The sequence below is a fragment of the Plecotus auritus genome (genome assembly GCF_963455305.1).
Source record: "Plecotus auritus genome assembly, chromosome: 3".
NCBI lineage: Eukaryota > Metazoa > Chordata > Mammalia > Chiroptera > Vespertilionidae > Plecotus > Plecotus auritus.
The window spans coordinates 178030635-178102300 of NC_137772.1; the positions used below are offsets into that span (position 1 = coordinate 178030635).

At 42.9% G+C, this 71666-nt stretch overlaps 3 protein-coding genes and 2 pseudogenes across 5 annotated transcripts; 4 read left to right on the forward strand and 1 right to left on the reverse strand.

Annotated features, from left to right (window-relative positions):
* Positions 1-5018: 5018 nt before the first annotated feature.
* Positions 5019-5948, forward strand: OR8S1 (olfactory receptor family 8 subfamily S member 1; the record flags this gene model as incomplete). The annotated part of the gene is made up of 1 exon (XM_080662848.1): positions 5019-5948. One exon carries the CDS (start codon positions 5019-5021, stop codon positions 5946-5948), a length of 930 nt encoding a protein of 309 aa, XP_080518974.1.
* A 1640-nt stretch (positions 5949-7588) lies between these two features.
* Positions 7589-8049, forward strand: LOC308245499 (ubiquitin-ribosomal protein eS31 fusion protein-like; annotated as a pseudogene). The gene has a single exon. The product of its transcript is annotated as a ubiquitin-ribosomal protein eS31 fusion protein-like (transcript).
* A 9226-nt stretch (positions 8050-17275) lies between these two features.
* ZNF641 (zinc finger protein 641) lies at positions 17276-35776 on the forward strand. The gene is made up of 6 exons (XM_080662847.1): positions 17276-17429; positions 19968-20176; positions 20777-20868; positions 21865-21994; positions 22630-22743; positions 23612-35776. The coding sequence occupies exons 2-6, from the start codon at positions 19993-19995 to the stop codon at positions 24364-24366; spliced, it is 1275 nt and encodes a 424-aa protein (XP_080518973.1). The 5' UTR covers positions 17276-17429; positions 19968-19992; the 3' UTR covers positions 24367-35776.
* A 1650-nt stretch (positions 35777-37426) lies between these two features.
* Positions 37427-38218, reverse strand: H1-7 (H1.7 linker histone; the record flags this gene model as incomplete). The annotated part of the gene is made up of 1 exon (XM_080660227.1): positions 37427-38218. A coding segment is annotated over one exon (792 nt), but the record flags the coding sequence as incomplete, so codon positions are not given.
* A 21202-nt stretch (positions 38219-59420) lies between these two features.
* On the forward strand, positions 59421-61194 carry LOC308245497 (ruvB-like 1; annotated as a pseudogene). The gene is made up of 2 exons: positions 59421-60656; positions 61106-61194. The product of its transcript is annotated as a ruvB-like 1 (transcript).
* The last annotated feature ends 10472 nt before the right edge of the window (positions 61195-71666 follow it).

A 71666-nucleotide genomic window follows, 5' to 3' on the forward strand; every position in this document is an offset into this window, starting at 1 on the left:
AGAATTTGGGCGTAATATCTCTGGAAACTATATAAAAAAAAACCTAAGTAAAAAGCTTAGAAATAAAAAACTTAATCACTGAAATTAAGATCTTAAAGTATAAATTTAAAGGAGATTAGACATTGTTGAGAGTATACTAGTGACACGTAAGAAGGAAATATGTAGAGCAAGGCACAGGAAAAAAAAAAAGACAGTATGAGATACATTATGTATAGAATGCAGGCACCACACATGTACATGGAGTTCCAAGGAAGAGAGAAAGAAAAATAGTAATAGATGAAAAAATGGGGCAATATGTAAGATAATGGATGAAAAATTTTAAACTGAAAAAATGTTACAGGGTGCCCCCCAAAATGTATACACACTTTAACAGTTGATAGCTCAATTTTGAAAATGAAATATATTTCAATAAACACTACCTTTACAGTTATTCAATGTATGTGTATACATTTTTTGGGACACCCTATATATCAACTACAAATGCTAGAAGTCCTATAAATAAATCCCAAATATGATAAATAAAATGAAAGTCACACATTTTCACATCATAATAAAATTACTAAGTCAAAGGAGATAATAATAAAAACGCAAGAGAAAAAAGACAAATTAACTCCAGAGAAGTACAATTAGACCAGATATTTTCAACCCTTTTCATCTCATGGCACATATAAACAAATTACTATAATTCTGTGGTACACCAAAAATATATTATTATATTTTTGACAATCTGACAAAAGTAGGTATAATTTAGACTAATTCACACTGGCTGGCTATTGTCATTTTCTTGTTTGACAATAAAAGGGAAAAGAGGTCAGTGCCCCTGACTAAATAGTCAGGTATTGCTAGTTTTAAAAGTTCTTGTGGCACATCAGTGTGCTGCAGCACACCAGTGGAAAATCACTGAATTAGACTAACAGTTGACTTCAGGAGAAACATTAGATGAACAAGGAGATAGAGGACAATGAGATACTATCTTGAAAGTACTGAATTAAAAAATAACTCCCCCATTATGATTTTATGTCTAGTAAAACATCCTTTAAGAATGAAGGTGAGATAAATACATCACTAGAAGACTTGAACTAAAAGAAAAGTAAAAAGGAGAAAGAAATGCTCACAAATGGAAGAAAGTTCTTACTTTCTTCTGACCTATCCTGATTCGCTAATACTTTTTAACTTTGTCTAATTTGTGTTAAACTCATCCACTGAAATGTAGTTTAGGCTTTTGAATTTGCAATTGCAGATGTAGAAAAAAAATGGAGCAAAAAAGTCAAATATGTAGGTAAATTTAAATTACTATTGACCTAATAGTGTTTCTATAATAGTAATTCTTTACTATATATAATAATTAAACCCATGACAGCATTAACATGATCTAAAGGTAAGCTGTGAGTTACTAAGTTTCAGTGGGAATTCGCATTGGGATCTTCCGGTACTCATTTTTAGCTAATGAGTACAAAGTATGCTCAGGCTGAGCTTCCCAGCAATCAGGATGGACCTAGACATCCCCTACGCTTTTAGGTCATACCTTGCCAACCTATTGGGCACCTTCATCCCCAAGCCCTTCTGAATGGCTACACCTGAGCCTCCTTTGTTAGGAAGGTGATCTGAGCAATGTAGTAACAGTCACAGAGAGAGATTTGTGAAGAAATGACTATGTAATTTTGCTAGAGGAAGTATGAAAGAATTGCTGTGCTACTTATTAGGAATTTGAAATTTTCACGTTTTTCTTTTCTTTGTCATTTTGTGGAGCAATTAGGGGATACGAGCAAAAATACTCTCAAAGTTTAGAAGAGCTTTCTGAAGTCTTTATCTGCAGAGGCTTTTGAGAACTGAGCTTTCATATTTCTATTTATGCACAAAAAGTCTCCCATAGAAAAAGCAATGTCAGTTCACATGATTCAATGTTGTGGTACATTTTCTGTCTTGTGAATTTCTCCTGAGCTCAGAATCATGTCCACCAACTCGAAAAACAAGACGCACTCAGTGCCAGGAAAAGACAGAAACCAGGTAATGTTTTCCCTGTTCTCTCACGGTTTTCTCTGTGTTTCCTGTAGGACCCCTTTACCCTCATCCCCACTACTTCTCGTCATTCCGCCTCAGGCACTCTGTTCCCTCTCAGTCCTCTCAACTTATCTTTGGTCTGGAGGTAGGAGAACATTTCTCTCTGACATAGTATTTGTTTCTTTTACCTTAAATGTTTTGGTCTGCTCCTCAAAACCACTTCTTTTTCTCCTTTTGGGAAAATTACACACTTGAATTGAGGGTGAAGACAAGAGAATCAATGATGCTTCAGCACCTCAATTGTCTTCAGCACTATAGTTAAGTTAGTAAGTTAAGAACTCACAACTTTCCAAAGTAATTGTTTTTAGTCTTCAGGTTACACGTGGGACAATTGAGACAACTCTGTTTGCTGTATTCCTTGTTTCTGGTGCTGAAAGCCCACATTATACTAGAAACCTGGAGGTTTGGGGAGGCTGATACCTGAGAGCTGACTGTTATGGTTGGGAGGAGATCAGAATATCAGTGATAGCTTTGGGGCACCTCATGACTCAAAAAATAACCCTCTATAAGCTCTTCAAACATATCCAGAAACAAATCTTTCGTCATAGTTATCCCCCATAATTATGTATTCTGTGGTATGTGGAAGTTCAGAACAGGGCACAAGACACAGCTGGAAACAGTGGGTGAAATTTTTATCCAGTATCCTTTCTACATCTGGTTTCCTGGGAGTCTAGGGTATCTACATCCCTTACTGGTTTCTAATTAGATCTGTTCTCTGTGACTCTTCTCCTCCTGAGTCTCATTCATTCACTTTCTATACACACATTCACTTCTGTGTGTTTTTTAAAGAAAATTCTTTATTGTTGAAAGTTTTACATATGTCTCCTTCCCCCCGCATTGACCTCTCCTGACCTGCTCCCACACCCCCAACACATGACCCCACCCCTGTATTGTCCATTGGTCATGCTCATATGCATGGATCCAAGTCCTTTGGTTGATCTGTCATTTCTTATTTATTTATTTATTTATTTATTTATTTATTTATTTTTAATTTATTGTCTAAAGTTTTACACATGTCTCCCTTTTCCCTGCTTGACAGCCCCCTCCTGCCCCCAGCCATTCCCACCCCCCCACCGCCCCATCACTTTTGTTTTTAAACAACACTTTTGAGCAACTCCTTTGAGGCAGTTACAATTCCTAGGTGCTTTTGCATGTCTCATTCTGAGATGAACTCCTCTTGGGCAGCTTTTCTTTGGAAGTGACCTAGTGAGCTAACTCCACCTAATTGTGACAGTAACTGAAAACATAAAGTGGCAGCATTCTCAGAGCTGTTTCCATTCCACATCTGGACTCACTAGTCTGAATAAACGAAGCATGGAGAACAGTAAAATTGTAGCACCAGGTGAAAGTGATGATTTCATTTGCTCCTGTGGCCCCTCAAATAGCTAATATAGTCCACCTCTACCTGTGAGGGAGTCTGGCCCGACAGGATACAATTTCTAGGTTTGTCCTCTGCAAGAGTTTCATGCTTTGGCCTTTATCTCTAAGAGAGGATGTTTCTCCAAAGTTCAAGGAATTTCTAGTGCAAGTAGTGGGGCTCCATTTGGAGATGAGTATAACAGAGGGGAGCTTTCTTTCTGCTGCCCTCCGAAATGATAACGGGCGGTTCTCTGTCTGTATTTCATGGTTTGATTCCTTGTTTTACCAGCATCTTCTGCCACTGGTGTACTGTTCTCCAGATGAATCCAGTCACTATAGCTAGAACATGAGTGGTGAGTAAAAGAAAAAAAAATAAATGCAATCCCCACATGACTGGAAGTATTTAGGTTTTTACAATTTATCCATGTATTTTCCTCTTTTAGAAATCAAGGAGGAGATTTATTTCAACAGGAATTTTGAAACTCCACCTTAATACCAAATTCTCACAGTGATATTTAAACTTATTTGTCTTCTGGGCTACTGGATTTTCAAAGGTTTTTCTTTAATTCAGTGTTAGTTATTGCTCAACTAGGCGAGAAATACAAGTAATATGGAGTTGATTCCTAAGAGCAGCTTTAGTGCTGTGTGCTGTTTGGATAAACAGTGGAGAAGAAATCATGGCTTTTGAGAAACTGAATGTGCTGGTCTTGCAGTATGAACACAAGAGATAGAGCAGGACATGAAGGTCAAGATGGTGTGTTAATAGTGTTGAAGGGTTATCCTGAGCTGATAGTTGTAATCTGGGTTGTGGGATCACAGTTGGAAAAAAGAGTCAAGCTTTTGAAAGTTAGAGGGTAGTCTATATGTACAAGTGGCATGAAGGCTCTGACAAGAGCTGACTCTGTATAGATCGCACAAACTGGGCATGGAGATTATGACCAGAGTATGTGTTCATATCTGTCAGCAGTTTCTTGTGATAAATTATGTAGTATCTGGGATATCTCTGTGCTGCTTTCTCTCTACTTAACCCCATTTCTCCTCACTGGGCAAATGTCCAGCAACTAACCCCTCTTCACTTTCCATTGATGATCTCAGTGAATAACAAAAGCCATCAGATGAGCAGTGCTTCCTTCCTAACACCAAATCTACTGACTTCATGCGTGTTTTGTGGATGAAGTAAATCCACTCTCACCTAAGGCCATCCATGCTCTGTTTCTGCTCTGAAACCCAGCTGCTCTCAGAGACACCACTTCTGCAATTGTATCTCATTCCTCTGGAATTTCTCTTTCTACTGGATTATTATCAACTGTTTACAAACATCCTTCTGTAGATTTAATAATAAAACAACAACAAGTTAACTCTAAGACATTACAGAAAGAACAATAAATGTGGACAGGGAGTTGATCTAGCATTGGGATTCTGTGGAAAAGATTATTACAGGTTTTAGGAAATCTAGAGACTTGGCATTTCAGAAATACATTTTTGAGTAGGCATGAAACTTTGTGAATGGAGAATAGGGTTAAAATACTGAGATAGCAGACATTAGAAGAGGCTTCACCCAGTTTATTTCTGACATTCCCAAGAACATACTGAAGGCAATGAGGAACCACAGTGTTATCTCTGAGTTCATCCTCCTCGGGCTGTCTGCGGACCCCCAGATCCAGGCTCTGCTCTTTGTGCTGTTCCTGGTTATTTATCTCTTGACCCTGATGGGGAATCTGATGCTACTGCTGGTGATCGGGTTTGATTCCCGTCTTCACATCCCCATGTACTTTTTCCTGAGGCAGTTGTCCTTCCTCGATCTCTGTCACTCCTCTGTCACTGTGCCCAAGCTGTTGGAGAATCTGCTGTCTGAGGAGAAAACTATCTCAGTAGAGGGCTGCCTGGCTCAGGTCTTCTTTCTGTTTGCCTCTGGGGGCACTGAGTCCTGCCTACTCACTGTGATGGCATATGACCGCTATGTTGCCATCAGGTCTCCTCTGCTCTATGGCCAGGTGATGAACAGACAGCTGTGTATGGGGCTGGTGTGGGCCTCATGGGGTTTGGCTTTTCTGGATGCTCTCATCAATATCCTTGTAGCTCTCAATTTAGACTTTTGTGAGGCTCAAAATATCCACCACTTCTGCTGTGAGCTGTCCTCTCTTTACTCCGTGTCCTGCTCTGATGTGACTGCAAGTTTTACAGCCCTGCTCTGCTCTAGCGTCCTGCATTTCTTTGGAAATTTTCTCCTGATATTTTTCTCCTATGTTCGCATTTTGTCCACCATCATGGCCATCAGCTCCACCACAGGCAGAAGCAAGGCCTTCTCTACCTGCTCCTCCCACCTCACTGCAGTGATCTTCTTTTATGGTTCGGGACTTCTCCGTTATCTCATGCCAAATTCTGGATCCACTCGAGAGTTGATCTTCTCCTTGCAGTACAGTGTGATCACCCCCATGCTGAATCCCCTCATCTACAGCCTGAAGAATGAGGAGATGAAGGCTGCTGTGAAAAGGATGTTGAGAAAATATTTCTGGTGCTTCAAATAATAACATCAGAATGATGAGGATTCTGGGTAGAACTGCACTAAGTAGTGCCTGGATAGTCAGGAGAATTCTCTGATGTCAGTATCTGTAATGTGCTCTACAGCTTTTCTTAAAAATACTTAAGCAGAGCCGAAACTGGTTTGGCTCAGTGGATAGAGCGTCGGCCTGCGGACTGAAAGGTCCCGGGTTCGATTCCGGTCAAGGGCATGTACCTTGGTTGCGGGCACATCCCCAGTGGGAGGTGTGCAGGAGGCAGCTGATCGATGTTTCTCTCTCATCGATGTTTCTAGCTCTCTATCCCTCTCCCTTCGTCTCTGTGAAATATCAATAAAATATATTTAAAAAAAAATACTTAAGCAGAAGTGGAGTTAATTTTCTTGGAATGATACCAGTTCAGTCCTCGTCAGAGCAAGGGGGTGGTGGTGGTATAGCAATTATTCCTACAAAAATATTGAATTTATTACACACAGTATGGTAGACAATGTTATTATACTCTATCTATCTTTGCCACTCTTCTAACAGCTAAACTCCATTTGCTCAATATGGTTCCATAGAGACTATTAATCATAGATTCTGTTAATCATGGTGTCCCCTAATTCTCCCTGTCCCTGCTCATTATTCATTCATTCTTCCTGGGACAGTGTCTGGTACATGGTCAATGTCAGACCATTCACTCTGTAGGAATTTTAATGAGGAGAGATGCAGAGAGGCAGAGGTCAGCCATTCTGTTTGCAGTACTCTGACAGTCAATCCCAGTGGCCCACTGATAAGATCACTAGTGTTATCCAAGATTCTGCCTTTTCATGGAAGATTTATAAACATGAATTATAATAAGAACACATGATCAGACTCTGCTGAGCATTTTACAGACATGATCCATTTAAATACCACAAGTGCTTTAGGGAAATGCTTTAGTTATTGTTATTTTTAGAGGAGGGAGGAAACTTCCTCTGAGATGTAAGTGGTGGGGATGGAATTTGGAATCAAATGGACTTACCCCAAGTCTATTTTTTTACCACCTTGCCACACTGACTCTCCCCTTGATGGTATGTGCTTCCCCAGACCCAGTTCATGAATTCCCTTTTTAATGCGTTATTGTTGTTGTCTTAATTTACTTTGCTTAAGTAAGTCAGAATTAGATTCTGTCATTTTCAAGGAAAAGACCTAAAAGACATATATTGGTGCCACCATGGCATTGCAGGTATAGACATCTGAGGACAATGGAGAAATTTGAAATTTTTTGTTGGATCTATGCATGTCCAATGGAGATGACAAATAGCACATTTGTTTATCCTGCTTCAAACCATTTACCTAATTGCCAAAATTCCTGTGAGAGGGCTCCATGACAAGAGAAGATTCCCCAGCTCATGCGCACTGCTCGACAAGTTGCTCTGCCTATCAGCCCAGTGATGCTGTAGAAATGGCAGACCATGAGAGCATCAATAGCAGAGCAAATGCTGCACAAGGCCAGTGGGAATTCCAAAAAGAAACTAATAGAATTTCAGCAGAGGTCCCACAGATCATGCAACACAATTGGAGAATTAGTGAGAAGGAGATTTGGGAGGGATGTGTGGGTGAAAATCATGCAAAAAATTAATTATTGTCCTTTCCAATCTGCCATCTGCAATGGAGTCACCACCAAGATGCAGATTTTCATGAAAACCCTTTAGGGGAAGACCATCACTCTGGAGGTTGAACCCTCGGATACAAGAGAAAATGTAAAGGCCAAGATTCAGAATAAGACAGGAATTCCCTCTGATGAGCAAACCGATCTTGTCTGGCAAGCAACTGGAAGACGGATGTACTTTGTCTGACTACATCATTCAAAAGGAGTCCACTCTTCATCTTGTGTTGAGACTTCGTGATGGTGCTAAGAAAAGGAAGAAGTCTTACTCCAAAGAAGAATGAGCATAAGAGAAAGAAGGTGACGCTGGCTGTCCTGAAATACTACAGAGTACATGAGAATGGCAAAATCAGTTGCCTTTGTTGGAAGTGCCCTTCAGATGAATGTGGTGATGGAGTTTTTATGGCCAGGCACTTGGACATACATTATTGTGGCAAATATTGTCTGACCTATTTCTTCAACAAACCAAAAGATAAGTAATTGTATATGGTTAATAAAAGACATGAACTAAAAAATAAAAAAATTAAAACAAATTAATTATTATTTCTTTTTAAAATTCCCTTTTGGTTTTTGCTTATTTACAACCTGTCAACTGTCATTGTCCCCTTCACTTTGCACTCTCCAGCCACAGAGAATATAAACTCAAAGAGGTCAAGGACATTTTTTGGCATCTGCACTACATTTTTTTAAATTTAATAAAACTTTATTGTTCAGATTATTACAATTGTTCCTCTTTTTCCCCCCCATAGCTCCCCTTTACCCGGTTCCCACCCCACCCTCTGCCCTTACCTCCCCCCACACTGTCCTCATCCATAGGTGTACGCTTTTTGTCCAGTCTCTTCCCGCACCTACCACACCCCTTTCCTCTGAGAATTGTCACTCCACTCCCTTTCTATGCCCCTGATTCTATTATATTCACCAGTTTATTCTGTTCATCAGATTTTCTATTCACTTGATTTTTATTTTTTTATTTTTTTTAAATAAATCTTTATTCAGATTATTACAATTATTTCTCCTTTTTCCCCCCATAGCTCCCCTCCACCCATTTCCCACCCCACCTTCTGCCCTTACCTCCCCCCCACTGTCCTCATCCATAGGTGTATGATTTTTGTCCATTCTCTTCATGAACCCCCCTTACCCCTTTCCCCATGAGAATTATCAGTCCACTCCCTTTCTATGCCCCTGATTCTATTATATTCACCAGATTATTCTGTTCCTCAGGTTTTTAATTCACTTGATTTTTAGGTTCGCTTGTTGATAGATATGTATTTGTTGTTCATAATTTTTCTCTTTACTTTTTTCTTCTTCCTCTTCTTTAAGAATACCTTTCAGCATTTCATATAATACTGGTTTGGTGGTGATGAACTCCTTCAGCTTTTTCTTATCTGTGAAGCTCTTTATCTGCCCTTCAATTCTGAATGATAGCTTTGCTGGGTAGAGTAATCTTGGTTGTAGGTTCTTGCTATTCATCACATTGAAAATTTCTTGCCACTCCCGTCTGGCCTGCATAGTTTCTGTTGAGAAGTCAGCTGACAGTCGTATGGGTGCTCCCTTGTAGGTAATTAACTGTTTTTCTCTTGCTGCTTTTAATATTCTCTCTTTGTCTTTTGCCCTTGGCATTTTAATTATGATGTGTCTTGGTGTGGTCCTCTTTGGATTCCTTTTGTTTGGGGTTCTGTGGGCTTCCTGGACTTGTAAGTCTATTTCTTTCACCAGGTGGGGGAAGTTTTCGCTCATTATTTCTTCAAATAGGTTTTCAGTATCTTGCTCTCTCTCTTCTTCTGGCACCCCCATAATTCTGATGTTGGTACGCTAGAAGTTGTCCCAGAGGCTCCTTACACTGTCTTCAAATTTTTAGATTCTTTTTTCTCTTTGCTTTTCAGGTTGAGTGTTTTTTGCTTCTTTGTATTTCAAATCTTTGACTTGATTCTTGCATTCCTCTAGTCTGCTGTTAGGTCTCTATAATATTTTTTATTTTAGTCAGTGTATGTTTAATTTCTAGTTGGTCCTTTTTCATATCCTCGAGGGTCTTGCTAAATTTATTGGCCTTTTCTAGGAAATTCTTGAAAAATCTTATAACCGTGGTTTTGAACTCTATATCCAGTTGTTTGTTTTCCTCCATTTCTTTCATTTGTGATCTGTTTCTTTGTCTCCGCATTTTTGCTGCTTCCCTGAGTTGGTAGGGTGGCTTTGTGTGCTAGGTGTCCTCTAGGGCACAGTGGCTCAGCCTCCCCAGTTACCTGAGGTGGACACTCTTGGTGCACCCCTTTGTGGACTGTGTGCTCAGCCTTGTTTTAGTTAAGTCTTGATTGTTGTTGTTATCACTGGGAGGAATTGACCTCCAGGTCAATTGGCTGTGAGGATCAGCTGTGTCTATGCTGGGAAAACTTCTGTGCTGGAGACACTCTTATGAGACAAGACTTGCAAAATTGCAAAAGCCTCTGTGCTCAGCTTGGATGGGGCGGAATTTCAGGGCGGAGCAGACAGCCTTGGTTTCCTGTCAGCCCTGCCCTATGAGGCCCCTGGGTCTCAGTGTCCCTCGGTAATCACTGCAAGCACCTCTGAGAGAAAGCTGCCCTCGAGTTTCGCCCGCTGCCAGACAGTCCAGTTTCTTCCCGAATGAGTCGGGGTTCCCAGAAACTTGCCCAGAACTGGAGTTCAGCACAGTCGGGAGCTTCTGTCTCCCTCCCGCTTTAGAAAGCCAGCCGCGCACTTAGCCTCCCATGCATTCAGCAGTCAGTCCTCTCTGCGCGCGCATGCCTCTGGACCTCTGCCTTCCGCAGCTCCCGAGTCTCAGTGTGCTTTCTTTTTTCCTGACAGTCCAGATTCCCCCCTAATGAGTCTGGTTTCCCAGCGTCTCACCCAGGACTGGAGTTCAGTGCGGTCGGGAGCTTTCTTCTCCCTCCTGCTTTAGAAAGCCAGCCGCACACTCAGCCACCCATGCATACAGCCACCCGTCCTCTCTGCGTGCGAGTCTCCGTACCTCAGCCTTTTGCAGCTCCTCTGAGTCTCAATGTGCTTTCCTCTTTTCTTCTAGTTGTAGAATTTCCACTCAGCCAGCTTTCCTGTGGTTCTGGATGGTGTCTGTTTTGTCTTTTAGTTGTAGTTTTGATATTGTTGTGCGAGGCAGCAGTTTAGGTATTTACTTATGCTGCCATCTTGGTTTCTCCCTGCACTACATTTTTTAAGAATATTATAATTTTTAAAGTATGCTTGTTGCACAATAAGTAAATTTTGAATGTGTCAATTTTGGGCAAAGAAATGAGAATATATCTAGGATGGAGTCTCACCAGAGGGACCTTACTACCAAAGCAGTTGGAAATAATTATATGAGCAGAATAGTCTACTATATGATGCAAATCTCTTTCTTCCATGTTAGTCTAGTTCTGGGCCATGGACTCACAGTTTGGCCAGGGCTGGGCAAGGTGATAGTTATTCAGAGGTTCAACAAGATTTTCATGCATGAAAGCTGTTCTGCTGTTGCCACTGGTGAAATTTATTTAGATAAAGGTCATATGCAACTTTTGTTAGCTATATTACCAATTACATTCTATTTTTTGTTTCTATTATGAATTAAAAATTCAACTGCAATTATTACTTGTACACTGACCTTGTATCTGTCAAGTTTGAAAACCTATTTTCCTAGTTCTAATGGCTTGTTTATAAATACTATTGGATTTCTAATTATTTTGTCTTAAATAAAAGGAAATTAGATATTCATGTTTTATCTTAGATTACATTTTACATTTTAATGATTTCATCTTAAATAAAGGGAAATAATTTATTTTTCTATGTAATTTGTAGATATTTCATATTTTACAGTTAATTCACTTTTTAGTGATTTCATCTTTAATAAAGGGAAATAATTTATTTTCCTAAGCAATTTTTATATGATTCATATCTTAAAGTTAATTCACTGGCCTGGACCTCTAGTACAGACATCTTTTTTATTGGGATCAGTGAGAAAGTTTCTCATGTTTCAGCATTAAGGATAATGTTTGTTCTGTTTTTGATCAATTTTGAGTTAGTACTTGAGCTCTCTTCTAACCATATTTTGTTGAGAATTGATGTAAAGTTTTATCAAATGTGTTTTTTATTTCTATTGAGTACCAGTACTTTTCCCCTTTTGTTTACTAATATATAGTGTCTGTCACATAATAAGCATGCGATAAATACCTGTTTACTAAAAAATAAATTTATCAAAAATAGTCATGGTTTTTATTATTTGACTTTTCTTTTAAAATGTATTTTTATTAATTTCAGAGAGGAAGGGAAAGGGAAAGAGAGTTAGAAACATCAATGATTCTCAATGGCTGCTTCCTGCACGCTCCCTATTGGGGATTGAAGGCGCAACCTGGGCATGTGCCCTTGACTAGAATCGAACCTGGGACCCTTCAGTCTGCAGGCCGGCACTCTATCCACTCAGCCAAACAGGCTAGGTAATTATTTGACTTTTAATAATAAATCGTATCAGTAGGTGTTCTGGTGTTGAATTTTTGCATTCCTGAAATCACCCTACTTAGAGTAGTAAAAACAGAATTAACTTTCATCAGTATTTAACTTCAGAATTTCCTATTTATGTTCATAAGTGAGATAGTATAATTTTTTTTTCTTGCATTCATCTGGTCTTTTCTTTTTAACAGCCTTAATGACATGTTTCACACATCACAGTGTTCACCTATTCAATCCAATGCCATGGTCTCTAGCACATTCACAGAGTTGTGCAACGATCACCACAACCCAATCCAAAACATTTTCATCACCCCATTCATATGGGTAGTAACACTCCAACCCCTCCCCCTAGGCAATCTCTAATCTATCTTTTGCCCATTTCAGACATCTGATCTTGGCATTAATAGTATGCTTTCTTTCACCTTCTATTTCCTTAAAATATTTTCATTAAAAAGGGATTTTCTTGAAGGCTTTATAAAACTCATCTATAAAGTTTTGGGGACTTCTTGTCTTTTGTTGTTGTAGAGGGGAAAATTTTGATTGCCAATTTAATTCTTTTAATGATTAGTGGTATATTTGGGTTTTTTGTTCATGAATCAATTTTAGTAATTTGTAATTTTTGCCCATTATTCATATAATGTATTAAACTTCATTGATTTTTCCATGTCTATTTCTTTCACCAGGTGAGGGAATTTTTCTGTTATTATTTTTTTAAATAGGTTTTCAGTTTCTTGCTCCATCTTTTATCCTTCTGGCACCCTCATTATGCGAATGTTGGTATGCTTGAAGTTGCCCCAGAGACTCCTTACACTATCTTTATATTTTTACATTCTTTTTCCTTTTTGCTATTCTGATTGGGTGTTTTTTGCTTCTTTATATTCCAAATTCTTGATTTGATTCTCAGCATCCTCTACTCTATTGTTGATTCCTTGTAAATTATTCTTTATTTCATTAGTATATCCTTCATTGCTGATTGGTTCTTTTTTATGTTGTTGATGTTCTCACTAAATTCCTTGAAATACTCAGTAAGTCCTTGTAAAGTTTGTCAAATTAATTTAAAACCAAATGAGTATATGCTCCAGTTTATTCTAATTAATGCCATTTTTCATTTTACAACTGCACCAGGGGGCCAGAATGTTGGGGAACATCTTAGAAATCTGCCTACCATAGCCCTATAATAGGAAAATAATCTTAACCTGATGTGGAAAACAATTTGAGCCCATGTTATTCCAGCCATTATATGCTATAGGCATTTATAATCTCAGAAGAACTTTTAACCCAGCTTCTAACTCTTTTGCCACTTCCTGGGTATTAGATGGTGCCAGGTATGTCTACAATGATTCAACAATCTGGTCTACTTAAAATAGAAATTAAGAGTTAGAGATAATAGAAGGAAACATTATATTTTCTGTAACTTATAAATAAAAGGTATTAATAAACAGCTAAATTAAGAAACTCTACTATGTCAATGAGAAGTCTGCTTAGAGTAAGTTTTTGTGCTATTTGTTAAAATGACAGTTTGGCATTACACCACGTTGAAACTGTCCTAGTGTAACATAATATTTCACAAGTGACCCAGTCTTGATGCCACGGCTAAAACTCTCAGTTGCCCTTCTCTGGCAATATGTCATTCACCCCAGCTACTTCCCTTATCAGGCTCTCACACTCCTGGGTTAAATATGCACATACCCAACTGCCAGAGGCCCCAGATATCTGCGCCCAGGGATAGCCTCTTCTTAGGCCTGCGGAATTATTTGCAACACCCAATTCCCAGGAAGCCTGTGGAGCCTAGCTAACTCCTTTCTAGCTAACTTCATTCTGTTTGCCACACATAAGCACCTCCTGCAGTTCCAGCTTACTGTTACCCTGTCCTTGGGTGCAACCCCCTTGTGGCCTTGCATGACAGCTTTCTCTGGTTTGCAGCTGTAAGTAACAAAGAGTTCTGCCTTTCATTTATCTGCCTTTGAGTTGTGTCTCACCATCAAAAAAATCTTATAAAACACCTAGCCTTAACCTCATTACAACACCAGTTGTTACTGACAGCTCCCTACATGGGTCCACTATTTGCACTGACTACAAATTATTTCTGCCAAGTAATGCCCATTACCAACATCTTGCCTTTGAATAGTGCTTCACAAGTTTTACACCGTATGTCTACATTTTCACTTAATTTAATTCTCACAACAGCTTTTTGGGAAAAGAAGAATGACATTAATACCAATTTGATAGATGAGGTTAAGGCTCTAATATGTCACCCAGAAGCACAGCCAGAACTGAAAAACCAACTCTTTTATTTTAGTTCTTAGTTTAGTGCTATTTCTAGCACATCTTTATGCCCAGTATTTAATTTAGCAGTCTTTTTTGTTTTGTTAATCCTCACCAGAGGATATTATTTTCCACTGATTTTTAAGAGAGAGTGGAAGGGAGAGAGCAGGAAGAGAGAGAGGAGAGAGATCAATGTCAGAGAGACACATTGATTGGTTGCCTCCTGCACGCACCCCGACCAGGGCCAGGTATCTAACCTGCAACCCAGGTACATGGGAATCAGACCTGAGACCGTCTGGTCCAGGAACCGAGGCTCTAACTTCTGAGCCACACTGAGTCTTTTAAATTAAAAATGTCCTACTTAAAGAGCACACAAGAAACTGTTATGATCTTGTAAGGCCACTTCTTCCCTCCCCCTCAATATCAAGGACAGGAGGATTTAAAGGTAAGCCACAGAACTTGTTAAGCCTTGCCACCACCACAACCCATTGTCAAGCAGGATTTCAGGGGCCCTCAGAGCTCTGGCATTTTTGGAAAGATAGTCCCTCTAGCCTAACTCAGTCCACAATACGATTGAAGAAGATCCACAGAGCTCAGGACACTTCTGTGAAGTCATCATTCTACCACACACACCTCATCTTACTCAAGCCCAACCAACCTTTACACCTCATCTCACCACTGACAAGCTGACTAAGAGAAGTTTCAAGAAGGGGACTATAATTAGAACTGATTACCTACCTCCCTCCGAGAGTACTAATTCCAGCATGCCCTATATCTCTGCTTATAACACGCACCACATGAATCCTTTGCCTCCAGATCATCCCTCACCATGAAGATTCTTGCCCTAGTATAGTCCCTACATTGCCTAATTTGAATCAAACTCTAACCCCCAAGGCAGCCTCTAACTCCTTTCACTGAGAACTCTGGAATTTAGGGTTGGTCATTAACAAAATCCCTTGCTATAGACTGAATGTTTGTGTCTCTCCCCACCCATTATCCAGCTTCAGTTCCTAGGTGTTATCATTTATCGAATTCTTACTATGCATGAAATTATTTATTTACATCATCTTATTTACTTTGAAGACAACCTGACAAAGTAGGTATAATGACATCCATTTTATTGATTAAGAAACACACACACACACACACACACACACACACACACACACACACACACACACATCTGCCCAAGATTATAGAAATAAAAAGTAGAGGTTCTATAATTTTAAATGGCTGAACCACTATTTCCTTAACCTTAAATTAGGGATAAAGATAATTTAACTCATTGAGTTTTGAAGATCACATGTATACAAAAGCACTTTGTACATTGTAAAGTGTTCTACAAATGTTAGTTAAAATTATTAACTACTGACTAGAGAGGCCCTTACCCTTTCTCTCCACAGGAGTCCTAACCTGAAACTTCCCTCAGCCTTCATCTTTCCTTTATAGTCATGGACATAGAGGAAGCAAAAATTTCTACAGCTCTGTGGATAGAAAATTCACCATTTCCAGGGCTGGCCCCTGATATCTCAGGCACAGCTCTCCTCTCTTATCTGAGACCTATAAATTGGACGATTCCAAGGCAACAGGGCATGTGGAGCCACAACATAGAAGTAGACACCCCACCCACTGGCCCCACTACACACTGTGATTTGCATGAAACAGGCATTTATTGTGTTAAGCTACAGAGATCTGGTATTGTTAGCCTACCCTATTGTTAGTAATACACCTCATATTTCTCACCAGTGCTAACATCAATGAAAAGAACCCCTGGACTTAGTTCCAGGACCTGAGATACAAATCTTGGTTCTACCACTCCCCACCCCTCCCATATCCTAGAATCTGCTCTATACCCATTCCCAAGTGCATGTCTAGCACATTCTCCTCCTCCTCATTATGGAGTCCTCCCCACTCTTCTGCCTCAAGACTTCTTCCAGGTCTTCTCTGACCTCTCTCCATACATGTTCACTCCTTTGCTCCCAGTGCGAAGTATATTCCTCCATTTTAGCATCAATTGCATTTTATTGCAAATATTTGTTGACTGAGTCCTTAAATCCACAGACAGTTCCTTTAGGATCTTGGACTCCCAGCATTTAGTTACAGTGCCTGGCACATAGGAAAAAAAAAAAAAAAAATATATATATATATATATATATATATATATATATATATATATATATATATATATATATATATATTAAAGAAATGCTTGTCACCTATGACCTTAAGTGAATCACATATTTTTGAAATCTGTAAGATTTTACAGAGTTGTTGTGATGAGAAATAATGAATGTAATTTGTAGATTATAAAGAAGATTCTAATGGTAATGTGTTTATTATGTTTGTAGGCCTTTCTCATCTTTCCCAGTCAAATTCATCTTAATGCTTTGAAGTAGCTCTGTCTAATAAAAGTTAATGCAAGCCACATATATAAAATTTCAACATTTTAGTAACCACATGAAAAAGTTAAAAGTACATAAAATTCATTTTAATAAGTTTTAATCCAATATGTCCAAAATATTGCCTATTATCTATTTTACATTTTGTTAATGAAGTCCACACAAGAGCTCAGCAGCCACATGCGGCTCGTGGCTCCTGCAAATTGGACAATGCAGCTGCAAGGCCTCTGGTCTTGGTGAAGTCACCCTGGCCATCCCCATTGGGAATGAGTGACTCCTCCTCGGTCGGTGCTCCCTCTAGCCCGCTATTCCCGTTATCCTGACCCCTAGAAGGTAAGCTCCGCGGGGAGTTCCAGTCTGGTGGGTTGTCTGGCATAGAACGAGCGGCAATTAATGAACCGTGCGCGAAGAGGGCCCGGGCCGGGACGGAAAATGGCCAGACGGGGAGCGGCCGGCGGCCACGGCAGCCGGGACCGGGACGCTGGGGCCCGCGTCGTCCCCGGGGTGGCGACCTCCGGCGGCGGGAGCCGACGTCTGGGCCCCGCGGCCCGCCCCCCGCACCCCCCGCGCCGCCACCGCCGAGCCCCGGAAGCGGGCGGGATTTCCTGTGCCCGCCCCGCCGCGCTCGCCGGGCCGTCTCCGCCTGGCGCTGGCTCCGCGGCTGCAGCTCCGGCGAGACGCAGGGCGGAGGGAGGGGCGGGCGGTGCCTGGAGGAGGCACCGGGCCGCGGGCCAGGCCGACCGGGTGAGTGGGGGCGGGCGGGCGGCAGTCGCGAGTGGAGGGAGGGACGCCTGGCTCCTCGGGGCGGCGTGTGGGGGCCGGTCACCCGTGGGGGCGGGGAGGAGAATCGCCGCGGCCTCGGGATCGCTGCCTTCCCCGGGGTCGGCCCCTCCTGACATTTTTGCCCGCCCGCCCAGTGTCCCTCGTCCCCGGCGTCGCTGTCAGCCCCGCGGGTTCCCGCCGCTGTCACTCGCACGCAGGTTGCCCGTGGCCCCTTTTTCTTCACTCGCTCATGCCCCAGTTCTCGGAAAACCTGTTTTCTGACCTCACTTCCCCGGCTCCCGCTCTGCCAGCCTCGGATACTCTGAAATGTGACCCCCTCCAGGGCACTGTGACAAGAAGGAGGGAGGAAGCAACCCTACTCCGGAGCGGCGCCCATCGGGCCCACGCCCGCCCGGGGCGGGGGCCTTGCTGCTCCGCTGAGCGCCGCTCGTCCCTGTGCCCTTGGGCTACTCGTGTCAATACCATGGTCCTTTCTCTGTCCAGCTGCACTGGCTGCAAAAACTAACTTCTGCAGGTGCCTGCCGCGGCCTCCTCCCTCCGCCCCCCAGATATGTGAGAAAAAAGAGGAAATGGAAAACCTAGAACCCGACTCCAGTAGGCCTGGGGTCGTCCTGGGACCAGGAGAAACCAGGTTAGGGCTGACACCTTAACTGCCAGGTGCTTGCTCTGAGAGAGCAAACATCTTGGGAGATGCAGTCTGAGGACACGAGTACCTCCACCCTCCCTCCTGTGCTGAGATTTCTTGCCAGCACTTGGCCGGTTTTGTCAGTGGCCTGGGGAGGCTCACAGCTGGCCCAGTGGGCTCTGCGGGAGAGGCCTCCCATCAAGGGACTCTGCTGCTGGGGAGATGGAGAAATAGGTTGGAGACAGGTGTCCAGATACTTAGCTGGAGGTAAAGTCCTGAGGGAGGATTTGTGAAGGGAGCTAGAGAACAAGGAAGACCGCTGGTGAAGAGGATGAATTGGTGGTGCCTTATGTGTGTGTTAAAAGTGAAGCGAATATAGGGGCCAGAATTCAGAGGAGAAAACGAAAATGGAAGTTTCTCTTTCTTGCTTTATTGGGAATTTTCCTTTCTTATGAGATGTCTCTGAAAAGGAAACCTAAACTGGGAATCAATCCAGGATGCTCCCGTGAGGCCCTGGGGCGTCTGGACTTCTGAGATTTAAGGGGAATTTGTTCTCTTTCTGTGCATTGGGCTTAGGGTTCCTACCTACCTCTTTTGTCAAAGAGAAATGGCAAGAAAATAAACAACTTGATATCTGTCATTACCCATCCTGGGATCTTGGGTTCTTGCAAATGTTGTTGAGTAGATAGGAGTGAGCCAGAGTAGTTAGTTACCAAAGCTCTGCCAAGGAGAAAGGGACTCTGTGAAGTGTCATAGACTGTTTCTGTGCCATAAGACAGCAAGGCCTGTATCACAATACAAGTGGGACCTGTCCTGCTTTTAAGATGTCCAGAGAAAAGGAGAGCCCACACACCCAGTCCTGCACACTGCTGGATTATTATGAAGAATTTTTAAAAACCTAAACCTCTTCTCTTGCCATCAAAAGAAGAGATCTGGCTCTGGCCGGTGTGGCTCAGTTAGTTGGAGCATCGTCTCGTACACCGATCGATGGTTCTCTGGCACATGATTGATGTTTCTCTCTCACATGGATGTCTCTCTCTCAATCTCTCTCTCTCTCTCTCTCCCTCCTTTCCTCCCTCCCTTCTTCCCTCCCCCCTCCCTCCTACCCTCCTTCATCCCTCCTTCCTGCCTTTCTTTCTAAAGTCAATAAGCATGTCCTTGGGTGAGGATCTTAAAACACACACACACAGAAGAGATCCGTATAGAAATTGAAAACGTTTCTCTTTATTCATTGGTAGTATCATTCATTAGCCTTTCTTAACCAACACAAAACTATGTCCATGTTTTTAACTTTTCCCCATGGCCATATTTCCTGTTTTCTTCACTTTTTTTTTTTTTCTGTTAGAAACAAAAGTGCTCTTGACACAAATACATGCTTTGTCTGGGACTTTTACCTATAGGAATAATTTATTCTAAACTAATCAATGTGAATGGAATTTGTGGCAGAAAATCTTATAAGTGATTATATCCATTTTTGTTGGGTGCAAGTCTGTGTGCATTCCTTCCTGCATGTTTCCAGATTGTTTACTGTCTTTTCAGTGGTTGGAATTAGTGGATAGCTTTTGAATTTCCAGGATTGTTCCTTTATTTTTCTTAAATGAAGTTCTTGTAGCCTTCAGGGATATTCTGTTTCTATCACAAGGTTCCCAAAATAGCCATTAGTGAGTTTGCTCTGTGGCACCTGTTCATTTCTTAGTTCCTGCAAGAAGCTTGGCTCAGGCTCAGTTGATTGGACTGTATCAAGCTTTTAAAGTTCATCTTCCATCAAGCTCTTATCCAGTTTCATCTTTTATCCCTTTGCTGTCTCCCTAACTCCCTTAGGAATATCAGCCCTTTCCATTTTCATGGGAACTGTTGATATGAATTTGTTCCAGGTCACAATTTGGGTTCGCAGCAAAAATGCTTTCAGAACAGACAGCAGCCCTAGGGACAGGATGGGAGTCGATGAATGTCCAGCTGGATGGAGCAGAGCCCCAGGTGGAAAGGGGAAGCCAAGAGGAGGGGCCATGGAGAATGGCACCAGGGCCACTGGAACACCTGTGTTGTGACCTTGAAGAAGAGCCACAGTCCCTTCAGGAAAAGGGTGAGTGTCTGGAGGATGTGTGTGGGGGGAGTACAGTGCAAAGTAGTCTCCTAATCTCTGTTCAGAGAGTAGAGTTAAAAATCCCCAATTGCCTTGAACTGAACAGCATAATCAATATCACAGCTAGTCCATTCTTCCTTGGCCCTGGTCACAGGAATATAAGGAGCTCCTGTATTCTGCAAGCCATACAATAGGGTTTTCCCCACTTCTTATATAACCACTCCCTCCACATGCTGCAAGTGCATCTTAGTGGTACCAAATGTGGGAGACTAAGGAAGTGACAGCAACACTGATTGCTATTGGAGAACACACCCAGTAAGATATACTTTACAAGATGAAAATTACATTTAAATAATATAAATTCATACCATAGCCAGTGTAGTAGAGATGGATGACAGGAAAGATCTACTAAAAGCCACTCAATACCCTTACCAAACATTTTGAGTGAAGGTCTCTTCTACTATATTTCTGCATGTGAGTTACCAATGGGCATAGCTATAGAAAAACCGTGACCCTTAAGTCCTGCTAAAATGGGGCCTAGGCTCTTATTGGGAAAGGATGAATGGTACACCTCTAATGGTTCCTTTCTCCCCTCACCAGCTCAGTCGGCTCCCTGGGTTCCTGCCGTTCCCCAGGAGGGGAGCACCGGAGATTGGGAGATGGCAGCTGCACTTCTTGCAGCCGGATCACAGGTGGGCTGTGTGCTGCCTTTGGCCTCTCCCAGGGGTCTCATCACTGTTGCCTTTCTGTAAGCCTTAGCATCCTCCCACTGAATTGTTATTTCACATGATCACGAATAGTATGTTCATCTTATAAGTGAATAGATTCTATCCCTTTCCAAGAGGCTCAAAATATCCTTTAAAAATGAATGAAGATATAACAAGAAGAGGAGAATTCCTAGAAGTCAGGTGTGTTGTTGTTTTTATTAGATGGCTGTGCTATCCACAGGGAGATTTTAAGAACAATTCATTAATATTCTTTAAGAGATAAATTTGTGAAGATTAGGAAAAGAGAACCTGAAGGAAGCTTGGAAGAGCATAAAGTAGACAAGATTGGGTGGATGATGGGGCATTTATGGAAAAGGGCAGGAAGAGACTAAGGCACGTGTGTAAGGCCATATTGCAAGTAAATGGCAGAGCTAGGAGTTATTTGGCTCCAGAATCTGGACTCCTAAACACCATACTATGCTGCCTCAGATGATAAGGATATGACATGGTGGTGGGTGTGGGGGTGAATGTTTTCTCTATATCATTTAAAAAAATTTTTTTTCTTTATTGATTAAGGTAGTACATATGTGTCCTTATTGTATATATATATATCATTTTGTGCTGATAGAAAAGGAACAGTCAAGTGGAGGAAGGAGAGCATAAAATAATTTTTTCAATGGAAATAAGAAGAGACTGGGTAGACACATATAGTTAACAGAGAGAGCAATGATTTTCTGGTGTCTCCGACTTTTAGTCCCATTTGGGAAGAATCCTCTAGAGACACTAACCTCACTTACTGACCATTACCTTTACCCCTCTCCTCATTTCCCCTTCACCCATGGGCCTACCCAGGGGCCTCTGGGTAATTATTTTTCCAGATCTTCTCTTGCCCTCTCTCTTCTACTACCCCATCCTTTTATATTGGGATCACATTTTCCTTAAGGAACAACTGGTGACAGATGATGCTACATTTTGTTTCAGGGCCTGGTAACCATCAAGGATGTGTCACTGTGCTTCTCTCAGGAGGAGTGGCGGAGCCTGGACCCTTCTCAGACAGACTTTTATGGAGAATATGTCATGCAAGAAAACTGTGGGATAGTGGTCTCTCTAAGTAAGCATGATCTTCCCCAGCCACTAAAAGACTGTACTCTGGGGGATGAGCCCTGTGCTCCAGCACTGTTGGATAGTGTCTGTCCTTGTCAGGGGACCTGTCTATCCTTCCACCAGAAAAAGAGCACTAGGACTAATTGAAGGAGAATGGAAATGAGGCATCATTTTTAAAGACAGCAGCAAAATAATGCTGAACCATGGAAAAGAGAACTTTAGGCTCTTCTCAGTTGGGAATTTGCAGGTTTTTACAAAACAGAGAGCAGGACATCGAAGAAATAGAACTGAGTCCTTGGAAACTCAGAAACTATCTAGGGAAAGATAGGAGTTGGGGATGGGCAGGGATGGAGAGAGAGCTGTGTTAGAGCTAAATAAATGAAGTTGTGACCAGAAAGGACACTTGGGTTGGAAATATTTGAAATATAAGTGGAAGAGAACACATGCATTGGGGAATAGTGTGTGATTTTCTGGGGGGAAAGAGAAGAGCAACTTAAAAAATGGGAGGGGATGAGGAGGGTGAAGCTTGTATCTGGCCTTCTTTTATCTAGAGTTCTAAAGAATATAGGAAACGGCTTTTCTCAGAAATATAGAATTACCCTTGTACTAACTGACATCCCTATTTTCCTTTCCCATGGGCAGGATTTCCAATTCCTAAGCTGGACATGCTTTCTCAACTAGAAGGAGGGGAAGAACAATGGGTCCCTGACCCACAGGACTTAGAGGAGAGGGACATCCTGAGGGTAACATATACAGGTAAGAGCCTAGAGTGGATTTTTCAGGCACAGCCTTCATCCCTCTTGGAATGTGATCATTCCATGTCCCTCTAATCCTTCCTCTGCCTTGGAGAGCTGTAGAATCGAAAGGTTTAGAGTTCTTTTTCTTTAAAAGCAAGACAGTATAGCAGAACGGTTTTAGAAGGCAGGTTTCTGGAGCTAAACTTTGTGGATTTGAATTCAGGACCTTAGAAAAGTGATTAACCTCTCTTTGGGTTCCTCACGTGTAAGTTATTGTGAGACTTAAATATGTTAACATAGTAGAACAATACCACCAGGTACATAGAAAGCACTCAATAAACATTAGTTGCTGCAATGACTGTTGGTGTTGTTGTTCAACTTCCCACCTATTACAGAAAGGGCTTCCACGGCGTCTCCGGTATTGCTGACAGGTGGCCAGCCAGCCCGTGATGACTGCAGCACATTCCTTAACTCTCTGTTTATGCTTAGGCAGGAAGATGGTAATTAAACAGGAAAAATCAGTGGTAAATAAGTAATAGTAATAAATAAATAAACACAATAGCACAGACCATTTACTAAGTGGTTACTATGTGCAGGTACTGTGCTATCTATCTTATAATTATTTACATCTTACAGAAGAAATGAAGGCTAACAGAAATTAAGTAGGAAAGCCGAGATTCAAAATTAGGTAGTCTGTCTCCTAAGCCTAGGCTTCTAACCTCTACACCTCTTGCACTGTTTCGTACAACATTAAAATCTGTCCTCTCAGTCCTTGTTGGGTGAAGGTTAGGCCCTAACAGACATCATACAACCTCACTTGTGACTTGGGTCCTGAGGTCCTCTCTGGTGACTCCCATCTTGGGGTTGGTATTTTTCCTTCTCCACAGGAGATGGAAGTGAGCACGAGGGGGATACCCCTGAACTAGAAGCAGAACCTCCCAGAATGTTATCCAGTGTATCTGAAGATACTGTTCTCTGGAACCCAGAGCAGGAGGAGAGCTGGGATTCCATGCCCAGAAGCTCCAGAGGAATGCTCCTGGGCCCACCATTTCTTCAGGAAGATAGCTTCTCAAATCTTCTGTGTAGCACAGAGATGGATTCCCTGTTAAGACCACACACATGCCCCCAGTGTGGGAAACAGTTTGTGTGGGGCTCCCACCTTGCCAGGCACCAGCAAACTCACACTGGGGAGAGGCCCTATAGCTGCCTCAAGTGTGAAAAGAGCTTTGGGCGAAGACATCACCTGATCCGGCACCAGAAAACCCACATGCATGACAAGCCCAGCAGGTGCTCTGAGTGTGGCAAGAATTTCCGATGCAGCTCCCATCTGGCCAGCCACCAGAGAATGCATGCGGAAGGCAAATCCTGCAAAGGCCAAGAAGCTGGAGAGAGCCCTGGGGCTAGGAAACAGCAGCACACCCCACCAGTGCCAAAGTGCCACGTGTGCACTGAGTGTGGGAAGAGCTTTGGCCGACGGCACCACCTGGTGAGACACTGGCTGACCCACACTGGGGAGAAGCCCTTCCAGTGCCCTCGCTGTGAGAAGAGCTTTGGCCGTAAACATCACCTGGACAGACACCTGCTGACCCATCAGGGACAGAGTCCCAGGAGCAGCTGGGACAGAGGGACATCTGTCTTCTGATTTCTGTTTTTGCTGTAGCTGTGGTCACATCTATCAGCTGGTGCTGCCAGGAGTCTCTGCCAGAGCTGCCCCTCTCCTGCCCCCGATGGCCAGGATCATGAGCCCTGGCCTCATCCCTAGAAAGATGAGGTTTCAGCATGGGCCAGAGCATTTTTCACCACTTCTGTGAGATACCACATAAAATAGAGTTCTTTGGGCAAAACTTTTGGGAAACAATGCTTACTACATGGGCTGATATTCAGCCCGAGCCCATTCTCAAGGGTACAGTGGTACCAGCGGTTTATGGCTGAGGTCCATTCTGATTGATTGGAGCCTATGCCATACCAGTTGTTAAATATTTTTAGTATTACCACTGTATACTATAACTCTTTTATTCTCTTTACATTATACATGAGAGAGAGAAGGACCATGTTGGCATATTAAAGGCTCTGAAAATGTATGCAGTAAAGCAAATTTTAAGCCTCTTAATGCAGCGTTTCCTAAATGTATTTGACCTCAGTATTCTTTCTATCTCACATCACACAGAACTGGTGACTCCATGAAACACTCTGATAACACTGGGTTAGAGTAACGAGGAAACAGAAAAGAGCCTCCCTTTTTATCCAAGTGAAAGCTGAAGGGCAGATCTCATTCCTGTGTGGGTCCATCATCTTCACCCCAATCATCCAAATATACATCCACACCTCTCAACCCCACCTGATGGAAAGTAGAAATAATAACCTTTTCACGCATTATTCCTACTCCTTTATCCTGCACATATGTATATGCAGCTGAGAGATCATACTACCATGCTAAGAGATGGACCTTATACTCCCAAGTAACACAGACTCACACAGAAGAAAAAACTTCATCTCCTTGGACAGTCCCCCTCTTCTCTTGACTGTGTATTTGTCAATGTGTATCTGTATGCAGGGTCTTTGAAGAGAGCATGCAAAGTGCAAATTGTAAAAGCTAGATTTTCTAGGGGCTGTGTTCTGGTGATGAGGGTAGTGGGAATTTTATGGGGTTTTTGTTTTGTTTCAAGATAGGAAGTAAGCTCATCTATTATGGGAGCCCTAGTGGAAAGGATTATATGATGGGTAATGTTGTGGAAGTTGAGGTATAAAGACTTCTTGAATGTCACTGAGATCAAGACAACTGGATATTCTATGTCCGAATCTCGAGACCACAGATTCTTTTTGCTTGGGTGGAGAGAGAAAGGAACATCCTCAGTGAGGTGAGCTCTTTCTTGTTGATTTCAAGCAAGATGCATATAGAAGCTTTAAGCTGAGTGAGGGTTTTTTGTTTTTGTTGTGTGGTGTGTTGTCTTGTTTTAAGTGCTGAGAAATTAGGGCAGGAATCACAGTGCTTACAGGTTGTTTCATTACTCTTGTGTGACCTTGATTGCCTCATCAAGGGGGCAGAGTTATTCTTGAGCAGTGGTCGGCAAACTCATTAGTCAACAGAGCCAAATATCAACAGTACAACGATTGAAATTTCTTTTGAGAGCTGAAAACCGACTTCTGCGCATGGGCCACGAAGTTTCAATCGCACTGTACGTGCGCACCCACACGTGGTATTTTGTGGAAGAGCCACACTCAAGGGGCCAAAGAGCTGCATGTAGCTCGTGAGCCGCAGTTTGCCGACCACTGTTCTTGAGGATCTTATTCTCTCCGAAACAGAACTTTAGGGGAAATGGCTGTGGCTTAATTTTGCAGCTGATGCAGGGTAATGTGCTTTCCAGTTGGTATTGCTCACAATTCTGGGAAAGTGTCCATGCTAAGACTCTTAACTCCAGGACTTGCATAATATTCTAGCATCTGTTAGTTGATGAGTTGGTCATTGTTTCTCTTTATTGATGATGTGTTAATACCAATGTTACAATTTAAAAATTATCTTGTATGTAAGAGCAGTTTGGGGTTAGGGAGGGAGAGGAGTGGAGAGGAGCAGAGAGGATGAAAGTCAGTATTTTTCTCTTTAATGCGTAGATTCTGGTTTTTCCTTAACAGACTTATTTTTCAACCACAATTGGTGGAATTAACCAGAGAGGTAATAAAGGGAGCTGCAACAGTCTAGTTTCATGACTGTCCCATTTGCTTAGGGAAAATAGGGTGAATCACAGCTCCTCAGAGCCCTGGACCCATATGGACCTGAAAATAAGGTCATTTTGCTGAATGGTCTTCTTAGAGTGGATATGACTTGATCAACCCAGTCCCTGCCTTCTGCTGCTCAGAGCAGTCTTCCTGGAATGCACTTCTTTGCCTGGAATGCACTTCTCTTGATTGTATTCATATGGCCAGTCCTTTGTAAGGCAGCCTTGTTCTAGGTTATCATAGACAGGAGTGTTCTAGGATCAGTATTAGGAGAAGCCCCAAGGAACAGGAAAGTATTTCCTTCCAGTAGTGAAACTGGACCATGCCATTTCTTTTACCTTCCCACTCTGCCTCATTCATTCATGCAAATCAGCTCTATTAAGCAGTGGTTCAGAACCTGTTTTGGATCACAGACTCTTTTGAAGATCTGATAAAAACCAGGAACTCCTTTTTGAAAAAATATACTTTAGCACTTCACTCAGTTTTTCATATACATGGAATCACTTACACTGGGGTCAAAGAAAGGTCATTATATATTTATGTCAAGAATACAAGGCAATGGTCACTAAATATTTTAAGGAATAAGATACCGGAGGCAGTAGGATATAAGAATAGTCTGGTCTATAAATGACTAGAAGGGTATTGCTTACAATCAACTCTTTTTTTTTAAAGATACGGTATGCTAACAAATCCAGCTCCTCACAAACCTTGTTTTAAAGACTTGGAGGAGGTGACTCTCCATACTATCAGATCACATTCTTAATAATTAGATATTAACCTCCAGCTTTTAATCTGTTTTAGTATTTGTAAGGCTAGGAAGTGAAGCCCCTAAAGTGTAGGTGCAGGCACAGCACCCAACTGAAAGGCATCATGGAGTCTAAGGGCCTTCTGCAGAAGGGGCATCCCTTTAGGTCATTTCTGGTGTACCACTCTCTTCTCTACCTCGGTCCAACACCACTTCCTTTGGACAAAAAATAAAATAAGCAACAGCCATCATATGGGCAAGTAGATTTGAATGATTTTTCCCACAGGGAATCAGCCTCAAACTCCCATCTTCCAACTGCCTCTGCCATATGTCCACCCTAACTGCTTTAAATAAAAAATGCCTGTGTTCTCTCTGGGCAAAATGTAAAATAGAGAAGTACCATATAAGAAACCTGTCACCTTTTCCCCTCTGTGGTACCTCTATTTAGGGTGCAGGTATCTTCCCCTTTGCATCCCATCAAAGTATCTCTGTAAAGAATCCCTTATACAGGAGAATGTGACCCAAAGTGTTAGCTTTACCCAGATCTGTTTACATTTTAAGTGTTCTGATATCTGGTAGTGGAAGTGGAAGGAAAATCTTTTCCCCTGTTAAAATGTTATGCCTTTAGGGAGCTGAAGAGGTGATATAATTTGGGACAAAATCCTTCCCTTTCCAGCACTCGTGCAATCAAACTGCTGTTATCTATTTGTATCAAGGACAGGGTGAGCTGTGACGCAGAACCATAGGTACCAGAAGATAGGTTCTTTCCATCTCTGGATGAGAGTGAGTGGGATTGGGCAATAACAGAAAAGTAAAATCTATTCTCTTAGACCCCTTAGAGATCGAGCTGGCAAAATTTCTTTCTTTTCCCTGGAATGCTCTAATAGGCCTAGGCTCTCAAAATGTGTGATCTTTGGTCCAGGATCATCAACATCACCTGGCAGCTTGTTTTAGAAATGCAAATTCTCAGGTTCCACCCCAAACACACTGAATCAGAAACTAGGGGGGATAATACAGGGAAGCCCAGCAATTAGTCTTTTAGCCTATCTTCCTGGATCTCTGAGGTATGCTAATGTTTAAGAACCTCTGGCTCAGAGATTCAAATTCCATTTCAATCAGTGGTATCGTACCCTCTTCAATGTTGTCAGATTGATTTTCTGCAACCTCTCCAAGCTAGTTGTTTTTCAGTTCTGTTCCTCTTGAGTTCCAAGGCCTGCCTTCTTCACTCTTTAATCAATGAAAGGACTGGGTCAGCCACCAATTTCAGAAACTGGTGGGGCAACTACCAAGTTGCTGTGATTGATTGGGGCTGGAGCTTCTAAAGTGGACACTGAGGATTTGTGTCCAAAAATCTGAAAGGACAAAAGGAACAGACACACCAAAGAGGGGAAATCCAATGTAAAGCTGAAAAACTGACAACCCAGGAAATGATCCTCCTTTGCTAGTTATCTGGTCCTTTTCTGGGCCTAATAGTTGCCCTGGAGGCAGACTAGGTGAGCATTCAGCACAGAGGTAGGGAGTAAAGCCAACTGTCCCAAGCCCTTAAGAATCCAAGTTTTCCAACTTCAGAATGCGTAGGAGTTGGAGAACAATAAGGTGCTATGCAAGGAATTTCTAACCAGGATTTGGTCTACTGTATGGGCAAGGGCAGCAGGAGCATCAGGGAGCCCCGAGGACACAAGAGGGAACCAGGCTCATTTAGTAAGATGTGATACAAAGGAGATTTGAACCCAGACTCTACTAGGTAGAGATTGTAACCCATTAAGCCATGGCACCTATGTCAAAAATGCATTCTCCTGCCCTGGCCAGTGTGGCTCAGTTGGTTGGGCATGGGAAGGCAGCCAGTTTGATTCCCAGTCAGGGCACATGCCTGGGTTGTAAGCTCCATCCCTACAGGGGATCATGCAGGAGGCAGTTGATTGCTGTTACGCTCTCACATCAATGTTTCTCTCCCTCTCCCTTTCTCTCAAAATCAGTAAAAACAAAACAAAACAAAACAAAAAAAACCCCAAAAAAACCTTTAAAAATCGTCTATTTAAAAACACACAACATTCTCCTACTTGGAAGATTCTGTCCAACTCAGGCTACAGGAAGGGATTGTTACCTCCTCCAGCTCCTCTCCTAGGCCTCCTCATGAGGACAGGCTGAAATGAAAGTTGCAAACCTGCCACCCCTATGGAGATCTCCAAGGCCAAAAGGTTAGAATGAGCCTACCTCTCTTTGGGGGAGGTGATCAGCCCCTCTCCCCTAAGGCAGAAAAAAGCTTGCTACTGCTTTCTTCAGCTCCAGACCTCAGGCTCTTTCCCTTCTTGTCACCACTTCCATATTCCCAATAAAAGGACATGTTTTATTTATTTATTTATTTATTTATTTATTTATTTATTTATTTATTTTTAAATTTATTTTAGAGAGAGAGAGGGAGAAACATAGATGTGAGAGTGAAACATTGATCGGCTGCTGCCACACACCTTGACCTGGGACCGAACCCACAACCTGGGTATGTTCCCTGCCTGGCAGGGAATCAAACCTACAACCTTTTGGTATATGGGACAACACTCCAATCAACTGAGCCATACTGGCCAGGACAGCTTCCTACACTCTTAACTCCCACTTCTCTTTTTCAGATTGATTTGTTTGGTTTGGTATTTTCTTTTGTCTGGGAAATACCACACCTTCCTGAGGGTGTTTGTTCTTCCCAATCCCTGTCTTCCTTCCATCATAGTTCCTCTCTCTTGTCCAGTTTCTTTTCTGTCAGCCTTAACCCTACTAAGCAGGGTCCATTAGGTCCTCGGGTTACGTCAGAGATCCGTTCCTACGGCACGACGTAACGCGATTTTCGCCATAAGTCGGAACCCACCTACATAAGCACCCATGTCACTCACATGGAGCACATACACAGCAGTAATGAAGTGAAACAGTAAAAATAATTTAAAAGAAAGATAACAATTCCTGACCTTTACTTGTGGTAAATAAATAATAAAAAACATAAAGCACATATGTACATATGTTGAAATGAAGGAACTTTTTTTTTTTTATAAATAAATGGGAGATGGCAATGTAACCATGAAACGACGTACGTCGAATCCGACATAACCCGAGGACTGCCTGTAAATTCTTGGCTTGGCTATAGCAGCTCAGCTACCATCTCACCACTCTACATCTCTCTCTCTCATATCCGGACTTGGCCAAAGTTGCTGGTACTGTCAAATCCAGGCCCTTTACTCTATTCCCTACAGGCTCTTCTTCCCTTGATGTAACTTCCAAAGTGGCTTTCTACTTTTCACTATTTTGATTTATTCAGTCCCTTCCTATCTCTTGTGGCTCCTGAGAACTAGTTCCAATTCTACAAGCTATTTTTTGAGTTCTTCGCTACATGCTAGGGCCAGGGGTGGGCAAACTTTTTGACTCGAGGGCCACAATGGGTTCTTAAACTGGGTCGGAGGGCCGGAACAAAAGCATGGATGGAGTGTTTGTGTGAACTAATATAAATTCAAAGTAAAGGAGCGGAGGGGAGAGCAAGAGAACCGGATAGAACAGCCGGATCCGGCCCGCGGGCCGTAGTTTGCTCAAGGCTATCTAGGCACTGGCTGTTCCAGGCCTGGGAGATTGTGATCATGGACTTGTACTCAGCATGTTCCTCAGCAGAGCCCTTATCTGCCATCACTTTCCTGCCATGCCTCATGACACTGTGTGCCAAGGTGCTCTTTTCCAGGAAGCATTGTGGGTATAAGCCTACTTGCTGTCCAGCCCAATTGCTCCATGCCTGCCAGATTTCTAGCAATTGTCTGACTTAATTTCCTCAGATGGACTGTGAACCTCCCACAGATGACTCAGCGGAGGACCTTTGTCTGTATCCTTAGGGATCTATAATACACTCTTTATGGTCCCTGTCATTGAATAAAAATATATTGACTCAGTCACTGATTTCCTCTGTTGGTCCTCTCCTCTACTCTCCCCCCATTCTCAGCAATTCAGTCCTGATTAAAAAACAACAACACAAAAACTGTAACAGAGTAGGGACCCAAGACAGCTCAGGGAAATCCCAGGGGAAGTAGGGCAGCCATGTGTGGGTCCCCTCACTGTCCTTCCTGAAATGTAAACCCTCAAGGCATCACAATATAGGCCTTTCTGCCTCCCTCCTGAAATCCTGGCTCCCAGATGTCACTCCCCAGTCAGTTGGGGATTCAACTCATCCTGGAGGCTGAGGTAGCAGAGCATAGAGCTGGGCCAGGCTTAGGGGGAGACCAGGTCAGGTGAGTGAGGGCCTAGGGCGCAAATTTAAGGAAGTCCTTGGTCTCAGGATCATTCAAGTGCCGAGTCTCCTCTTGGGAGACCCTTAGAGTGCTGAGCCCTTAAAACTTAGACAGCTGAGTCTGGAACCAGCTGGTGGTGGTGACTGCAAAATGACCCCCTAGGCAAATTCACAATATTTGGTAATTTGGGGGGAGCCAGAGGAGATGCACACAGATGGGGTTAGGCACGAACTGGACCCACCAGACGCATTCACTTTTGAGGGTGAAGAGGTCAGGCATCTGGCAGGTTATGAAGAACATAGAATAAGAAATAGTGTGGGAGAAAATATGGAAAGTTGACAGGGGAGAAACCACCTTTGACCCACTGACATGGCCTTCCAGCCCTGGAGCTTCACTGGGGCAGGGAGAGGGAACCGCTTGGCAGCCCTTGGCATAACCCAAAGTCTTTGCTCTTCCTACATGGGAGTTGCCTTGAAGAGCTTCAAGCCTACTGTTTGGGGGCTGCTTCCCCTCTGCAGCTTTCCCAGCACCAGCCAGACTGTTTTGTTGCCTGCCTCCGTGCTTCATATGTTTTCCTATTTTCTTGCAGTTCACTTTCACTCCTTCATTTCTAGTTTCTGTGTCTCCTCTGCAAGTCACTTGGAGTAAAACTTTTGACTAGTCTGGTCTTTCCCCTAATTAAAAGGGGGAGGAGGGAAGGACTTGATAAAAGGGGGAGGAGAAACAGCTGTGATTGTTCATGGAGGTGTCTGTTCTCTTAGCCAGCTTCAGTGGACTGTTGAAGGCCTGACTTCCTTCTTACTCTCAGATCACTGCCTTTCCCAGGCTCATCCAAGGCCTCACACTGACACCTCCCTCCCCTCAGTCTTCAGGTCCTTTCTTCCAAGTCCTTTCCTGACATGGTGCCCCTATATTAACTTCCAAAACAACCTATCTTCCTGTCCTTGCTTGGCACTTAGATTTTGGCTGGAATAATCTCCAGCCCAACCAGACAGCCGTGCCATGTTAAAGTTCCCCAGAGGTGGAGAAAGAACACGCGAACGCTATTGCTTTGAGAACATTGGCAAATGGAAATGTTCTGAAAACACCTCTCCACAATGTGTTTGAGAACATCCTGCAAGAAACCACTAAATCATTAAAACATTCAGTGTAGAAATGAATTCTAAACTTCGGACCTTTACCTACATAAAAAAGATGTTCATAGAGTTAAAGAGTAGATGGTGAGGCCCCATTCAACATCTATAACTGTAGTAAAGAGAGCACTGAAGTTACTATTAAAAGTCCATTTCTAACCCTAACCAGTTTGGCTCAGTGGATAGAGCGTCAGCCTGCGGACCAAAGGGTCCCATGTTCGATTCCAGTCAAGGTTGGTCAGGGTACGTTCAGGAGGCAACCAAATTTATTGCTGGTAGGGCACGTGCAGGAGCCAACCAATCGATGTGAAACACATTGATGTTTCTGTCTTTCCCTCTCTGCCACTTTCTCTAAAAATCAATGGGAAAACATCTTTGGGTGAGGATTAAAAAAAAAAGTCAATTTCTAAATTGTACATTTTCTAAACATTAGCTTTTTCATTTAAGATCTAAGAGATTGAGATGAAGGTGAAATGAAATAATGCATGCAAAAGCACAAATCATCTTATAAGTGAAAAAGCTGTAATTGACGATTATGTGGACATTTCTACACAATTTATATGATTCTGAAAACAAATACAAAAAAGATATAATAAAAAGTCTAATTCTGTGTCTCCTCTACAATTCCCATCACCTTCCCCTCACAACAGAGGACCAGTTTTTTGTGTATCCTTTCAAAGTTTCTTTATACAATACAAAGAAATACATTTTCCTTCATTGGTATGGTTGTCTTGATTTTTTTTTCCACTTAATGTATCTTGGGGAGCTTATAATAATACATACAGAATCTCCCCCCCCCCTTTTTTTAATAGCTTCATGCTATTTTACTGGAGGGAAGCTTCATGCTTTAACCAATCTCCTCATGCTATTTAGATTATTTCCTTTTTTTTGTTGTTGCTGCAATGCTGCACTAAATACCTTGAACATAAATGTTTTCACCAATGCACTAATATCTGAAAGATAAATTCTTAAGTGTAGTTCAGCTGGGTCAAAGGATATCTGAATTTGCAATTTGGAAAGCCAAATTCCCTCTGTTGGGGTGGTGGAGATTTACACTCCCACTAACACTGTATGTGAGTGCTGGTTTCCCCACAGCCTCACCAATGGAGTAGGCTCCCAAACATTTTTGGATTAAAATTATTGTTTAATGTGCATTTCTCTTAGGAGTAAAATGGCACATTTTTCATATTTATAAAGGCCATTTTTTAACTTTTTTCAATAACCATTGAATATTTGATGCTAGAGGGCATTTAAGGTTCATTACAACTCTAAAGTCCAACAATTTTCTTTTTTTAAAGTCCAACAATTTTCCGATCATCATTGCACTAGGCTGTTGAGATAAAAGGGAAGCAAAGAATTGAGGTCACAGATGTTCCATTTACTCTGACTAAAGTTAAATACCCAAATATGCCACTACATTGTGAGCAATGAAAAGTGGGAATTATGTTTTATCCATCTTTATTCCCAGCAAAGGGCCCAGCATATTGCAGGACTTAGTCATAATGAACACTAGTGATGAGATCAGCTATTCTTAGGAATTCCTTTCACAGAAGTACCCAGCTAGGATTAGGATCTAGATAATTTTGATAGCCTGCCAATGAATTAAGGTTATTTCTTCTATTTCACCGGAGCACAGCCACCCTAAAACTTATTAATGAAAAATAATCTGAAATGATCATTGTTAGCTATATAAGATCAGGGTCTGTCATTTAATAAATTTGGTAAGTTTACTAATAAATGAAGTAATTATAATATAAACAGAAAAGAAGTGTGATGTTCTTAGGGAATCTAGAAAACAAATTGTTGCCAGTGTTCTTTCCTACCTGTCTTAGGGGAAAAGACATCCTAATTCTAGACCATCTAGTTCTTTAGGTAAAAGTAACTGGGACTATAAAGGGACAAGACATGTGGCTATCATAAGAACATTTAAGTTTGTTCTAATTGTGTTTCTCACTGCCTCTTTTAGATGGCTCTCTAGTCTTTTTTCTTTAAATGTTTATATTTCAATTACAATACAATTCAATATTACTATATAATAGTTTCAGGTGTATAGCAGGGTGGTTAGATATTTATATAATTTATGAAGTGATCCCCCTGATAAGTAGTACCCACCTGGCACCCCATATGCAGTTATTACAGTATTATTGACTATATTCCCTATGCGGTACTCCACAGCCCCATGACTATTTTGTAACTACCAATTTGTACTTCTTAATCTCTTCAGATGGCTCCCCATTCTGATTCTGATTCTGCTTGCTTCATTCTGCTGCTCACAGACAATGTAAGAGCACAATAAACCTAATTACAGCAGGGGGAAATTTTAAAGTTCAAATCATCTATGGATGAGAGAGATCTCAGACTCTTCTGGGAAAAACTGGGTTTGGCATACTCTGCAAAAAGCTCTCCCGGTTGTTCTAACACTTCCCCACCTCCCTCCTTCACTCACCTCTTTTCAGAATAAAAAGCACCTCCTAGGTCAGCTGTGGGCAAACTACGGGCCCTCGGGCCGGATCCGGCCCGATCGTTCGGCTGTTCTATCCGGCCCGCGGAGCCGAAAGAGCAGAGGGTTCTCTTGCTCTCCCCTCTGCTCCTTCACCAGCAGCAGTGTTAACATGGCAACGTCGGGAAACACCGCCCCAGCTCCTTCTTCTGAGTGGGCGGATTCAGTAGAAGGAACAACCTCTCAGTCTTCCAGAGGCTCCTTGTAATGCCCGCGGACGCATCCCTCGACATCACCCTGGGAATGCGTAGACACTTTATCGTGGTGATGTAGGGAGACACGCCCCTGGAGAGCACAGTATTCAGAGCATTAGCTAAAAAGGAGACCAACAACACTGTTCCCACTGAAGTTGATGTTTTAAAGACCAAAAACCTTTCAACCCAGTCTACATTGCCATCTACATCTACGTCCTGGGCATAATTTGGAAGTTGCACTAAAGAAAATGTTTAATTTACTGTTTACACATTTTGTTCTTTTCTATTTGTTTTAGTTTTAAATTATTTTATTATATTTAAGTTTAATTTGAAAGGCTTTTGTACCTTTCCTTTGTTAGGCAATTTTATTTTGCCTTTGCCATCTTCAATATAAGGTATGTTATTGTGCTATGATTCCTCCATTTTTTGAAGTTTCAAATTATAATAATTAGTGTTTACATTCTGCTTGTTAAAATGTTTGAAATGAATAAAACTATTGAAATAAAAAAAAAAGACTGTACCCTTTTATGTAATGATGTTTACTTTGAATTTATATTAGTTCACACAAACACTCCATCCATGCTTTTGTTCCAGCCCTCCGGTCCAGTTTAAGAACCCATTGTGGCCCTCGAGTCAAAAAGTTTGCCCACCCCTGACCTAGGTGCTTCCGCCCCCCCCTCGCCCACTCCTTTGGCTTCAGCTGGAAACATCATTTCCCTGAATCAACTACTCTGCTGTTTCCCTTCCTAGCAACCTTGTGTATCCCACAAGCAACCTTGGCTTATTCCAAAACCTTGGAATATCTGGATAGTGTCCCAATGAACTGAGCTACCTGGCCAGGGCTCCCTAGGAATCATTCCTGTGTCCTGTCATGGCCTATGGCATGAGAACTACTCCCATCTATTCTTAACTCCTACATTCAGAACTAAAAGGAATCATACATTTGTTCCATATTTTATATATAGTGCTCAATCCATGTTTTTTCAGAAAAGCAAAAGAACTAGCTATTCATTATCTAACCTTCCCCATTTCCTTGTATTTCTGATATGCATTCTATAAATCTTGATAGTTTACTCTCTAGGAGTTGGTACTTTCCCAGTTGAAAATTCCTTTATTGAATTTTGTCAATCAAAGCATATGTGATATTTAAGTCCTTATTCTACTGACACTTAAAATCATCCTAGTTCAATCCCAATTTTTTTCTTTCTTCCTCTCTCTCTCCCTCTCTCCCTCCCTCCTTTCTTTCCTTCCTTCCTTCCTCTCTCTCTCTCTCTCTCTCTCTCTCTCTCTCTCTCTCTCTCTCTCTCTCTCTCTCTCTCTCTCTCTCTCTCTCTCTCTCTCTTCTCTCAGAGAAGGAAACCATGGCCATGAATGGTTAAGTAGTAATTCAGCTAAGCTCAGAGTGGCAGAACTTTGACTAGAACCTGGTCTCATTAAGTTCTGATCCAGCAGGTTTCTGCTATAGCACGTTAACACTCCAGCAAGAATTGTTCATACTCATTTAACTCAGTGATGAGACAGACCTACCCTGTGCCAAAGCACTGTGCTAGATGCTGCACACACACTCATTTAACTGAGGATTAATATATAAAACATTAAAAAAATTATCAGGGCAAAAATCTAAAACCATTTACAATCAATTCTGGGAGAAGGGACTTTTTCCTAAAAGGAATTTCAGGTAAGAACACTTTGGGTCAGTGAGACCACTCAACTTAAAGGCTGTCTGTCTCTTGCCTCAATGATTCCTCCACTTCCCTCCTTACATGCCCTCTCCCCCAACCTCAATATGGAGCTGCTAGGGTATCTAACATTAATTCAATACTTCTGTCTAATACCATGAATTACTGGTTTTCTTCTACCTGTTTTCTTCTGAAAGGCATTTTCCTGGGTCCTGTAGCAGGAACAGAATCTCAATTACTTTACCTCCCTTCACCTCACCTGTCCCTGCTACAAGGCCTCACCTCAGCAACCCCCACCACGCCCCCAAGTGGATAAAGAGGAAACGGACACAATATGGTGATTTGAAAGGTCTTGTGAATAGTTTGTCCATTTCAACGAGCGTGAGAGCCGCTCTAATGGGAACCATATGGGGAAAGGCTTCTGTGCCTGGAGGAAGGGAAGTTGCTCCCACACTAAGGATTCCACGCTGGGTGCCAAGGGCTCTCAAACACAGCGGCAGTCTGTGCGAGCAGCCCTTGGGCCAGTTTTAAGGGAAGCTGACCTCTGGCTGGTCCGTTTTACCGGCTTCTCAGGGTCCTGCTTCTTCTCTTCCCGTGGCCTCTTCCCTCGGGACCGAGACCTGTCTTTTTTCACGGTCCTTCCTCTCCCCCTGTCCATCACCTTGGCCCTCGTGTCCTTGGCTCTGGAACGCACCTGGCCCCTGACTCGCGGCCTCAGCCTCCTCAGGGCGCTATTTACCCTCGCGTTCCGTCTCCAGACTTCCCGGGCCCTCCTGGCCGCCTTGCGACAGCGCACGCGGCGGCGCCTCCGCGGGCTCCGCAGCCCCGAAGGGGTCCTCCAGGACCGAACGCCCTCCTCCAACCGCGGGCGTCCCGGCTTTCTCTTGGGCTTTGGAGGCTTCCAGACCCTTAAGTAGCCGGAGGTGTGGCTGCCGCTGACCCTGATGAGTGTGCCCCTAATGCCAGACTTGCGCGCGGCGCTGCAGCGGCACTTCCTGCGCACTTGGTAGCCGGCGTTCCCCAGCTCCTTCCTGAGAGTGGCCACCGTCAGCCCCTTGTGCGAGACGATGGCTCCGAGCAACAGCTGGGACACTTTGAGCACCGAGCGCGAGTCCCGCCTCGGCGGTGCCGCGAGGATTTTTTCCGTGGGCTGCTGGGTTTTAACTTCAGCGCCTTGGGATCCGCCACTGGGCTCAGCCTTCTCCGCCTCGGCCCCTGCCCCGGCCCCGGCCACAGCCCCGGTCCCGGACACAGCCCCGGTCCCGGCCACAGCCCCGGTCCCGGCCCCGGTCCCGGTCCCGGCCCCGGCCCCGGTCCCCGCCACAGCCCCAGCCCCGGCCCCGGCCACAGCCCCGACCACGGCCGCCTCAGCCATGGCCCAGCTCTGCTCCGCGGGGCGCTGGTTGGGGACTCAGCTAACAAGACTGAGCTGGGGCTGAGGCTGGGGGGGGGGGGGCACGTCACAAAGGCGGGCCAGCCGGGAGGTTGAGTCCTAGGAGAGGGCTGGCAGCTCCCTCCTGGGTAGGGGCCTTTTTTGCTTTTAGCCACCTACCACTTCCTTCTGGGTCTAAACCACTCCAGATCTTCCACACCGGTGCACCGGGAAGAATCACCTTCATAAACTTCCGGAGTTGGTTCCCTGCTCTTATGCTCACACTTCTCATGGATCTTGATCTCGACCACTTTTTGACGTTCACTAGTTTTCTGTGAAAAATAGTGCACACCATCTACCCATACTTCCCTAAGGCGAGAGACACTACTCTCAACTATCCAAAACAAGTCTCACATGCCTTTAAGAAGTAAACGTGGTGGTCCATAAAACACAACCGGCCTAGAGAGGCCCACTGTTAGGTCCCTTCAGCGGTGTCTGCAGCCATGTCTCCTTGACTCTCCACAAAGGAAGGAACCACAGTGGTACCCACACCTAGGAAGTTCAGATGCCTCATTCCGTTGGATTGGAACAATCAGATTCCAAATAGCCTAAGAACACTGGTCTAAACATTGTTGAACAGCCTTGGTGCTTGTCTCCGTCCAGTGCCTCCTCTTGGATTGCCCACCCCCTTTCTCTGCCTAGATGAATCCTGCTAATGATTTCTCTCCTCTTAACTACCACAATTACTTTTACAATCCTATACTGCTTATTCTTTATTTTAAATTAATTTGGTATTAGAGGGTACAATGTGCCACAACGTTTAAAAGACAAACAAACAAAAAAACCCCAACAACCCCGGACGTGAAGCTGGAAAACATAGATACATATCTTAATTCTTTTCTTTTCCTTTCTCTCTCTTTCTCTCTCTCTCTTTCTCTCTCTCTCTCGCTCTTTCTTCCTTTCTTTCTCTCTCTCTCTTTCTCTCTCTCTCGCTCTTTCTTCCTTTCTTTCTTTCTTTCTTCCTTTCTTTCTTTCTTCCTTCCTTCCTTCCTTCCTTCCTTCCTTCCTTCCTTCCTTCCTTCCTTCCTTCCTTTCTTTCTTTCTTTCTTTCTTTCTTTCTTTCTTTCTTTCTTTCTTTCTTTCTTTCTTTCTTTCTTTCTTTCTTTCTTTCTATGTTTATTGTTTTTAAGAGAGAGAGGAAGGGAGAGGGATAGAAACATTGTTGAGAGAGAAACATTATTGATTGGCTGCCTTCTGACTGCCCCCTTCTGGGGATGGAGCTCGAAACCTGGGCATGTTTTCCTGACCAAGGAATCAAACCCCCGCTCTCCAGGTTCCTGGGTTGATGCTCAACGACTGAGCTACACTGGCCAGGCCATATCTTAATTCTTTAACAGCCATATGACATTGATAAATCCCTTAATATCTTTGGATCTGATTTCTTTAAAAAAAAAAAAAAGCCAGTAATCCTTCCCTACCAAACATCACATAATTATTTCAATGGTTCAGAGAAGGTGATGGTAGATGACAAAAGGCATAAATTGTTTTATTCTGACTGTTTGTCTTTCCAACTAAATAAAAAAATTTCCTGAGAGCCAGACAGTCTTTCAATTCTGTCTCATCCTGCACCTAACACTATCTTTCATCATACACAGCAGGCATTTGGTTGAGTCTGCTAAACTTCTCCTGGTGAGGAGGCTTTCTCTGGATTTAGAAGAAAACTCCCAGAAAATCAGTAGAACGGAGCAGGATGAATTTCAAAGGGTTGGAAATGAAGGGACCAAGGCAGCTAGCTGCTCAAGGATTTCTTATTTTGGACACTGTTTAATTGGGACTAACTGATAGAATTATTCAAAGAATACTTCAAATTGCAAAGTATGTCATACTTTTCCAGAGGACATTCACATATACTCAACAGTCTACTGTGACGTAGTTTCTTCCAGGAATCAAAGTTCTAGGAAGTAGCTTAGACCTGCACTTCTTAAACATTAATGCACACTTCATAGAGTGCTAATTCTAGTAATTAGGTCTGGGATGGGGCCAGAAGGTATACTTTTTAACGAACTCCCAGGCAGTTCTATCTGGTTAAAATACAAGTGTTGGGGTGGGGGTTGGGGGTGGAGTAGACAATGAGAAGGGATATGGCAGGAGATGAGATTGGAAAGGTGGCATAGGGCTGAGATGTGAGGGACAGATGCCATAATGACACATCTGTAAGTGGTCACAGAGCAGTAAGTGGTAAAGTTTGGATTCAAATTGAAGTCTATTTAATTCTAAGGCCCGAGTTCTTAACTACAATACTGTGCTTAGTTTCCCTTTCTCTAAGATTGACCCTCCCCACCTTACATATCTCTATTATCTCCATAATCCCAGCTCAAAATCATGAGTATCTACAAGCATTCACTGTACCTTCTCCCAAAAGAGTACTGTGAACCTGAGGATCTCTAAGGAGACGGGACTAACACATAGACAGTGCACCATGGAAGAGTTGCCAGATGGAGAGGCGGAGCCACATGGGGCAGGATTTCTCCCATTTGTGTAGTCTCTTGATCTGACTATACTTCCTGGTTGCATAGGTCAGTGGCCATAGGATGGGGCAACCACCAGGAGAAAAAAGAGACAAAACTGTATACTTTGAGAGTAGGAGGAAAGTAAGTGAAGTCTGACCTTCAAATCAGCTAATTCCAGATTGGCTGCACACAATGGTATTGTTGGAGAGTGGGAATTTTTGCCCATTCCAGAGAGACCGTGGACTATGTCCCAGATAGAGTTGTCAGTGCTGACACCAGGCCAGGCCTTGAGATACGGTCTCATGGCCCCTTCCCAGCATGTAGGCCTTCTTTCATAGATCACTGTCAGCTTTCTGAAGAACAGGATGACCCTGTAAATAACATGGTCTTCAGTGGCATGATTCCGACATTGCTTAGGAAAAACTGTTTTGTCTTGGGTTACTTGTTCTGCAAAAACAGGATGTGGTAATGTGCTTAAAAGTGGTCCCGCACAAAGGGTCGGGGCTGCTCTCTGGACTCCCTGCATGGAGAGAGCAGTCGCTGGCCAGCTATTAAAGGCTCCCTACATTTGGTCTGGACTCCAGTGGTCGTTCACTCGTGCTCACTCCACAACATTTGGAGGCCCCAGTGAGATAACCAGCCTTTGACTGGTCCTGTGACCGGAGCCCACCGGGGTCCCTAGACTCTCCAACCCAGGGGGAGATCTCTGAGAGACGTTCCTCAGCCCCGGGACTGGTAGAGGTTGGAAACCCCGCCTGCTAAATTTCCTGATTGACTCTGATCAGAGCCACCTGGACCTGGTTCTTACCAGTAAGAAACTTATTTCTGGTTCTGTGAGCGCCCATCTAGGGTCTCTGGAAGGCTGGATGCAGCGCTACTTCCTAGACCAGATCCCGGCGCACAATGGTGCCTGGCGATCCTCAGTTGGTTGTCATTGTCTTTTGTTATTCTGTGTTATTGTGGTCTAATTGTCTCTATCATTAGAATGGGTTAGTCTGCTTCATGTTCTTCTGTCTGTACTCCCCTGCAATGTTTTTTAAAAAATTTTCAGGAATTCAAGTGGCGAGCATATGATTACGGAACCTCCGTTAATGCTTTTGATTTACAGAAATTTTGTGAGCGGGAATGGCCAACTTTCCCATATCCCAGTGAGTGGAAGGGGGAGCTTGATCACCTCCCCAGAAGTCAAAAACTCAGACTGTGTGGTGTATAAATGTAAGTGTGAGAGTCTGTGTGAAGTGAAAGCTACTTTGTGCTGTCTGGCTATACACATGAGAGTATTTGTTATCTCTTTCTATTGTTTAATTTGTTTAAAGATAGGGCGGAACTGCTATGGTGGAATGCAAAAGTCTTTAGCAGCTGCTGAGACGCCTTTTTCTCAGTCTTTTGCTCTCCGTCAGAGAGGGAATCAGCCCACTTAGCTAATAAAAATTTGTCTATGTTTGTATAAGTAAGGGTTTCAGTTTGCTCTGATTTGTGAATTTGCTATATTAAATTGAAATTTTAAAGTCCTAGGGTTAATTTGAAGGTATAAATTTGTGACATTTCAAAGAGCAAAGAACTATTATTTATGGCTTTCTTATCTCTTTTGGGTGGTCGGAGAAATCAAGAGTAGTAAGGAGGAGGATTTAAGATCCTCTAGGAGTCTAGGGGCTTAGAGTAAAAATCTATGAGGGAAAACAACGGTTACAGAAAGAAAAAAGTATCCTTAAATGTGAAAAGCCTGATTATACAGGATCTCAGACAGCTTGCCTTATTTCCCCTGCTAAGGACAGAGTAAATGGTTAATGCAGAAAAGCGGGGGAGGTGTCGGTGGGGAGAGCAGGGAGAGATAGGTTACAACCCGCTCTGCTGGCATCCTTGGTTTCTTACTTATCTGAACGATGCTAGACTCAAGGTTTTTTTGCAAAACACAGTGGATCTTCCTCTGCCCCGTTTTATTACTTCTTGGGCGGTGGTGGAATATTCAGCAAAGGAACTTTAAGATATAATATCTTTAAGGCTGACAACTAGTTTAAGTTTTAAAAGTCTCTGTCTCTCAAAAAGAAATATTTTTACCTACTCTTGGTTTTATCACTGAAGGTCTAGTTATATTTTCTTGAAAAAGTACATTTTAAATGTGTTCATAAAAATTAATCTAAAAATGCTAACTGTTCACTTTTAATAATCATTAAAGGATTGAGGTTTCTAAGAAAAACAACAACAACAACTAGGCTCCCAGGAGCCAAGCAGAGGAAAAATGGAGCTGAAGTCCGCAGGCGCCCTGGTGATTTAAAACTGGGTGCTAGGCAGACTCAACCCCCGAGAGCCAGGTGAAAGAAGGGGGTGAGGGGGGCTGGATGCCCGAGCTGCTTACAGTGGCCCTGGAAGAAGCAACAGCAGTGAGAAAAGTGGGTGACAACAGACATTTACCTGACACTAGAGCTACCCGCTGCTGCCCAGTGAGTAATGAGCATTTTACAACAAGCAATACAAGACTTAGGCCTTTGGCTTGCTGGCTGCAGCAGTTAAACCAGAAGCCAGTGACTGCTACTAGCCTTCCTGCAGCCCCAGGAATAGAGCAACAGGCCCGGGATCTGTAAAAGCAGCAGATAGAGCTAGTGAAAGCTTCCTGTTTGCAAATGTACTGAAAGGGTTCAGTACCTGTTGCTGCTGGAAGAGGAGGGGCTGAGATCCCCTTCCAGTGCACTCCCTTGGGAGAGGCCTGGTCGCTGCTCTGCCACAAAGGGGACTGGCGGGAAGACAAGGGGCCTAATACCCAAGCCACTGCCACAGAAGCGCTTTGCAATATGCAAAGCTGTTTCTAACTGCAACTCTGGCTGTTTTGGACTGGCACCTTAAAAGTCAAAGAGCAAAGGAAAGGCACTCTCCCTGGACCGGGGAGCCTTCAGGACTTTGAGATTCTCCAAGAGAGGAGGAGTCTGACTGAGGGATGGCAGAGACCCTGTTGGGTTGGAAGGACCTAAGGCCACATGTTAAACTTATAAATTACAGCTTTCTAGGCAGATGTCCAAGCCCAGTTATGTAGGGGTTAAGCTGCCTGTTTACAGCAAAACAACTTTCTCCCGTGCCAGAATAAATTTTAGGGAAATTAGACAGGCTGTGTTTGTGGCTAGGCAGAAGAACTGGCCACCATGCACAGCCCTGACAGTGGCCTGCAGAAAACTGTATAATAGACTTAGACGATGTCTGCGTCTTCATGGACATGACTCCAGAAAGACAAGGACAATTTTGCTTTGTGTGGGAAGGTCAAGAATAGACCTTAGTCACCTCCCTAAGATATTTGTATAGCCCTACCATGTGTCATATATGGTAGCAGAAGATTTGGCTACCTAAGGTGGCCACAGTGCCAATATTGTACTTCATTGTGTTAATAATATTTCATTAATCATACAGATTTGAATGCAGTTGCCAAAAGGGCAGGTGCCCAAATGGGCAAGGAAAATACCCATCTGATTTGGTCTCTATTAAAAGACAGTTGGCAGCCTGTATACTGTCTTACAGGTCTGTGTGACCATGCCCATGTCAAGTATGGCACAAACCTCAACTTTAGGAAACCGGGGAAGGCCTGTTTGGAACAGAGGGAAGTGGTGAGAACCAGCCCTTTGTTACAGGAATTACAGACCCCGTGAGGTCCTGTGACATGTGAGACCCTGTAAAGCAATAAAGCTCCCTTAGTCCTTTCTCAGAGGGCATGTCACCCCTCCCAGAGACCATATGAAATTTTAAGGACAAGTCAAGTAGGGGGAACCCTGCTACATGGACAGCTATTATTGTCTACTTGAATATGGACACATTTTGAATTTCTCCTTGTCATTTGAAGACAGTTATATTACTCTGAAGAATCCATAGAAAGGACTGACAAGGAAAATCAGAAGATCTTAAAACAGGTCAGTATATTTTTCTCCTTATACAATTCCTCCGAAATTTGGCAATACTTAATAAATAAATCATGATAATACATTTCTTTGCATAAATTCAATAAGACTGGTTTCCAATAGTGGTTTTATTAACCAGAAACTTTGACTGGAGTATCATGTTTTAAAGAGCCCTGCCTGAACTCTGAAGACTTGAAGTCAATAAGAGTGCCATGGAGAAAGTCTGGTATCCTGCTTGGTAGCCCTGAAAATAGCTGGTGCTGGAGCATCAGGCCCATACCCTACCATCACTGGCAGTTGGTCAGAGTAGAAGGGGAGCAATAAGGGCGCCTCTGCATCCCTGCGGGACCCCCACACACTCTGAGCTGCGACGAGTAGGAGGGCTGAGATGGGCCTTGAAGCCTAGGGCATGGGCCCGGGTAGAGCCACTACAGGTGAGGATTCACCTAACTCAGCAGATACTACAGGCAGGCCTGATGGCAGCTGGATGGCTTGGCTTCCTGGCCCTATGGGGCATATTAAGATTCAATCATGAAATTCCGGCAAAGGTAGTCAGTTACCATTCTTTTTTTTTTTTAATTTAATTTAATTTAATTTAATTTTTTAAAAATAAATCTTTATTCAGATTATTACAATTGTTTCTCCTTTTTCTCCCCATAGCTCCCCTCCAACCTGTTCCCACCCCACCTTCTGCCCTTACCTCCCCTGCACTGTCCTCAACCATAGGTGTATGATTTTGTCCAATCTCTTCCTGAATGCCCCCATACCCCTTTCCCCCTGAGAATTATCAGTCCACTCCCTTTCTATGCCCCTGATTCTATTATATTCACCAGATTATTCTGTTCCTCAGGTTTTTAATTCACTTGATTTTTAGGTTCACTTGTTGATAGATATGTATCTGTTGTTCATAATTTTTCTCTTTACTTTTTTCTTCTTCCTCTTCTTTAAGAATACCTTTTAGCATTTCATATAATACTGGTTTGGTGGTGATGAACTCCTTTAGCTTTTTCTTATCTGTGAAGCTCTTTATCTGCCCTTCAATTCTGAATGATAGCTTTGCTGGGTAGAGTAATCTTGGTTGTAGGTTCTTGCTATTCATCACTTTGAATTTCTTGCCACTCCCGTCTGGCCTGCATAGTTTCTGTTGAGAAATCAGCTGACAATCGTATGGGTGCTCCCTTGTAGGTAATTAACTGTTTTTCTCTTGCTGCTTTTAATATTCTCTCTTTGTCTTTTGCTCTTGGCATTTTAATTATGATGTGTCTTGGTGTGGTCCTCTTTGGATTCCTTTTGTTTGGGGTTCTGTACGCTTCCTGGACTTGTAAGTCTATTTCTTTCACCAGGTGGGGGAAGTTTTCGGTCATTATTTCTTCAAATAGGTTTTCAGTATCTTGCTCTCTCTCTCCTTCTGGCACCCCCATAATTCAGATGTTGGTACGCTTGAAGTTGTCCCAGAGGCTTCTTACACTATCTTCAACTTTTTGGATTTTTTTTTTCTTTTTGCTTTTACAGTTGAGTGTTTTTTGCTTCTTTGTATTTCAATTCTTTGACTTGATTCTTGTGTTCCTCTAGTCTGTTGTTGGGTCTCTGTATAATATTTTTTATTTCAGTCAGTGTATGTTTAATTTCTAGTTGGTCCTTTTTCATATCTTCGAGGGTCTCATTATATTTATCAGCCTTTTCTAGGATATTCTTGAAAAGCCTTATAACCGTGGTTTTGAATTCTATATCCAGTTGTTTGTTTTCTTCCATTTCTTTTGTTTGTGACCTGTTTCTTTGTTGCCACATTTTCACTGCTTCCCTGAGTTGGTAGGGTAGGTTTGTGTGCTAGGTTTCCTATATGGTCCAGTGGGTCGGCCTCCCCAGTTTACCTGAGGTGGATACTCTTGGTGCACCCCTTTGTGGACTGTGTGCTCAGCCTTGTTGTAGTTAAGTCTTGATTGTTGTTGGTATCACTGGGAGGAATTGACCTCCAGGCCAGTTGGCTGTGAGGATCAGCTGTGTCTACACTGGGAGAAGTTCGGTGCTGGAGACAACCTTATAGGATTAGACTTGCCAAATTGCAAAAGCCTCTGTGCTCAGCTTGGATGGGGTGGAGTCTCAGGGCGGAGCAGACAGTCTTGGCTTCCCATCAGCCTTGCCCTTGTGCACGCGCCTCCAGACCTCTGGTTTCCCCGGCTCCTGAGTCTCCACCCAAGAGTCCAGAATCCCCCCTGCAAGAGCGTGGGTCCCCAGGAGCTCGCCTGGAACTGGGGTTCAGTGCAGTCAGAACTGGGGCTCAGTGCAGTCAGGAGCTTCCAACTCCCTTCTGCTAGAGAAAGCCTGTGGCAACCTCCGCAGCCTTTGTGCACACTGGCACATGCGCCTCCAGACCCCTGCCTGCCGGGGCTCCCCCAGGTCTCCCCCAGGTCTCCGAGTCTCCGAGTGCCTTTCTCTCTAGCTGACAGTCCAGACTCCCCCTGTATGAGCCTGGGTCCATGGGGTTTCGCCCGGAACTGGGGTTCAGTGCAGTCGGAACTAGGGTTCAGTGCCGTCGGGGGCTTCCTTCCCCCTCCCACCAGAGAAAGTCAGCCAGGCTCTCAGCCGCCCTTCCTCTCTGCGCACACAAAGACCCTTTGCCGTACCTCCAATTCTCTGTGAGCCTTTCTCTTTCCTTCTAGTTGTAGAATTTCCACTCAGCCAGCTTTCCTGTGGTTCTGGATGGTGTCCATTCTGTCTTTTAGTTGTAGTTTTGAAATTGTTGTGTGAGGCAGCAGTTTAGGTGCTTACCTATGCCGCCATCTTGGTTTCTCACAGTCAGTTACCATTCTTGTTATGTTTATGCAAACAATCAGGCCAAATTAAATACAGTAGATAAATTAGTCTTGATTTGGCTCTTTTGATAAACATGGGGGTAATTTTGAGGAGAAAAATTCTATTTCAATATAAGTTATTAAAACTGAAAGGTTTTCTTTCCCTTCCACCAGACCATTTATTACAGTTTTTCTCTGCCAGGTCACAAGCCCACCTCCTTCTGTGCCCAGGCCTCATTGTCCCTCTGACAGACAGCAAAGATCTCTTGGCTCTGAGAGAAAACTCCACCCCTCCTCAGCACGAAGCAGCTACAGAAGAAATTCAACGTCCATTTTCCCTAAAAGAATTCAGAGCCAGGATCCTTGAGGTAATATATTAGGCAGTTAGACAGATATGAGTAGAGCAAGGATGATGGGCCAACTAGCACTACCAGATGTAATTGAGTCTTTCCATATCTACCTATGTGAGACAAGGGGACTCCCCAGAAGCAAGAGGGAATGAGGCTGCAGATGAAGCAGCCTGGGAGGCTGCCCTAAAACCAGTGGGGCTTCTACAGATTCTAGTGACTCTTCCAAACCCTGACCTAACCACCTCACCAGCTTACATAGAAACCCAATCTAGAAAAGCTGAAATCCATAACCAATCTTTACTCAAGTCCTTACAGGCTTTACAGTCTACCCAGAAAGCAGTCCAGAAGCATGTATACCAACTTCTGACCCGGTCCATCCTTCCACCCTGGTGACTCTGTTTGGGTAAAGAAATTTGCCACACAAGGACCTGGAAAGGACCACCCCCACAGCAGTCAAGGTCGATGGGATCCCGATGTGGCTTCATCACACCTGGCTTAAGACAGCCCAGGCAAAATAGAGAGTCCAGGACTTTTCGGACCCTCTAAAGATTAGTCCTGGCCCTCATTCCGGGCTCTTATCTTATAAACAGGCCCACTGACTTTATTCAGCAGAGAATTAATTCTATCAAGCTTATAGTCCTCATAGGTCAATATAACTCCTTCGCCAACAATGACCCAAAAGAGTCAATGATTTGACCCATGTACATAAAACCAGTGGGGAATGTTAGAGAGTGGGAATTTTTGCCCATTCCAGAGAGACCATGGACTATGCCCCAGATAGAGTTGTCAGTGCTGCCACCAGGCCAGGCCTTGAGATACAGTCTCATGGCCCCTTCCCAGCATGTAGGCCTTCTTTCATAGATCACTGTCAGCTTTCTGAAGAACAGGATGACCCTGTAAATAACATGGTCTTTAGTGGCATGATTCCGACATTGCTTAGGAAAAACTGTTTTGTCTTGGGTTACTTGTTCTGCAAAAACAGGATGTGGTAATGTGCTTAAAAGTGGTCCTGCACAAAGGGTCGGGGCTGCTCTCTGGATTCCCTGCGTGGAGAGAGAGCAGTCGCCGGCTGGCTATTAAAGGCTCCCTAAATTTTAATTTGGTCTGGACTCCAGTGGTCGTTCACTCGTGCTCGCTCCATAACAGTATCATCATGAAAGACAAGAACCAAGTCAAACAACCATTGTATTAACACCCCTGCAATTATAAAGGAGGCCAATTAGCCTGAAATGAAAGAAAAATAAATATAAGAAAAACATATCAAAAACACCTATGGCAAAAAAAGCAGACATTTTCATTTATATATAATCATTTACTTCTGTATAGATTTCTGTATAAATGTGCTGTAGGTAATAGAGGAATAACAAAAATACGAGGTAGGAAACAAATGCCCACTGCCATTCAGCTGGCTCAGAGGACAAGAAAACCAGCTGACAGACATTTTTCATAGACCGATCCCTTAGAGTTCTGTTCTTCCTCTTTAGAATAAATCTACTTGCCAGCCTTCTTCTTCTGATACCCCAAAAGGAAAAAAATACTGTAGAAAAAAACCCAAACAATTTATTTAGGAAAAGGGTCAGTATAAATCAGCATTTAGTCCCTAATCAGGTGATACCAACCCAAGATCTAGAAAGACAACTATCCCTTGCAATTTGTTTTTTTTGTTTTTTTTTTTAAATATATTTTATTAATTTTTTTACAGAGAGGAAGAGAGAGGAGAGGGATAGAGAGCTAGAAACATCGATCAGCTGCCTCCTGCACACCTCCCACTGGGGATGTGCCCGCAACCAAGGTACGTGCCTCCGACCGGAATCGAACCTGGGACCCTTCAGTCCGCAGGCCGACGCTCTATCCACTGAGCCAAACCGGTTCCGGCTCCCTTGCAATTTGAATGGTCTCTGATTATAAACCAGAAGTTATCACTTAGAGGGGACATCATCACCCTATTGTGAGAAAGGGCAACAGCTCTTAATTTCTGGATGCCTTGTGAGTTGCGGATGGGAGTTGGGGTGGAGGGAAGATGCTAGGGGATAATGTCAAGCTTAAATCCTTCTGCTTCAAGTTCCAGAGCAAGATTGTTTTGTTCTCAGTTAATAACAAGACTATTCCTCTAGCCCTCTCTGAGGTCTCTAGAGGAACTTGGTTTATTTAGCAACTTTTACTATACTAAAATGTAAGAACATCAGAAATTTCAATTAATCTCATACAGAGTTATACAGCTCTAACTTCACCAAGGATAACTCCATGCCAGAGCACAGCAAAAATTAGTAGCACACACTGATCTAATCTCAATCTGTAACTCACTGCTTTTTCTTAATCCACAGGCCTGAGTTCCAAGGTGTTAGGTCTTTCTGACTCAGTTATCTTGCAGTGACTCAATTTACCTCTCTCCAAACAAATAACAGAAACGTGTTCAACAGTCTATTACAACTCCGTCACTGACCTTAAACTGCTAGTTCTTTTTTTCTAAAAAGGAACTTTTCTTCTCATTTTGTCTTATATTCTAAGACCCTTTCCCCCTCCTGAACTATGTGCCTCCCACTTTAATGCAAATGACCCTGCAATAGTTATTTGAGCAAATAAGCCTGCTAGTACTCTCAGGGCTTTGGGGAAGTCTACAGTGGCTCACAAAAAGGAATGTTAAAAATAAAATAACAAGCCCTAACCGGTTTGGCTCAGTGGCTAGAGCGTCGGCCTGGGGACTGAGCAGTCCCGGGTTCGATTCCGGTCAAGGGCATGTACCTTGGTTGTGGGCACATCCCCAGTGGGGGGTGTGCAGGAGGCAGCTGATCGATTGATGTTTCCAACTCTCTATCCCTCTCCCTTCCTCTCTGTGAAAAATCAATAAAATATTTAAAAAATAACAAGATTCCTTAAAAGCATGAAGACAGCCTGGCAATTGAGCATTCATCCTTTTACTCTTGAGCACATTTTTTCAGAAATGGGTTCAGAGAATCTAGATCCAAGTGATCACACTGGGAGGACCAGGCAAATCTCTCAGCAATTAACCTGAAAATATCTTTGATGAAGCAATAAAAAATTATCATTTTATTAAATCTCAATCCTTGAGTACCCTTCTTTTTATTATTCTGTGGGCAAATAAAGCATTTCTGCTATGTGCTGAAGTTTAGTGATTGTCTCAAGGACAAGCTTTTGTGGAATTGTTTGAGTTGCAAGGTGAATTAGCCACTTTTTCATGAAACACCATTTGTACTTGAAAGAACAACTGAAATACAAACAATAGTTATTCAAAATTAGGTATTTACCAAACGTTCTCAGAAATGAATAAAGTTTCTTTTTTTTTTTTTTTTTCAAATTTTTATTAAGGTATTATATGTGTACATATCTTATCATTGCCCCCGACCCCCACCCCACTCCCATATATGCCCTCACCCCCCAATGTTTTGCATCCGTTGGTTACTCTTATATACATGCATATAAGTCCTTCAGTTGATCTCTTATTTCCCCCACCTCTCCCTAACCTTACCACTGTAATTTGACAGTCTGTTTGATGCTTTACTGCCTCTGTAACTATCTTTTTGTTCATCAGTTTATAATGTTTTTCATTATCCCCAAATGAGTGGGATCATGTGGTATTTTTCTTTCATTGACTGGCTTATTTCACTTAGCATAATGTTCTCTAATTCCATCCAAGTGCCTACAAATGGTAGTAATTCCTTCTTTTTTACGGCAGCATAGTATTCCATTGTGTAGATGTACCATAGTTTTCTGATCCAGTCATCTGCTGATGGGCATTTAGGCTGTTTCCAAATCTTAGCTATTGTAAATTGTGCTGCTATGAACATAGGGGTGCATATATCCTTTCTGATTGGTGTTTCTGGTTTCTTAGGATATATTCCTAGGAGTGGGATTACTGGGTCAAATGGGAGTTCCATTTTCAGTTTTTTGAGGAAACTCCATACTGTTCTCCACAGTGGCTGCACCAGTCTGCATTCCCACCAGCAGTGCACGAGGGTTCCTTTTTCTCCGCATCCTCGCCAACACTTGTCGTTTGTTGATTTGTTGATGATAGCCATTCTGACAGGTGTGAGATGGTATCGCATTGTTGTTTTGATTTGCATCTCTCGGATAATTAGTGACTTTGAGCATGTTTTCATGTGTCTCTTGGCCTTCCTTCTGTCTTCTTTCGAAAAGCTTCTATTTAGGTCCATTGCCCATTTTTTTATTGGATCATTTATCTTCCTTTTATTAAGTTGTATAAGCTGCCTGTAGATGTTGGAAATTAAACCTTTATCAGTGATACCATTTGCAAATATGTTCTCCCATAGAGTGGGGTTTCTTGTTGTTTTGTTGATGGTTTCTTTTGCTGTGCAAAAGCTTTTTATTTTGATGTAGTCCCATTTGTTTATTTTCTGTTTGGCTTCCATTACCCTAGGGGCAGTATCACTGAAAAAGTTCTTTTGGCATATGTCTGAGATTTTGCTGCCTGTGGATTCCTCTAGTATTTTTATGGTTTCCCGTCTTATATTTAAGTCCTGTACCCATTTTGAGTTTATTTTTGTGTATGGTGTAAGTTGGTGATCTAGTTTCATTTTTTTGCATGTATCTGTCCAATTTTCCCAACACCATTTATTAAAGAGACTGTCTTGACTCCATTGTATGCTCATGCCTCCTTTGTCAAATATTAAATGCGCATATTGGTTTGGGTCGATATCTGGATTCTCTATTCTGTTCCATTGATCTATATGTCTGTTCTTGTGCCAGTACCAGGCTGTTTTGAGGACAGTGGCTTTGTAATACAGCTTGAAATCTGGTATTGAGATCCCTCCTACTTTATTCTTCTTTCTCAGGATTGCTGTGGCTATTCGGGGTCTTTTTTTATTCCAGATGAATTTTTGGAGAGTTCTTTCTAGGTCTGTGAAATACGCCGTTGGTATTTTAATGGGGAGTGCATTGAATCTGTAGATTGCTTTGGGTAGTATGGACATTTTAATGATGTTGATTCTACCAATCCATGAACATGGTATGTTCTTCCATCTGTTTACATCTTCCTCTATCTCTTTTTTCAGTGTCCTGTAGTTTTCCGCATATAGGTCTTTTACCTCCTTGGTTAGGTTTATTCCTAAGTATCTTAATTTTTTTGGTGCGATGGAAAATGGGATTGCTTTTTTAGTCTCTCTTTCTGTAAGTTCATTGTTGGTGTATAGAAATGCCATAGATTTCTTGGTGTTAATTTTGTATCCTGCTACATTGCCGAATTCATTTATTAAGTCTGTTAGTTTTTTGATGGAGTCTTTCGGGTTTTTTATGTACAATATCATGTCATCTGCAAATAAGGACAGCTTTACTTCTTCTTTTCCAATTTGGATGCCTTTTATTTCTTCTTCTTGTCTAATTGCAGTGGCTAATACTTCCAGTACTATGTCAAACAGGAGTGGTGAGAGTGGGCATCCCTGTCTTGTTCCTGTTCTTAGGGGAAATGGTTTTAGTTTTTGCCCATTGAGTATGATGTTAGCTGTGGGTTTATCATATATAGCTTTTATGATGTTGAGGTATGATCCTTCTATTCCCACCTTGTTGAGAGTTTTTATCAAGAAAGGGTGTTGGATTTTGTCAAATGCTTTTTCTGCATCAATTGATATGACTATGTGATTTTTATCTCTCAATTTGTTTATGTGATGTATCACATTTATTGATTTGCGGATATTGAACCATCCTTGCATTCCTGGGATAAATCCTACTTGGTCATGGTGTATGATCTTTCTGATGTACTGCTGGATCCTATTTGCTAGAATTTTATTGAGGATTTTGGCATCTACATTCATGAGGGATATTGGCCTGTAATTCTCCTTCATTGTGTTGTCTTTATCTGGTTTTTGTATTAGGGTGATGCTGGCTTCATAGAAGGAGCTGGGAAGTGTTCCTTCCTCTTGAATTTTTTGGAATAGTCTGAGGAGGATAGGTTTTAGTTCTTCCTTGAATGTTTGGTAGAACTCTCCTGTGAAGCCGTCTGGCCCCGGGCTTTTGTTTGCCGGAAGCTCTTTGATGACTGCTTCAATTTCTTCCATAGTTACTGGCATGTTGAGCTGTTTAGATTCTTCCTGATTGAGTTTTGGAAGGTTATATTTTTCTAGGAATATGTCCATTTCCTCCAGGTTGTCCAGTTTGTTGGAATAGAGTTGTTCGTAGTATTTTTTAACAATCCTTTGTATTTCGGCGGGATCTGTTGTTATTTCACCTCTTTCATTTCTGATCTTGTTTATTTGGGTCCTCTCCCTTTGCTTCTTGGTGAGCCTGGCTAGAGGTTCATCAATCTTGTTTATCCTTTCAAAGAACCAGCTCTTGGTTTTGTTGATCTTTTGTATTGTTTCTTTGGTCTCTATGTCGTTTATCTGTGCTCTGATCTTTATTATTTCCTTCCTTCTGCTTACACTGGGCTTTTCTTGTTGCTCTTTTTCTAACTCTTTGAGTTGTTGGGTTAGGTAATTTATTACCCCTGTTTCTTGTTTTTTGCAGTAGGCTTGTAGAGCTATGAACTTCCCTCTCAAGACTGCTTTCGCTGTGTCCCATAGATTTTGGATTGTAGTGTTTTCATTGTCATTTGTTGTCATGATGTTTTTTATTTCTTCTTTGATCTCTCTGGTAACCCAGTCATGGTTTAATAGCATGCTGTTTAGTCTCCATGTGTTTGATTTCTTTGGGTTGTTTTTATTGTAGTTGATTTCCAGTTTTATGCCACTGTGGTCTGAGAAGATGCTTGATATGATTTCTATCTTCTTGAATTTGAAGAGACTTTGCCTATGTCCCAACATATGGTCTATCTTTGAAAATGACCCATGTGCGCTTGAGAAGAATGTATATTCTGTGGCTTTGGGGTGAAATGTTCTGAAGATGTCAATTAATTCCATCTGGTCTAGTGAGTCATTTAGGATTGATGTTTCTTTGCTGATGTTTTGTTTAGAGGATTTGTCCAATGGTGATAGTGGGGTATTAAAGTCTCCTACTATGATTGTATTGCTGTCAATGTCTCCCTTAATATCCTCCAGGAGTTTTTTTATGTATTTGGGTGCTCCTGTATTGGGTGCATATATGTTTACCAGAGTTATTTCTTCTTGTTGGATTGCTCCCTTTAGTATTATGAAATGGCCTTCCTTATCTCTTGTTATGTCCTTCAGTTTGAGATCTAATTTGTCAGAAATAAGTATTGCTACCCCAGCTTTTTTTTCAGTTCCATTTGCCTGAAAAACCTTTTTCCATCCCTTCACCCTCAGTCTGTGTGCGTCTTTTTTTCTGAGGTGGGTTTCTTGTAGACAGCAGATATATGGGTCGTGTTTTCTTATCCAATCTGTTACCCTATGTCTTTTGATTGGGGCATTTAATCCGTTTACATTTAAAGTTATTATTGATAGGTACTTATTTGTCGCCATTCCTATTCTTTACCCCTGTGTTACTTCTTCGCTTCCTGTTTCTTTCTTTCTTTTTTTTTTTTTTTTTTTTTTACAGTAGACCCTTTAGCATTTCTTGCATTGCTGGTTTGGTGGTAATAAATTCCCTTAGTCCTTTTTTGTCTGTGAAGCTCCTGATTTCACCTTCAATTTTGATTGACAGCCTTGCTGGGTACAGTATTCTTGGATTCAGCCCCTTCCTTTGCATGACTTTGTATATTTCATTCCATTCCCTTCTGGCCTGATGAGTTTCTGTTGAGAAATCAGTTGCTAGTCTGATGGGGGTTCCTTTGTATGTAACTTTCTGTCTCTCTCTTGCTGCTTTTAAGATTCTTACTTTGTCGTTGGTGTTTGCCAATTTAATTATAATGTGCCTTGGCGTCGGTCTTTTGGGGTTCATTTTGCTTGGGACTCTGTGAGCTTCTTGGATTTGTGTGGGTTTTTTCTTCCCTATATCTGGGAAATTTTCTGTCATTATTTCTTCAAAGAGGTTTTCTATTCCTTGCTCAGCTTCCTTTCCTTCTGGAACCCCTATTATGCGGATGTTGTTTTGTTTCGTGTTGTCCCAAAGTTCCCTTAGACTCTCCTCCTGCCTTTTAATTTTTTTTTCTAGAAGTTGCTTTTCTTGGGTATTTTTTTCCATCTTGTCCTCTAGCTCACTGATGCGGTCCTCTGCTTCTTCTAGTCTACTCTTGATGCTTTCTATTGAGTTCTTTACAGCAGCGATGTCATTTTTCATTTCTTCTTGGTTCTTCTTCATTTCCTCTTGGTTCTTGCTCATATTGTCGAATTTGTCTTCCATTCTTTTCAGCCACCTTATGACCATTTCTCTGAATTCTTTTTCTGGAAGGTTGCTTGCCTCCATTTCGTTTACTTCCTTTTCTGGTGATGCCTGCTTTTCTTTCATATGCGGGCTGCTTCTTTGTCTCCCCATGGTCTCTCTTCTCTGGGTGTCTGGTTATGTAGTTCTCTCTCTCCTTTCCGTGGTGGAGTGTAGAGCTCCTCTGAACCCGTGTGCTTGCGCCAGTTGGGGAGCGTTGTTCTGGGGCTCGCAGCTGTTCCTGGGGTGCCGCAGTTGTGGATTCTCAGGCTTCAGATAAGCTCCACTTTCCGGATCAAGATGGCGCAGACTCCGCGTCCAAGCCCGCAGCTCCGGGAGGGGACCCAGCCGCAGTTGGTGCTGCCAGGTCAGGGGAACCCCGTTCAGCAGTCCCCCACCTCCTTCTGGAATTCAGCTGTCTCCCAACCAGCCAACAAACACTCCTTGTGCGTCCCTCAGCTGTTCTTTCTTTCTGCTCCGGGACAAGGCTCGGAACACGTCTGTCTATTCCGCCGCCATTATTCCCCCTACTCAGAAATGAATAAAGTTTCTATAATCTCATATAAAACAACTGACATGATTTATTGCTAATGGTAAAATCCAGTTTTTAGACAAAAAATAACATTTTAGAAGAGCTGTATCAGCTAAAATAAATTTAATACTATCCCAACACTTTCTGTTGAGATCAGTGGTGATATTAACAATTATGATTTTTGGATAATGCATAGTAAAATATGTCAGTTTGTGGGAGATCTGCCTAACTCAATGAACTAATATTTTCGAAATGGCCAATGCATTGCAATTTTACAACGCAAGGTTACAGAATTATGTATGGGTAAAAGAAGAGAGACCATTGGTTTTTAATGTTACAGGGTATGAAAAGTTCATTGATATGGTCTCAGATTTCACATTGCAACTAACCTTTTTTTTAAAAGAGAAAGTGGAAGGGATCTCATTTGATACGCACATGAGAACTCACATTGGGGAAAATCCCATTATTGTAATTAATAGAGAAAATCCTTCAGAAGAAGCTTTTCCCTTACTGTATACAACAGAATAAAAAATGGAACTCAGCAACTTTGGGAAAGCCTTGAGTGCTGCTTCACCCCTTAGGAAACATGACAAACCACCCCAGAGAAAAGCCCTATGAGTGTAACCAGTACAGAAAAACTTTCTGCTGTAGTTCTTAACTTACCACGAATAAGAGAATACTCAGTGGGGAGAATCCCTGTGAACACAACGAGTGCCGAAAAGCATTGATCGCTCCTTCATCCCCTAGGTAACAAAAGACCATTCACAGTGGACAGAAATCTTACGAATGTCACAATGAGTACAGGACAATTTCTCTCTCCTTAGGTAATAGAGATAAATACTTAAAGATCACCAATGTGAATGAGCCTTCCATTTTGCACAAGGTAAGTTACACAACAGGAACACAAGGAATGTGACCCCTCATCATTTACATTGGAGAAAATTCCTTTAATGTAATTAGCAGGGCCAACTTCATGAACATGTGACTAATGCTGTCATACAGGGCTCCATGCTTGAAGTTTGATACTGAGGTTGTCATCTTAAAGTTCTTAATAATATTATTGTGAGTTTGTGTTTTTTTATTTTTTAAATATATTTTATTGATTTTTACAGAGAGGAAGGGAGAAGGATAGAGAGTTAGAAACATTGATGAGAGAGAAACATCCATCAGCTGCCTCCTGCACACCCCCTACTGGGGATGTGCCTGCAACCAAGGTACATGCCCTTGACCGGAATCGAACCTGGGACCCTTCAATCCGCAGGCCAACGCTCTATCCACTGAGCCAAACCAGTTAGGGCGAGTTTGTGTTTTATACGTGAAGAAGCCTGTGCTGGAATCCTGGAAAGTTATGCAGAGTCCTGCCTCCTGCCACCTCACCACCTCTTCGGGACAGGTTCTATATATCAGTATACATGAGAGCTCTCATATATATTATTTTACATATTATTATTTTATTTTTATAGCTAAGTATTATTCAAAAAGTCTCCTTTGACATTAGCATACAAAAATATGCCAAAAAGAGGAGCAGCCTTCTCTACAAATTCTAAAAGAAAGAAATCCGGGGACCTATGGACCTAGGCTAGAAATCTAGATTATTTACCAATACTATAATCACAAATCAGCTATAAACTTAACAGATTAAAAAGCTAACTTTACAAAGCACTTAAATTGATTCAGAAGTTATATCCTTAAAAACACAGAATTCATTTAAAAAAATAAACCTTGTGTATTTAAAGAAACATGGAATTCTACTATTCATATAAACTGCCATGAAACAACAGCAAATGCTGGGAGACAATACCACATATTTCAACACCCACCCTCATCACCAAAGAAGCAGCTTTGTCCCTCAACAACCAGTTTGCTCTTCTAAAATGACACTGGATTCTCATTGACCTATCAGTTTCCACCTTTATTAGGTTCAGAAAAACTGAGATTCTCTTTCTTTGCTACTGATTTCTAATTTCCCTTATTGGATGCTTGATTAATGTTCCCATTCATAGTTCCTGTCCCACTTTCTTATATACTGCCTCCTTCAACCATCAAAAGAATAAATAAACATTAAGTTTATACTTTAAAAAAAAACTATATTAAAAACCAATAGGGAGGACAAACTGCCTAATAACAGCCACATGATAAACTGGGTCCCAGGTGTGGGTTAATTGCTCCTGGTTTCCCATGGCGGTCTTGGCTCCTGAAGTTTGCAAGATGAAGATTGAGAAGGCGAATTGAACTATCATTTGACCTGGTGATCACACTTCTGGGAATATATCCTAAGAAGCCCGAAACACCAATCAGAAAGACTGTATGCAGTCCTATGTTCATAGCAGTGCTATTTACAGTAGCTAAGATCTGGAAACAGTCCAAGTGCCCCTCAGTAGATGAGTGGATAAAAAAGATGTGGTACATTTACACAATGGAATACTATGCAGCTGTAAAAAAAGGAAAGATCTCTTACCTTTGAGATAGCATGGAGGGACCTGGAGTGTATTATGCTAAGTGAAATAAGCCAGTCAGAGATCACATAATCTCACTTTTATGTGGAAACCAATGAGTAAAATAAACCAACGAACAAAATAGGTCTAGAGGCATGGAAGCATGACACAGAATGACAGATCTCAGAGGGAAGAGGGAGAGGGAATGGAAGAGAATAACCAAAAATCTTATATATGCATATGCATAATCCAGGGACACAGACAATAGTGTGGTGAAGGCCTGGGGTGTGGCAGGAACTGGGTGGAGGGAACAATGTGGGGGGGATGGGGGACATTTGTAACACTCTCAACAATAAAGTTTTGTTTTTTTAAAGACTGAGGAGGTGAAGAGCACTATGAAGATGTAGCACATTGCCTCCCACAGCCACTTGAAGGGGCTGGGGCTGGATGACATCAGCTTGACCAAGCAGGTGCCTTGCGGCTCATGGGCCAGTAGAAACTGTGAAAGGCATGTGGTGTGATAGTAGAATTAATCAAAAGCAAGAAAATGGCTAGAAGAGCTGTCTTGTTGGCAGGGCCTCCTGGAACTGGCAAGACAGCTCTAGCTCTGGCTATTGCTCAGGAGTTGGGTAGTAAGGTGCCTTTCTGCCCCATGGTGGGGAGTGAAGCTTATGGAGATCAAGAAGACAGAGAAGTGCTGATGGAGAACTTCTGCAGGGCCACTGAGCTGAGGATATAGGAAACCAGGAGGTTTATGAAGACGAAGTCATAGAGCTAACTCCATGTGAGACAGAGAACTCCATGGTGGGGGAGGGGAGATATGGTAAAAACATTCACCATGTAATCATAGAACTCAAAACAGCCAATGGAGCCAGACAATTGAAACTGGACCCCAGCATTTTTGAAAGTTTGCAGAAAGAGCGAGTGGAGGCTGGAGATGTGATTTACATTGAAGCCAATAGAGGCAGGGCATAAAGAGGCAGGGCAGATGTGATACCTATGATACAGAATTCAACCTTGAAGCTGAAGAGTATGTCCTCTTGCCAAAGGGGGATGTGTACAAGGAAGAAAGAGACCATCCAGGATGTTACCTTGCATGACTTGGATGTGGCCAACACCGGCCCCAGGGGGGACAAGAAAAAGAATTCAGAAATCATGGGCAAACTTCAAGGGGAGGTTAACAAGGTGGTGAACAAGGACAATGATCAGGACATTGCTGTGCTGGTTCCAGGTGTGCTTTTTGTTAATGAGGTCCATATGCTGGACAGTGAGTGCTTTACCTACCTGCACTGGGCCCAGGAATTGCCTCTATTGTCATCTTTGCATCTAACTGAGGCAACTGTGTCATCAGGGGGGCTGAGGATATCACCTCTCCTCATAGCATCCCTCTGGACCTTCTGGACTGAGTAATGATCACGTGGACCATGCTGTACACTCCGCAGGAAATGAAACAGATCATTAAAATCCATGCCCAGACATAGGAAATCAACATCAGTGAGGAGACACTGAACCCCCTGGGGGAGATCTGTACCAAGACCACGTTTTCCTACTAACACCGGCCAACTTGCTTGCTAAGATCAATGGGAATGATAGCATCAAGAAAAAGCACGTCAACTGTTGTACAAAATAGATCCAGAGACAAAGAAGCATGGAACAGACTGTTGAATCTCAGAGGGAAGGTGGGGATGGGTGGGAAGAGATCAACCAAAGAACTTGTATGCATATATAACATGGACACAGACAATAGGGTGGTGGAGGCCTGGGGTGAGGGGTGGGAGCGGGCAATAAAGGGTCAATGGGAGAAAAAAGGTGACATATGTAATACTTTCAACAATAAAGATTTTTTTTAACTTTAAAAAATATATTTTATTGATTTTTTTACAGAGAGGAAAGGAGAGGGATAGAGTTAGAAACATTGATCAGCTGCCTCCTGCACACCTCCTACTGGGGATGTGCCCGCAATCAAAGTACATGCCCTTGATTGGAATCGAACTCGGGACCCTTCAGTCCACAGGCTGACACTCCATCCACTGAGGGCTCAACAATAAAGATTTTAAAACAAATAAAGAGCATGTCGAGGAGATCAGTGAGCTCTTCTACAATACCAACTCATCAGCCAAGATCCTGACTGACCGGCAGGATAAGTACATGAAGTGAGTCTTTCTGCAAAGAGACACTCCTCAGCGTGCCTGGGCCTGGGTACCGGCTGCAGATACAGAACTCACCCCTGGCCTTCAGATTCTGTTCCCACTTGGGTGTGGTTAGCAGCAAGTTCAGTGTGCTAAATGTTTCTTTTTAAATTTCTCCCATGGTTGCTTTGAAGGAAACCTGCCTCACCTGGCATGTTTTGTAATAAATTCTCATGGGATATTTTGATCGGGGGGAAAAAAGACAATGGGGGAAAAAATTCTCTAGGGCCTCGATCAAGTTTTAGGATGGAAGAAAGTATTTTAAATATTAGCAAAAAATGTTAGATTTCAAGATTAGTATCCAAAGACTTTAATTATCCAGAAGAGGGTAAAAAACCTCCTTCATCTCACATTTCAGAATCCTAAAATGTGACTTTCCAGTAGAAAAGGTAAAATGCTGACTTTGTTGAGAATTATTATTTTGGCACTTAGCAAATTTTCAGATATACCTGTTCCTCTTCCCTAATCCACTAACTGCTTTTATCTAGCCATTCTTCATATGCTCCCCATTCAATGGGTCCTTGTTCATGATCCAGTCACCTTAAGATCCTTAAGATACAGGCACCAAGTCTCCTTATGATGTGCCAATAAAAGCAATGCCTGTAGTTAAATAAAGTTGAAGAAGGCAACTGAGTTGTAAAAAAATGGAAACAATATGTTAAACTACTTCTGCTCTGTCTGCAGTTTCTGAATTTGAAGTTATTTTTCTTTTCAGATAAATTTATATCCTATTTTTTCAACTCATTTATAGGTGCCTTGTAAGGAATGTGGAACATACAAAAAGTGCTACAAAAAAAAAAAAAAAAAGTGTGAGTGAGTATTCCTAAAAGAGCAAAGGCCTTAAAACTGAGTGTCTACTCTGAAGAAATTAAGGCAGGCCTTTTTTAGAAAGAGAAAATTGAGAGTCAATCTAGAATCCCCAAATAAAACTTCCAAGGAAGATTGCGCATCTAGTAGTCACAAAAAAGTAGGGGCTTTTCAATCTATAAAAGAAAGGGAAATTTTCCCAAAGAAAATGGAGTGGGCAACACTTTCCTTGCTTATTCTACCTTCCTCCTGTTCACTTTCCCTGTGATGATCACATAATGGGTCTCTCTGCCTCTTCCATCCCAGGGGAACATTTATCTTCAGAAAACCTCCATTTCCGTGTTTTCTATAAACCATTTTAAAAAATTCTTAGTTTTGCCCACCTCCAGAAGTGAGGGTTCTCAACAGGAAGACCTATAGACAGAAGGCCTGGCAGGAAGGTGGAATGTCCCTCAGGAGGGCAGGGGAGTCCAAATTAAAATGATGGTTCACAGGGTGGGGAAGGGGATCTCCTTTAGAGGGAGGACAGAGCCTCCTAGAGCTGCCCCTCCCACAGAGGCTGTAATTGATGGACCTTGACACGGGAAATCATGGGTCCAATAGCAGCGAAGCCCAATTAGGGCGGTGCTTCCCTCCAAGAGGTTACCTCTCTCCCCGCCCCTCGCAAAAAATAAAAGCCACCTCCCAGAAGCCCTTGCAGGGTGGGGCAAAAGCAGACATTAGCCAATGAGAGCAGCTGTTCCCCGGCCCTGCCCCTGCCACTTTCCCGCTTTTTATCGTGAGGCGGCTCCTCAGAGCCTAGCAAGGGAGTTTGGAAGGAAGATTGGTAACTGCTCACAAAGAGCACCCACACCAAGGAAGAAGCAGGGCGAAAAAGGACGTAAAAATCAAGGGGCAAGGTATGTACTTTAGAGTAAAACTAGGAAACAAAAGGAATACAGAGATAGATTACTTCTGTGAGGTTGTGGAGAGACATAGACAGGCCAAGTGGACCTCTGAGGAGACTTTTGAGGTGTGGAGGAGTTTCTGATCAAAGGACCAGGCTGGGCAGAGAACAGGGAACAAGACATTTAATCCAAAAGAATGACGTGGGCAGAGCCACGAGAGAGCCTTTCCCCAGTGCAGAGAGCAGAGCTTTGTGGATAAGGAAGTTTCCCTTTCCCTCCCATTGTCCACCTGCAAGTGTTTGTCCATTTTCTGATGATCTTTTCACTACGGGCTGTCTGTCTGGCACTCATGTGGTGACCCTGAGCACTTCCCCTTTCTCTTTACCCCATTCTCCTGCCCATCAGCAAGTTTTTGACCAGCCATATAATTAAAATTAACTCGCAGTATTACTGCTAATTTATGCCTTTTAAAATGTGTATGTGGAGGAGAAACCAAGATGGCAGCATAAGGTATACACCTGTATGTGCTGCCTCTCACAACCACACCAAAACTACAACTAAAAGACAAAAAGTCTATCACCCAGAACCATGGGAAAGCTGGCTGAGTAGAAATTCTACAACTAGAAGGAAAGAGAAAAGAGCATTGAGACCAGGTAGGATGTGCACAAGCACGGAAAAGCAGAGGTACGGAGGCACACGGGCTGGTGGCTAGAGACTGGGTGCACTGTTTTTCTTCAGTCCGAAGGGAGACACAAGCTCCCGACTGCTCTGAAGTCCAGTTTCTGGCGAGACTCTGGGGACCGAGACTCCTACTGGGAGAAGCTGGACTATCTGCCACCTGGTCAGAAAGTGCGGGTGGCTTTCTTGCAGAGGTGCCCACAGGAATCATTGTTTACTGCGCTGGGACGTGGGACGTGAGATGCAGAGATGGCTGACTGGCAGCCATCGCTGTTTGTCACACCCTAGTGATTCCCTGAGACCCTGCCCCACCCAATTTACAAACCCACCCAAACTGTGCACAGCAGCTTTTGCATATGAATGGCCTGCCCCATTGCAGCTTAACCTAACAAACTGCAGCTCCGGTCAGACAGCTCCAAAACTTCCAAACCCCAAGCAAAGAGAAGAAATCTGCAGATCTTGCTGTAGCTCCTGCTGGGTGGCCTCAGACAGTTGCTGACCTGCACCTCCTTGGAGATCCAGGAGCCAGTGTACCTAGTGGTCAGTGTGAGACAACACCAGATTTCAACTCCTCACATCCATAAGTGACACACTCAATAGGCAGACTCAGTGAGCACCAAAGCCCCACTGAAGCAAGTCCTGCCCCATAAGGGTGTCTCCAGCACAGCAGTTCCTCCATTATAGACACAGTGGGTCCTCACAGCCAATTGGCCTGGAGGTCAATTCCTCCCAGTGTACCAACAGCAATCAAGGCTTAACTACAACAAGGCTGTGCACTCAGCCCACAAAGGGGTGCACTAAGAGTGTCCATCTCAGGTAATAGGGGAGGCTGAACCACTGGGCCCTATAGGTCACCTACCACACAAAGCCACTCCATCAACACAGGGAAGCAGCCAAAATGCGGAGACAAAGAAACATGTCACGAATGAAAGAAATGGAGGAAAGCAAACTACTGGACATAGAGTTCAAAACCAGTTATAAGGTTACTCAAGAATTTTCTAGAAACCTCCAAAGAACTTAGTGAGACCTTTAAGGATCTTAATGAGAATGCCAAAAAAATGAAAAGGACCAGTCAGAAATTAAGCATACACTGTCTGAAATAAAGAATATACAGAAATTCAACAGTAGACCAAAGGACCCCAAGAATCAAACCAAAGATTTGAAATATGAGGAAACAAAAAACACCCAACCAGAAAAACAAAAAGAAAAAAAGAATCCAAAAATATGAAGATAGTGTAAGAAGCCTCTGGGACAACTTTAAGCGTACCAACATCCGAATTATGGGGGTGCCAGAAGAAGAGAGAGAGCAAGATATTGAAAACCTATTTGAAGAAATAATGACAGAAAACTTTCTCTACCTGGTGAAAAAAATAGACTTACAAGTCCAGAAAGCGCAGAGAACCCCAAACAAGAGGAATCCAAAGAGGACCACACCAAGACACATCATAATTAAAATGCCAAGGGCAAAAGACAAAGAGAGAATCTTGAAAGCAGCAAGAGAAAAACGGTTAGTTACCTACAAGGGAGTACCCATACGACTGTCAGCTGATTTCTCAACAGAAACTATGCAAGCCAGAAGGGAATGGCAAGAAATATTCAAAGTGATGAACAGCAAGAACCTACAACCAAGATTACTCTACCCAGCAAAGCTCTCATTTAGAATTGAAGGTCAGATAAAGAGCTTCACAGACAAGAAAAAGCTAAAGGAATTCATCACCACCAAACCAGGATTATATTAAATGCTGAAGGGTATTCTTTAAGAAGAGGAAGAAGAAGAAAAAGGTAAAGATAAAAATTATGAACAACAAAGTAACAACAAATACATACCTATCAACAAGTGAATCTAAAAATCAAGTGAATAAAAAAATCTGATGAACAGAATAAACTGGTGAATATAATAGAATCAGGGGCATAGAAAGGGAGTGGACTGACAATTCTCGGGGGAAGGGGGTGTGATGGGGTGTGGGAAGAGATTGGACAAAAATCTTACATCTGTGGATGAAGACAGTGGCAGGGGTAAGGGCAGGGGGGCGGGAATCAGGTGGAGAGGAGCTATGGGGGGGAAAAAGAGGAACATCTGCAATAATCTGAACAATAAAGATTTATTAAAAAATGTGTATGTGATAAACATAATAAGATATGTGTAAATATAAATATCCAGGAGAATTAAGTTTTTGTTTTTGTCATGGTGGGACCTAATTCTCAAACTTTGAGAATATCAAAATCACCGAAGAGCTTGTTAAACAAAAGCTGGATCCTACTCCAAATATTTCTGGTTTAGTAGGTTTAGGGTGAGGCCCAATAATTTGCCTTTTTTTAAATTTAATTTTTTTTGTTTATTGACTCGAGAGAGAGGGGCGGAGAGAGAGAGAGAGAGAGAGAGAGAGAGAGAGAGAGAGAGAGAGAGAGAGAAGAGGAACATTGATTTGTTGTTCCACTTATTTATGCACTCATTGGTTGCTTCTTGTATGCATGCTGAAGATCAAACCCGAAACCTTGCTGCATGGGAATGAGCTCTAGCCAACTGAGCTACCCAGCCAAGGCAAGAATTTGCCTTTTTAATGAATTCCCAGCTGGTGGTATTATTGCTGTTCTGGGGACTACATTTTGAAAATTACGGGTCTAGCCTATCTATATATATAATCTATATATATAAAAGGCTAATAAGGAAAGCCTCCCCTCGGGAGTTCAGCCAAGAGACCAGGAGTTTGATTGCTCACTATGATGTGCGCTGACCACCAGGGGGTGCCATGGAATAAAGGAAAGCCCTGGCCAGCAGTTGGAAGGCCCTGATTGGCCCTGATCGCCAGGCCAGGCCTAGGGACCCTACCCATGCATGAATTTCAAGCACCAGGTCTCTAGTGTAATAATAATAGAAATTATAGAAGTTCAGGCATTGTGCTAAACAAGTGATTTATTTTACATGAGATTCTTATCAAAATGATAACAGATAGATAACAGGTGTTCTATCTTATAGGGGAGGACACCTAGCTGAGGATAATGACTGAGAGTATTCATTCTCAGAGAAAGCTGCTAACTTTACAAAAACGCACCTCTTTACCATCAGGCTAGCCACTAGCTGCACATTGTTCTTTGTTCTAAAGAATAATCAGGCATAGAACAGAATTATGCTGTGGTTAAAAATACCTTTGTCAAACTGGGTTCCCAGCCTTAGGAGATGGCTGGGGGCAAATAATTTCACCTCACTGAGCCAAGGTATCCTCAAAATAGGCAGGTTCAACCACAGCTGTTAGACAATCAAGAGCCCTAACTTGTTAACAATTTTTCCTCCATGGTCCTTAGTTTTGAAAGACTTTGCCTGTGTTAAGAAACTATTTTTTATATTTTTTATTAATTAAATACATTTTTGTTTCTGATTAGCATAAGATAACCATGGTTGCCACCCTGAGTTGATATCTAAGCCAAAAGAAAAAGAAAACCACCAATATTTTATTTAGCATGCACAGACTTAAGTAGCTATGTGATTTCTGTTAAAACATTTGAAATATTGAAAATTGTTTATGAACTCCTAGAGGTTTGGAGAACACAGGCTTGACACCACAGAAATGGCTGATTTTCAAGGTTCTTCCTTCTAACACTATATAATTCTCTGAAGATAAGGCTTCCTCTAGGTGCAGTGCTGACATAGATTATAGAAACTTGTACTACAGCAATCATAAAGGGTTTGACTTAGACTTGAGTCTGTGGGATAATATCAACAATATCTCTGTTTCTTTATTTTAGCCTAGAGATGAAGTAGGAATGAGAAGTGGAAATAGAGTTCATGAACACAAAGTTTATGTCATCACACTGCTTGAGATCTAGAGCCTAGTTCAAAGAGTCGGAGCACAAATTAGGCAGTCTCTGAGGCCAGATTCTTGGACCTATCATGAATGATAAATGATCACTACACTTGAACCAGATAGATTTTTCTAAAGAATTATTCATTTTTAATAAGTTATATAATGGCAACTAGAGGCCCAGTGCACGAAATTCGTGCACTGGTAGGGTGCCTAGCGGCTGCGAGCTGTCAGCTGCCAGCCGGGTACTCCTTCCCAACCCCCAGTGGGCCCGCCCTCTGGTCAAACTCCCAGAAGAACTGCAGTCGAGGGGACAATTTGCATACTACACTTTTATTATATAGGATGGGGAAAAAACCTCTATTAAGTGTGAATCTCAGTAAACTGAAAAGAGTCAGACATGAGAACATACTATATGATTCAATATACATAAAGTTCAAAACAGGCAAAACTAAGCTAACAGTTTATGCTCAAAATGTTTAGTGTTTTCAATAATAATTATGGTGGTAATCTTAGTATTGTTATTCTGAGACTGTATGTGATATGGGATTACATATCTCATACAGTCTCAGAACAACAGTAATTATGGGATTTTTAAATTTTGTCATCTCTCAAGAATCAGGATTACTACAGTATAAGAAAGGAGATTCAGATGTAATACAAAAAAGTTAAGTTAAAAACTCTGTAGTATTGAATTGGAAATATCAATATTATATATATCCTATCTAATAAAAGAGTAATATGCAAATTAACCATCACTCTGCCACACCCACAAGCCAAGCCCACCAGCCAATCAGGAGTGAGTATGCAAATTAACCCAACCAAGATGGCTGCAGCCACGGAGAGAGCAGGAGGGAGGCTTGGGTTTCCCTGGCGATGGAGGAAGCCAAGCTTTCCGCACACCCTGGCTGGCCCAGGCCTCCGCTTAAGGCTACAAAGTTTCAATTATAGAAGATAAATAAATCCCAACAGAAATGGCTGCCACCACATAGTGAGCAGAAGGCTTGGCTCCGCTCCAGGCTAGAAAGTTTCAATTGTAGAAGATAAATAAATCCCAGATACCAGGGCCTCTGCTTGGGTCGCCGGGGGGCATGGCTGGCCTGCAAATCACCACAGGGCCCTCGCCCAGGCCGCCCCATGGCCCAAGGGAACCCCCACCCTGATCCAGGACACCCTTCAGGGCAAACCAGCTGGCCCCCACCCATGCACCAGGCCTCTATCCTATCTAATAAAAGAGTAATATACAGATTGACCGTCACTCCAACACACAAGATGGCTGCCCCCATGTGGACACAAGATGGCCACCACAAGATGGCCAGCAGGGGAGGGCAGTTGGGAGGGACCAGGCCTGCAAGAGAGGGCAGGTGTGGGCGATCAGGCCAGTAGGGGAGGGCAGTTGGGAGGGACCAGGCCTGCAAGGGAGGGCAGTTAGGGGTGACCAGGCTGGCAGAGGAGGGAAGTTGGGGGCAAACAGGCTGGCAGGGGAGCAGTTAAACATCAATCAGGCTGGCAGGGGAGTGGTTAGGGGGTGATCAGGCTGGCAGGCAGGTGAGCGGTTGGGAGCCAGCAGTCCTGGATTGTGAGAGGGATGTCTGATGCCTGTTTAGGCCCGATTGGAGAGGGTGCAGGCTGGGCTTAGGACCCCCCCCCCCCGTGTACGAATTTTGTGCACCAGGCCTCTAGTATACATATATTTATATAGATATAGATATAGATATAGATATATTGATATATATATTGCTATGTCACCCCAAATGCCTAAAAAACAATGAGCAAAAGGGTTAAAAAACAACAACAAGGATGGTCTTCAAATAGCATTTTACATTTGAAGAAACCAGGGCTTCTTACAGAAGTAGCCAATTCCAGGTCAGGGGCAGGAAATGTACAAAATAAGCTAAAAATTTCTTAACACACCAGATAGTTTGAAAGCTCTCAAAGACTGCCTCAGAAACCGAGTTGAAGAAACTGGCTAAAGAAGGGATAATTTGAGCATCAGTAAGGATAAGAAATATCATAGATTGAATCTCATCAAATATGTTTAAATCCTGGAGTTCATAATGGCATTTTAAAAAGAAAGTAATTATTCACTCATGGAAAATAATAGGAAACCAATTCATTATTTTTAACACTGATAATAAAAGGAAAGGATCAAGCATTTATTCATCTTTTCCCATATGAAGTGTACCACTACATAACCAAGTAGTGGATGAAATATATGAAGTGTCTCTTTTTAATACATTAAAAAATGGAAAGGATATCACCATTTTGCAACTCCCAATGAATTAAGAGATAAATGCATCAAGCATCAACGGCTGCTAACATCACAAAGAGACAACTAGATATTATTTGCCTCCTAGTCTTGCCAAACACCACATATATCTTTACATATACAGATGAAGTGGCCCAGATGCTAATTTACAGAGAATACATAAGATAAAGGAACATATTGAATTAGACATGAGTATGCAAGCAGCAAAATCTAGATTGTGAAAAATTACAGGACAAATGGGCCTGGGTTCTCAGCATATATATATTATAAAGAAAAGAAAAATATGAAAGACAACTCCATATATTGAAAGTGACTTAAAACACAGAAAATATTTTTTAAATCAACAAAACTAAGCTATAGTGACTAGGGATGCACATTTGAATGATAAAACTATATTTTGAAAAAGCAAGGAATCCTATATAATAATAGAGGAATATGCAAACTAGCCGGGATGCCGTAACGTCATGACCGCTCAGCAGGAGGCATGCACAGCAGGAGTGGGTGGGCAGGGACTGCCATCACCAGGAGGACCTCTGTGTGGCCCGCATTGGAGGCGGCCTCTGCGTGGCCCAGTTGGGGGGAACCAGGCCTGCAGGGGAGGGCAGCTGGCGGTGGCGGCCACCAGCAGAGGCGCACGCAGGCCCGCCGCACTGCCCGGCCCGGAGGCCGTCCAGCCTGGGGGTGGCCCCGGCTCTGCTATCTTGAGTTTGTGGTTTCCAAGGAAACAGCCAGAAGGGATGATAAACCCTCCGTAAAAGGCTCAGCCGGCGCCTATCTAAGCAGTGGCTTTTTTAAAATCGAGCCTTTCCGCTGTGAATGACCTGAACCCTCCCTGGATGAGGCAGGTTCCTGTGGAGTGCAATCTCCACGCAATACAATGGGGGCCCCAGTTTCATCCCGGCTATCTCATGGGCAGCTCTGGCGAGCAAGCAGAAGGAAACCATGTCTGGCAGACACTCCCCTGCCACCCCTTTCAATGTGTAAGAAGAATCAAATAAACCAATACAAACACTCCTCCCCACCCCAGGAGAGATCCTGGACTGAGGGGCATCCAGCCCAGGCATTGCATACCTGCTTCCCACCCCCTTCATCCAAATGGGCAGATTAGGGGGCTTAGGGGAGGAGGAGGAGCCTCTCAGGAAGGGGATCCCTGGAACCGCACCCCTGCCCTCCCTCCGGACCTGATCTTTCAGAGCGCAGGGCCTGACCCTGCCTTCAGCAGATTTGCAAGACCCTCTGGTGCTTCCAGACACTATGCATTCCTGCATCTTCTCTGTCTCCCAGATGCTGACCCTCACTGTCTCCTACCCCAGAAGCACTCCATCCTCCCCAACTTTTGGTCTTTATAGCCTAAATGCAAGGTGGGCATAGTTGCTTCTCCACAAATTTTATTTGACTAGTGGCCCAGTGCATGAAATTCATACACATTAAAAGGGAATTAATTAGAGGAAATATTTTAATATTGCTATTTGCCCTTTCTCTATAATAGAAGTGTCAGAGATGAAAGAAAATTAGTAAAATGTATATGAAAATCTCCCTCCTGTCAGAGTCTGGGGCACACCATGGACCTAGAGTAAAGTCCCCGCTCACCACCTACACACACTTTGAAAATGCAGGAGACTCAGATCCAGCTGGCCCCACCCCCAGTGGGTGAGACCCAGACCTGGCTGGCCCCACCCCCATCAAGCCCCTCCAGGCGGGGGGCACAGCCTCAGGTCCTGCAGACTGGTGTCGGGTGGGGGGTGCAGTCTCAGATCCCCTGTCAATCCCTGCTGGGCTGGAGGCACAGCCTCAGGTCCCCCGGCTTGGCGTCGGGGCAGGGGGCATGGCCTGAGGACCCTGTCAAGCCCCACCAGGCAGGGGCACAGCCTGAGGTCCCCCGGCCTGGAGCTGGAGTGGGGGGCGTGGCATGAGGTCTCCTGGCAGGCATCGGGGTGGGGGGTGCAGCCTGAGGTTCCCCGTCAAGCCCTGCCAGGCTGGGGGCATGGCCTGAGGTCCC

Coding starts and splice junctions, on each gene's coding strand:
- ZNF641 (XM_080662847.1), top strand. CDS start 19,993: ATGCTTTCAGAACAGACAGCAGCCCTAGGGACAGGATGGGAGTCGATG. Junction 20,869..21,864: donor TTCTTGCAGCCGGATCACAG/GTGGGCTGTGTG, acceptor ATTTTGTTTCAG/GGCCTGGTAACCATCAAGGA. Junction 21,995..22,629: donor TGGGATAGTGGTCTCTCTAA/GTAAGCATGATC, acceptor TCCCATGGGCAG/GATTTCCAATTCCTAAGCTG.